Below are 72,089 nucleotides of genomic sequence, written 5' to 3' on the forward strand. Positions count from 1 at the left end.
GTCAAAATTGATGTGTGTCCATGTACGTAAAATTTGGTGGGATTCTTTGGCATTTGGCTTAGCTAATGTTCATGACTGGATCTACGATTCAACTATAGTTTGAATTTAGTCACTATTACTATTCTTGCTAATGCAAAATACTACAAGAAATTTGCATTGAGATGTGCATTCTTTCTGTGGAAGGCTTGTTGCAATTCTTATGCATCTCGTTGTGTGTGTGATGTTGTGACTAAATCTAGTCTCGAATGAGGTCATTTTTTGTTGCATATTTCATTCTATGTGTTTTGCCACATGAGAATTGTATGGCTCATTTATTGATGGTACTATTAAATCTAAACACGCATACACATCTATGCGCATGTGTAAAATTTTCCCAACACCTTCAAAAACATGTTGATTCATAGGGTACTACATTGGCAGGGCTGGGATTTTTTTCCAAGACACTTGTACTTTACAAAAGATTTACTTTCCTCTTTGTCCTCTAATCAGTCTTCTTGTCATCTAATGCTGCTATTGCTAGCTCTTGCAATTTCCTCTTTTAGGCCTCCCAATGTCTTCTTACTAAGAAATCCTACGTATCATGTACGTTCAAGGAGCCTTTAAAAAGCCCCTTAACTAAAATTTTGTCCCCAATTAAACCACCCTTCTTTACTTATGAACTAACAGATTTTTTTCTAAATTTGAATTAAAAAATCCCTTCTATTATTGTAATCCTGTTGAATTTTTCCCAAAAGTGGGATTAAAATACTCCTCCTTTTGAATGCACATGGTACAAAATTTTCGGAGGTGAACCCCCCGAGCTATTCAGGGGGAATACTCCTATCATTTCCTCTGCTGCAAACATGCTACTTGTTGTCGTAGCTGCCAATTAATGTTGCACTTTGAGTAGATAGTATCATGTAATGTGGAGATTCGGATATTGTGGGAGATGGCCTACCTTTCTACTTCCACTTTATAGTCCTCAAACTCCTTGTCCACCTTTGTATAGTTGGTTTGGAGAGTGAGGTTGCTAACTCATTTTGGTGGAGATTAGACATGGTGAGTTGGGTGGATGTTACATCTTGTGCTTCGTGTGGTCGTGTAAAGATATTGAAGGACATTTGCTAGTATTAGATCGTGTGGCGATCATGAGCTTTTCTTCCATACGGTCTACTTGATGATGGAAGTCTTGTTTTTGCATTGCTGCATAAGCTTCCTTAGTGTTATAAGTAGCAGATGCACAAAATATGAGTGCTTCCAGTGCTTCAATCTAGTTTACTCCATAAGAGAGAATGGATTGGGTTGAAGGTGGGGCAGTGGTTGTACCACTTGGCTCTGTTGGGCAGTCGTTGTACCACGTGGTTGTACCACTTTTGGGTAGTTGATGGACCTCTAGGTGGGGTCAGAGAGGGTTGCGACTATAGGATATTCTGAATAAACCCCATAAGTGAAGAGATTTACTATTGGGCCAATCCCTCTTGGCATTGTGTATCACCTCATCGTAGCTTTAAGACATTCTATTGGTCTTGGTACAGGTCATTGTTATTTGGATCTTCTACTGGTTTTCCCTTTTCTTTCACATACTCTTGCTTCTACTGTTGTTGCTCTGCTTGTGATGTGCATAGTCATGAAACCTCCTTGTCTACCTTGTCCTTGAGATTGTGCTCCAAATGGGACTTGTATGTCTATACTGGTTTAGCCTTCTCTATGGCCTTGGCCTTGGCTACATCATTTGTGGTATCTACCTTACTGTGGCTATGCTTCGTGGGCATGTGACTGGCACTTGGTCATGTTGTAGGGGTGTAGAGGGATTTGAACTCTTTAGTTGCCATCCCAAATGCTCCACGAGGGAAGTTGTTTTCACCCCTCATGTGATATATTATCGGCATAAGTATCCTTGGGTTGCCGATCTTGAAATCATGTTGCATGCGAAAATTTTGAAGGGCCTTTGTTAAGAACATAGCCCAATTAGTGGGATGCGGTTGATGCAGGTGGGCCAACAAGTTGGGCATGATGTTGTTTTATCACCTCCTCTCTAGTTAGGAACTATAGAGCATGGGCTGGCTTGATGAGAGCAAGGAGCTAGATAGGATCAAAGGGGTTGCCTCAGTGCTTCCTTGTGGTGTAGTCCACTACCCCTTGTAGCTTTGCCGCCGACATGTTGTGGATGCTTTTGTATTCCTTGCTAATTTACTGGGAGCTTGTATGCTGCCCACACCACGTTGAGATTGAGGTGGTTCAATGTAAGTTCCTCTTCTTGTTCCAAATGAAAGTGTTGTGTGTAGCTGCATTATTGTTCAAAACTAAGTCGGTGATGATGAGGGACAAGTTGTTGTAGCAAGGAAAGAGATTGGCCATGCCCTATAGGCCTAGTGGTTGTAGTAGTCCACTAAGGAAACATGGCACTAACCTCTCATCACTCATCCTCTCATGAGGATCTAGGAGGAGTTCAAATGTTTGATTCTCACAATATAATCCTACAAGGACTCGGTGCCTTTTTGCTATACTTCATGTAGTCGATTGATAGGACTCCACCTACGACCGATGGGGGCAAACCCCACTATGAATGACATTCTGAGCATATCCTAGTTAATTTTCTCTTTAGGATTTTGAGCCCTATACCACTTGCCTGCCTTACAATCAAGGATTAGCTTGAATTTGTTCACCTTGTCCAGGTATGTCCCCAAAAGTCTCACAAAATTGCTTGAACCTCTCCATATGGGATACTGGATCTCCCTCGCCTAAGAATTTAGTAATAAGCTTGGAGATGGTGAGTAGTTTTCACCTTGAAGAGCTGGAACCATTCCAATGAACGTTGGTAGCATCCCCTTCCTAGTGCTTGCACTAGGATCCTCATAGCCTCGTCCGTGAGCACTGTTTGCAGTGCATGAGTTTTTGCTAATGGGGCCAGCATGGTGACATAGTTAGGTGGTACTAAGTGTGGATTATAAAAGATCCTTGGCGATGCAGGCATGGCATTGTGGGTCTTGGCCCACTAGGTCTTAGAACTAGTACTCGTTGTGGGATTGGCCTTACTAGATACATCGATGAGGACCTAGGCATAGGCAAACTCACATTGGGTACAAATCTATAAGGTGCAGCCGAGGGGTAGGGAGTGCCTTATGGGGCACCTACCCAAGCTCGATAGAGAGGGGGGCAAGAAGCCATTGTTCATGGTGTTTCCCCCAAGTTCTATCTATTCATTTCCTTGCACTGTGGGATTTAACGGCTAGAAGCTGGGTATATTGGGCTCAAAGTTTTGACGGAGGATGGCTCTCCCTCATAAAACTGCACATGCGGCCCCGTAGGATTCACCATTGAGGTGGGAACTAGGATACTCTATGTGCTTCCTTGTATAGTGATTGGTGGAGGGCACTATGGCTCCTTAGGCGCTCTAGTTTGCCTTGCAAAGGGGTTTACCAGGTTGGGGTCAGACATACCAAACCTCCCAATGATGTTGGAGATCGATCCCCTAAGCCATGAGGCTGTGATTGATGGACTTGGGGAATGGGATCTGACTGAGCTAGAGTTAGGGGCATAAAGGCCCCGATATTCAACTTTTCAACCATCTCTCCATTAAATCTAGTTGAATTCTCTAAGCTTGAGGTATTAATGGATGCGGGATTATGCATTGATTATGAACTTAAGGCTGATAACCTAGAGGAAATTGACACTAAGGTGGTTGCTAGGCTAGGGAAGCGCTGTCCTTCGGCTCTAGTTCAAATCCTAGCACTCTACCAGATTTCAGGTGCATGTAGGTAAGGCGATGGGTTAGTCTACCAAGCTATATAGTTCAACTTGGCTAGACACTGTGTTATCCACAATGCGATGGCATTGCATTCCGACATCGCGTTACATCTATCTCTTCGATGTCGTGTTACTACCATTTTCTCATGATCTGGGTTCTAATGCAATGTGCATTTTGTTAACATTATTACAACGTACGGTTTGTCAATGAGAGTTTGATGATTTTTTTTAAGATTTTGAATTTCCGTGTAGGGTTTGTAAGCTTCTAGGAGTCCTAATGTGCCTATTCTACCTATTGGAAACCAAAGGCAACAAAAAACAAACTCAAAAAACACATTTAAAGGCAAAAATGGGAGTTTCTCAATGATGCAATCGTTTTGACCCAAGAACTCAAAATTCAGCCAAAGGCATCATTTTCGAGCACTTTTCTTGGATTTGATTGTACAAACATCTTAGCAATACTCTAAGCTAGCTTGTACAAAGATTTAACAACAACAAACACCAAAACATAACTCTCAATCACTTCAAATGCTTCAAAAATGGGAAAAGACAGCTTTTGTTCTTTCCTCTTCCTCTTAACCCCTTCTTATTCTCCAAAACCAACACTCCTAATTAAGCTAAGCAATGGGTAGATAATGAGAGAAAGATTACGCATTGCAAAGGCATACCTTGAACTCCCTAACAATGGCACCAAAAATGGGTAGTCTGACATTGACTCACGTGTTGTGGGGATTTTGAAGGAATGCTGAGGGTACCTCTCCTCCTAACTACTGCTTGTGGGAGCAATGCAAGCACGAACCATCCTCAAGTGTCACTCTTGAGACTCCTGAATTGTTGCAATGTGTTTCCACAAGAGAGGAAAGGGAAAGGGAGATGGAAGAAGAGAGGGGAGGAGGGAAGAGAAGAGGGGAATGAAGGGGTATGAAGTGGCAAACATAGAGGCACTAGAAAGGAAACAAGAGAACACTCAAACACTCTTAAAGAGAAAGAGAGAGATAGTATTCCAAACTTATGCATATAACAATGAAGAGTAAAGTTAGTGGGCAAGTCAGATCCTTGGAAGAAGACAAGTTGGTGGAAGGTTCTTCTCTACAATTCAATGGCTGGAACTTTACTTCACCTAGCTATATCTCATGCAGAAAGTTCTATGGGGGGTGGTCACAGGAAGAGTTTTGGCAACAAAGCTAGTAAAATTCCTACTTGGGAGCGCAAGAATGAGATGTTAGTTGGTAGTTTGGAAAAATCTTTAGGTCATGAATACGTCCATCATACAAATGTCACAATATCCCTAATGGACAACTAGGAACTACCAAATCTTTGGTTCGTACCAAGATGAAGAACTTAAAAGCTTTGCGAACACAAGAATTATTCAGGCTTTGTATGGGAGAAACCAAAGGCCTTGGCACATGTTTAAATTGAATGCAAGAAATCCTAAGGCAACTAATGGCACTAGGATCCAAGGTCGGTGATGGACTCAAAAGTAGTTCTTCTTTCAGTTTTGTCCCACCGGTACCTTGATTGAGTTCAAATTCTAATAGTAAACTCAAAGGGTCTTGAATTTGTGGATTTGGTTGCATTATTGATGAGTGAGGAGAGGTGCATGGAGTCGACCCTGCCAATCAATGAACCCCCTTATGTGATCAACAAGAAAAGGAAGGTAGTTAAGGATCCAAAGAAAGATTCATGCAAGTGTCACTATTGTGGAAAGGAGAGTCCCATCTAGCAATACTGATACAAGCAACAAAAAGATGAACAATTGGAAATTTCCAAGGAAAATTCGTGTGCAATTAAGGGTTTTTCTATAGACAATGAGGTTGAAGGATTAATTGAGACTAATGATAACAATTAGGATTGGGCTTCTAGAATTCGAGCAAGATTTGGTATGCACTGGCTCGTTGTGGGTGTGCATTCACAGATGATGGTCTGAATCTTAATGGGTGATTGTTTGCACAATGGTCTTGGTTCTTAGTGAGCAAATAATTATATTTTCTTGTTCAGATTATTCTCCTTCATGTCTTTGTTCAAGAGATTAGTTTTGCTTTTTGTGATCTCTTTCCACATTCGGCTTCTAGGGGGGAATTTGTTAGCAAAAGCCTCTTGTGAGGTCTTAGGTGCCGCCTTGGACGTTGGAATTATTGGATGAGTGAGGTTGTTGCATGGCAGTGATTTGTTGAGCAATATATTTCATGGTGGCAACCACATGGCATACTTGGATTTGAGATTGGAACCTCCTTGATGTGGCTGGTGGTTTTAGAGAGAGCGGTCCCTATATTTTTAATTTCAAGATGGTTCATCTTCTCTCGTTTAAGCCATAAGCCTATAGTAGGATATAGTCATCTAGATGATGTCATAAGTCCAGTGCAATCTTGGCATCGATGATTTTTTCCTATTAGTTTTGTTAAGATACGAAACTTTCATATTGGTGTCGAAAGTTTGTATGGCTTGATAAAAATAAAGGTTTGAAAAAATTCACCAAGATTTGAAACTTTAATGATAAAAAATTTTAAGTTTTGCCAGGATTTACAAATTTTTCTTTAAAATTCATAAGAAAATATATAAAATTATAATATGTTCTACAAATATTATGAGCCTAAAAAAACTAGCTCAATAAACTTTCACCAAGATTTTATATTAATATATAAGTATAGCTTCGATAAACACATCCCTAAATCCCGGCTTGTTGTAGGGAGCTATAGATGTGTTGAGGCACATCTCTATGTCTAGTAACCCAATTATAAGGCTGGTAAACAAGAGCAAGTGGCGATGAATTTTAGTCAAATTTTAGTGTCAAATGTTTTGAGTCATTTGAATTTAGAAGGAGACTTTGAATTCTCTACTATGTCATCTATATATTCTTCAATAGTCAAACTGTGGGAATTGATCAATGTTTGGTAGATTCACTTGAAAAGAGAATTACTAGTACAAAGATAAGTTTTTCCTACTCTATTTACAAGGATGTAAATACCCTAGGGAACATTAGTAGCAGGTAGCCCCATGGCTGTGAGAGACCATAGAGTGTGAGGCTATTAGCCTAGGGTGGAAGACCTTGGAGATAAGTTTAGGAAATACTATATAGAATAGAGGTCTAAGGGATAAAATGCATTCATTATAGATTTAGCCATGGCCTAGGCAGTTTCTTAGCATTTAATGAGGAAAATATATAACTATGGTTTTCAATAACAGCAATGAGTGTGGAAATCTTGATCACTTCATCAATGGATTCTCTGTTAGAAATTACCCAACAAAGGGTATGCATAGCAGAAGACTGATAGTAATGCCTAGGAGCTCACACAGTGTGCATGCGGGATGTGGAATCACAAACTTCTTAACTTATGTGCATAAAATAGATGTGCAGACTCATCAATAGACAATGAACCAGCCAGATATAGAAACCACCAAAATAATATATTTCCGTCCAAAACTATGGCCACAATACAAAAGAGATAGATCCAGAGTCCCACCAATGGTGTGGTCCTCTGATCTTACCACAATGTACTTCTCCTATCTACTGGCTATCTCTAGACTCGAGCCCACGTGCTCCACCTCGAGCATCTGTAGACTTTCCATCTAGTGTGTTCTTCTCCACCTTACTGCCTGTGAATCAGCCTAGGTGGGTAGCCCCTGTCAAGCTTTGTCTGTAGCACACAGGTTCCCTTGGTCCTCCTGAATGTAGGCTCCAAGATAGCTGCTCCACTACTCCAAATTGCTTGTGAATGGCTACTCCAGAAGATGATGATCTCAGCAACCTTCTGCCCTAGAAGACAACAGTCTAGGTTCAGCTTCTCCATGGAGTAAAGTCTGTAGCACATCTTCCACTCTCCTTCACCCCCAGTGAGGCCCAAGGGAGTGGCTTCTGGCTGCTCCTGTCTGCTCCTGAACTTGTTGGATGCTAGATGATGAATGAGGCCAAGAGCCTCTGCTTTTATAGGCCCTAAGGGGCTAGTAAAAACACTAACCAACCTGCAGTAAACTGGCCGACAATCTGTGGCTGGTCCAACCCTATAAGGGCTCACAACCCGGGGCCTTTTGGGCCCACACTTCTAGGGCCTTTAGCCCTCCAATCAAGGCAGGGGCCCAGCCCTATATAAGACATGCCATTGCCCACTGGTAGCCCCGGTTGTTGCTCCACCTGGCCTCCATGTGGCCGACCCAATCTGCTAGTCTACCTTGCCCTTGTGTCATGCTGGTTCTTCCCTCTTCCAGGCTATCTCTAGCCACGTGTGCAATTCCGTACTCATCCATACTACTGCTAAGGTCAACTGCCATGTGTCACCATCATGCAGCCACTCCTCACCTTCTCTAGATGTGCTGCCCACATGACAACTATGATGCTGTCCATGTGGCAACCCCTTTCTCTCTTTTTCTGTGGGGTACTACCCTAGGTCTCCCTCCCCCATGCTCTCCTCATATGGGGGCTTACAGATGGGGAGGTGACCATTCCAACATTCTCCCTCAAAGGTTAGTGCTATCCAAGGTGAGCATAGTGTTGGGAGGAATGGGAAAACAGAGATAGAGACAGAGAGAGAGACAGAGACACAGAGATAGAGACAGAGACAGAGAGAGAGACAGAGACAAAGATACAGACAAAGATAGAGACAAAGGCATAATTAAGGGCCAGAGTCAAAGTTGCCAGAGGCGAATGCCTATTGTAGAGATTCAATCCATTGTTGCAGAACTAATTTTGGAGGGGGTTAAAGATCCACCATGTATGTCCTAGTCATAGGAGTCTAATGCTTTAGTACCTTCATAGGATTCTCATTTCAGTGTTAGTGGTATATGGCCTTAATTGCAGGAGACCCATTGGTTAGCATTATCACATGAGCTTCACCTTATACTCGATAACATTTCTTATTTATAGTTTTGTATAACCATTATGTAGATGGTAAGGAGGATTTCATTACCTCTATCATAAATTCAATGCATTGTGGACGTATATTGTGGACGTATGGTAGTCACAAGACTGAGGTAAAGTGCACGACATTTGATCATGGCAAACTTTTCACAAGACAATAGATTTAGTGTGAGGGATACACATTTAAAATGAGCGTGTTAACCCCATAATAGAAAACGACCGATCTTAAATATACATGCATTATTTTCCTTCATGATAATTAAATCAATCATGTCTCAGTTTGAAATCCCACTTTTAAAGTCCCTTCATAGATCCTCTGTAGAAACTACGCTATAAGAAAACCTTTATTAAGAAAACTTATAAGAAACTAAGCACTATCAAGCATCTAGTTGCACACTTTCGAGCATTATCTCAATTTAGTTCTCTCTCTCTCTCTCTCTCTCTCTCTCTCTCTCTCTCTCTCTCTCTCTCTCTCTCCCCCCCTCCCTCCCTCCCTCCCTCCCTTGCTCTCTCTCTCTCTATCTCTCTCTCTCTCTCTCTCTCTCTCTCTCTCTCTCTCTCTCTCTGAAAATTTGTACTAGACCATGGTTCCATTTTCTCTCATTATTTTATTACTATCATGTATGTACACATATTTTTATTTCAGTGGTTATGTTTAGTTGGACTTCACACAATGGTTGATTATCTTCTATGGAAAAGTCCAATGCATTAGTTAGTAGTCATGGTTGTGGAGCCTTTCACAAGGATAGTGTAAGATTACAACACTCACACAGTAAATTTGTTACATGCGGGAATTCCACTCAATGGAACTATGAGCCCTTAGACTCAGGTAGACTTTTTGTCCCGTTGTCCACACTGATGTACAATTCTCTCCCTCTCTCTCTCTCTCTCTCTCTCTCTCTCTCTCTCTCTCTCTCTCTCTCTCTCTCGCTCCCTCCGTCCCTCCCTCCCTCTCCCTCTCTCTCTCTCTCTCTCTCTCTCTCCCTTGTCCCCCTTCCCCCTTGCCCCTCTCTCTCTCTCTCTCTCTCTCTCTCTCTCTCTCTCTCTCTCTCTCTCTCTCTCTCTCCTCTCTCTCCCCCTCATTTTCTCTCATATCAAAACAAGCAACAAGAAAATCCACTAAAAATAGCGATTTTTAAAATTTTGAACCTTGAAATTAAGCCCTCTTTTAACTTGGCTTAAAATCTTTATACAATAGATTATCTACAAAAATTAGAAGCTAGATAAGTACTTTATTAGCATAAAATAAATGTTTTCATGTTTAAGAATCCTAATATTCTAAAAGCTTATTTTTAATGAAAAATGCATAGATTGTATGGACTCGAATGTAATGAAAAGATCCTAAGAAAATGATAGGCATTTTAAATCTCCTTCAAAGGAATGCCATATTTAAAATGAGCATTTAAACCCATAATAGAATACCACCTATCTTAAATATACATGCATTATTTTCCTTCATTACAATAAAATTAATCATGTGTCAATTTGAAATCCCACTTTAAAAATCCCTTCATGGATCCTCTATAGAAACTAAGCTATAAACAAATCTTTATTAATTTGTATGAGCTAAGATTGTCTATGTATTCAATATCAACACAAGAAATAGAGACACTAGAAAAGTTTAGACATGCTCTACGTATTAATGGAACTTCATGGAGTCTGATATATTAGCACAAAAATGAGTACACAATTGATTTGAGAGGACTTGTGTAAGAACATACCACTCATCATCATGATGAGCATAAATTTGATGGCATGGTCAATTTAAAATGGGAACGTCAAGGACTATGGATATCTTTGTTATACGACAACTCTCTTTACGTACCATCATGAGTTTCATGGGCATAAAAAAATAATCTTATAAATGACATCATAGGAAAACCATCTATCTTCTGTAGACACACACTATTTATCTTCATGAAAGTTAAATCCACTGTGAGATTGATTTGAAATCCTATTTTACACATCCCTTCACAAACTCTCCCTAGAAGCTACAACTTTCAAAAAACCTTTGTGGATTTCCAAAGCTTAAATTAATTGTATGTTTGATTCAATACAGAGATAGAGACCATGGATGTTTAAGGTATGTTCTACCTATCTATTATCTTCACGGAGATGCATTAGCATGAAATGGTCCATATGGTAGCTTTGAGAGGACTACTGCAAGAACATATGCATATTCATTCTCATAAGCATCAAATTGACCACATTGAGATGGGAGCGATAGGGACTAGGGATATTTTGGTTATAACTCCTTTTATGACCCTCGTGAGTTTCATGGGCATCAAAGACCAACTTAAAAATGACCATGTGAAATCCATCTCACAAAAAATCACCTATTGTCCCCCTATCTTCAATACATGATTTTTTCTATAGCTATCACAAAACCTTTGTGGAATTACTTGAGCTGCAATAGACCACCTGTCTAATTTCAATAGAAGATATAGACACCATGGAAAGTTAATGCCCTTCATGAAGATGCATTAGCATGAAGTCGGATACATTTAAGAGGATGAGTGCAAGAACAAACCCATGTCCATCCTCATGAGCATCAAGTTGACCATATAGTTGAATTGAGATGGGAGGGATAGAGACTATAGAAGTTTTGGTTGTTGCACAACTCCCTTTACCCCATCATGAGTTTTATGGCCATTATATAAAATCCCATTGGGGTAGAAATGGAGTCTCAAAAGGGCCTCTTTAGGAATGGATTAGGGGAGGATTAGTGGGCTAATGCAAACCCCATGGCGGAGTCCCAAAGAGGCATGGATAGGGCAATTTTTGAGAATATCTAAAATGTTTCTATAGGATTGGATTATGCCTATACCTCCAGGTAGCCATGCCTGTTTCTACAGGATTGGATTATGCCTGTACCTCCAAGTACCTCCAGGATTATGCCTGTCCTAAAATTTGAGAGGTATGTATGGATTTGGTGAACAAGGAGTAAGCAACATTCATTAAAGGTGGGGCAATTTTTGAGAATATCTAAAATGTTTCTACAGGATTGGATTATGCCTGTACCTCCAGGTAGCCATGCATGCTGTTTGGCCTTAAACTTGACAAAGCTTACGACTATATACAATGAGATTACATAAGTTTAGTTCTAAGGAGGTTGGGTTTTGGTGATGCATTTGTGAGGTTGGTTGAAATGCTTTTTGGAAACAACCCTTTAGTGTTGTGTTTAAGTGGGGGAGTTGTTGGTAGTTTTTTGCAGACGATGTGGTTGCATTGTCAAAGGAAGACTAGGTGAAAGTGCGGAATTCGTTTGATATTTTGAAGGCATTTTTTGTGGCATTGGGCTTAGAGTGTAGTTGGACAAAGAACTTTGGGATAAGGGTGGATTCAAGCCCTAAGATAGCCTGTGAATCTGCAATGCCGATCAAATGGGTTGACAGAGGGTCAATTGTTCATTACCTAGACACTCCTCTTGGATTGGGAATCATCTGAAAACAAAGGTTCAATTAGTTCTTGGCAAAGTTGAACGAAAAATTTGAGGGCTGGTGTGGGCTTCCTCAGGGATGGAATGCAATCATTCACCAGGTGCTATCTGCAACAACTGTGTACATTGCCTCGATGTGACATTTTAGGAAGTCTCATTGGGGAGAGGTGGAGAGAATGCTTTGTAAGTTCCTCTAGGTAGAGGACGAAGGTAAGAGAAGAATTTACTATACATCTTGGGATTTGTGAAGTCCCAAAACAAAGGGAGGACTAGGTATCCTCATGTACGTGTGTGGAATCTGACCTTGCTTAGGAAATGGCTTCCTATGTGGTTTCAGCGGAGAGCCCAGTGGTGTGAATGTGTTTCTTAGCTCATTGAGAGGGCGGGTGATGCTTGAGTTGGGACATGCTTGGGCCTGTCTAGTTATGATAAGGTATTTCTTCCTTTCTTGTTAAAATTTAAAGGTTGGGGACCTTGTGATGGGGCTAATTACAGCCTGGAAATTGTGTGGAGAGCACGTGCAATGGCAGGGCCACAGTGGATTGCAGAGAGATTCAAGTATATTGGAATCGATTTGGAGAAGTAGAGCTCTAATAAGTAACAATCAACCTTGAGCCCTCATGGAGCGAGTTGGAGCTATGCATGGGACAAGGGTATGCAAGTGGATTGATCTATGGGATGCCAAACATGTTAATTGGAAGCCATTATAAGAAATTTCGAATTAGTTTAGGCTCAATATAACAAAAAGTGGGCTTATTACTCGTGTACTACATCGGGTTCCATAGTTTTGGTCAGCAATGGAATTTCCAGGGTGTTTGATAGAGTGTAATGATGCAAGTGTGTTTTGGGTTGAGCAATGCAATCTTTGTAGGGGTTGGAGGTGGTGGGTTGCACATTGGAGAGATGTGTGCCTCGTGGGCCGAGCTACGTTTCTGGCCTAGAAGGTGCTCCTTATGTGTCTACCTGTGAGGAGAAGGCTTGCCAAATGGGGACAAGGTAACCCATGTTGCTGCTTCTGTAAGGTGGCTGTCGAGTCTGTTAGGCATCTGTTTTCGGCATGCTTGGTTGTAATCAAGATTTGATGTTGTATGGGTCAAGCGGTTAAGTATGCCAGGCTGATGCATGTCTTCCCCACAATAGCTTATCGTGAAGAGCATCCCTATTTGGTGATACCTCTAGTTTTAAATCCACAGTGGCTTTGATCTGGCCAGTTCTCAGATCTGCAGTGTTGCTAGTTGTGTGGGATAGTCAAATACTTTAGTATTGTGAGGCAATCTTGCTCAGCGTTAGGTTGGCCTCATCATTTTGCATTCTCTTGAAAGGTTGTTGATGGATCTATTGGTGGTTTGTTCGGAGTCAAAAGCCTTTTGGTAAGTACTTCTGTTCGACAGGTGTGCCATTGTTTGGTCACACAACGAATCCTACTATAATAGCGTTGGTCATGGGCATTAGGCCCCTCAGTGATGGCCTTTTGTATAAATCTTAATCATGATACAAGCGAAAAATTCTTTTTTTTTTTTTGCGAGATTCGTAAGATCTATGCCCTCCAAGGATAAAACTTGAGGAATTCTCAATTTGTATCCCAATGTGGATTTGATGAAATGAAATGTCATTTTTTTAAAATCCCACATAGCCATTATGGAGAAAACCTATCCCAAAAGATCTATATCAGTATAAACCTAGGTGGAATCATTAACCAAATAATAGACTTCTCCGTATCTTTGAGGTCTTCATAGGGATACTAAAAAGTCTCAATCGACACATCTCCATATAGAGCCCTTGTTGGTAGGAAATTCCACATGCCATGTTTGATCTTATAACAAGTATTTGCTAATCATGAGATTCGATTAACATTCATAACCCTATAAGAGATTATGTTTACTAAAAATTCCAATAAGAACTTTCAACCATAAACATGAATGTAATTCATCATAATGGTTTTATTCATATCTAGAAACTCTATCAACCCTATGGTCAAATTCAGGCAATATCTAATTGAGGAGTTATATAAGTCACCGTTGGTTTTTTTTTGTTCCACCTAAGCCAAGAATATTCATGTCTATCTATTCTTAGGGTCATTCTATATTTAAGTTGAGCTACTTTTTATAGCTTCGATTCTAGCGCAACACTTTGGATAAAAGAAACTTTAAGAATATGTAAGATCTTTGTTTTGGACCTTACCATAAATTCATTTCATGGCTCTTAGGTATAGGAATTCATTTTTGTATAATCACTTATAATTGAGCCGATCCTTCACTAAATTTCTATATGTATGAATAAGTCTCATTGTTTGTAAAGTTATGCAATAACTATACATAAAATCAAATCTATAAGACACTTTTCCATAATTGACTAGCTAGAAGATAAAAATCCTCTAGCTCTTCCACTGAGCAATATAAAGCTTGGGGTTGTGTGAAGAGGCCCTTATGGAAGTGGGGCAAGTAAGTGTGTAGCTGGTGCACCTTTTCTGAGGGCATCCTCCTCTCGTCCTCGCCCCTGCCTGACCCCGCCATTGAGTCTTAACTCATCACATACCAAATTTGTTGATAAGGCTGATAAAAAATTGTTGAGGTGCCCCACATGAATTGAGAAAAAAGCTTTGAACCTCTAAGTTTGTTATATTGGATTAATCACTTAGGCCTTTACAGACCAAGCACCCATTATGTTAACGTATCTACTACCACGTATCATTCGAGGATTTGCTGCGCAAAATGGGGAGTGCCCATGTAGCCAGGGAGCCTCAGAGTCTTTATAGACCGCTATAAGCTACCCAAAGGGTGCCCATTGTTGGGGCACTTAAAAAAAGGAATGGGCAGGTTGTCATGGGTAGGGCCTTTACAGATATATTGCCCGCCCGAACATGGCATTAAAAATTTGAACAACGCATTTATTAGATTCATTTAGTGGGAAAGCAAGCCATTGGCTGGAAGGATGGGTGCCAAGGAGGACACAAGGAGAAGAGTGTGGTGGGTGGTGTGTAAAGCCCTTAGCGCCTCCCATTGGTTTTCTTTTTCCCATTGGTTGTGAAGAGTGTGTATCGCAGGCAGAGCCTTAGTGTATAAAGACCCTCAACTCCCCTGCCCATTTGAAAACATGCTAATGATGGGATTTGAATCCCGCTAGCCAATAGAAAGCATGCGCCTCTAACCATGTAGCCATGTTTAAAATTAAGCGTGGGAGGGCTACGGGGCGATGTGTACGCCACCCTTAGAGAGATGCCTTTCAAGTGAGCTTAAATTTTTTATAATATCCACTCTACATGGAGTGGGAAAATTTCTGCAAAAGTGTACTATTGGAATTCGCCATGTAACCGTTTAGTTTCAAAATTTATAACGGGTGTAAAATTTGAATGTTCAATGGAGGTTGAATTTGAAATTTGAATTTACCTCCAACTTCCAACGGTCCTTTGGGCATGCTTCACCTTCACGTTTCAACTGTCGCCCGACCACAAACCGAACTGCAGCAATCGAAGACTCGAGAGGAGAGAAGAAGCACCTGGAGCGCCGGACGGTTAGGTGACAGTTAAGAGAGATCGAGAGAGAGAGAGAGAGGAGAGAGACACGAGGGCGTCGGACGAGAGACAGGAAGGCGGGGGAACTAGGTGTAGGACGAGAGAGCAGGCGAGGAAGGGGAGAGGGAGAGAGAGAGAGAGAGAGAGAGAGAGAGAGAGAGGCAGATTGAGCAAGAGATAGACCTCGAGTTGGAGAGAGAGAGAGAGAGAGAGAGAGAGAGAGGCAGCTTGAGCAAGAGATAGACCTGGAGTTGGAGGGAATGGCCGGGAAGAGACGGAGAGGGAGAGAGAGGGGGGGGGGGGGGTTGAGAGAGAGAGAGAGAGAGAGAGAGAGAGAGTGTTGAACGGAATGCAGCACAGGGATGGACAAAGAATGAGAGAAGGGAGCGACGCGAGCAAGCAGAAAGGCTGATGAGCGAGAGCAGGTGCGCAAGAAGAGGGGAGAAGAGATTCTCTCTGAGAGCAGAAGGGAATTGTGAGCGAGCGAGGGAAGAGATGAGATGGAATTGAGAGCAGAGCATGAGGAGGCCTGAGTAGAAAGGAATTCGAGCGAGAGAAAGAGATGAGATCGGAGAAGAAAGAAAGGAATTTGCTGAGATCGAAAGGAATTGCGGGAGAGAAGAGATGAAATTGGAGTAGCGCGAGAGCAATCCATGTCCAGCTTCGATTTCATCTTCCACACATCCTTCCCCCTCCCAACAAGCTTGCCCCCTCATGGATTACCTTCGCCTTCCCCGTCGCCAGCTCCAGCTCCTCTGCAAACAGCACTCCATCCCCGCCAACTCCACCAATTCTGAGATGGCTCACGCCCTCGCCGCACTTCTCCAAGTACTCTTTCCCCCTTCCCCCCCTCTTCTCGCTGTTTATCTGCTCCTCCCCTTTGTCGAGTTGTTCGTATCTGGTCGGCTCACTTTATTTGTGTTTCGCGTACAGCACAACCCCCAACGTGACGAAGTGGCAAAAATGCCAGACAAACGCGCCACCAGGCGACGCGAGGCTTCGTCTTCCACAGGCGCACTAGACGCCACTGCAAATCGCGAGACGGCCGAAAGTGATGCCCATGACATGAAGTCTGAAAAGACGATGGCAAGTTCCCATTCGCCAACGACTAAAGTCAAAGGTGGCGGAATCCTGCTTCGGAGAGGAAAGGTCAAAGTAAGGTCACCGGGGAAAAATTCGCGGAGCCCGAAATCCAGAGAGAAGGATGCAGTTACGAAGGAGACGAGTCAAATTCGCAAGAAGAGGGGAACTGTCACATTTGCCAACATTGTACAGGTGCAATCGGGCAAGGCAGATTCTCAAAATTCAGAACAAACGAACATGCCACTCTCCTCTTCAGGGGAGAAAAAAGAAAGAAGCAGCACAAACGAGAGTACCGATGAAGAGTCCAAGGCAATGCAGGAACGTGGGCGGAGCTGGCGTAGTCTGAGGCGCCAAAGCTTGGCAGGGACGTCCATGATTGAGAAGGAGATCAACACGCGCAGTGGAATGAAGAATTTCGCCAACGTCGAATCAGGGGAAACGATCGGACGACAAAAAAGGGAATTGCCCAGGAAGAGTGGAACGAACAATTGCGGGTCTCAGAAGGGTGCTACGGAGACAGATCAAGGAAAACTTCGTAGTTCATCGCGGAGAGGAGCCACCAAGGCTTCTGTGGATGCGCCTGTGGCTGCTGAAGGTGAAGCTGGCGATGGAGAAGAGCACAAAAATGTCGACATTGCTGCCTCAGACACAACATTGGAGAAGGTGCAAAAGCAACAGAGGAGCACCAGAGCCAGTGTGAGGACTCGAATGGAATCAGGAAGGGGAGTAGAGCAACATGTTGCTCCGAATGGTGGTGCAAGATTGAGGAGTCAGAAGGCGGCAAATACAGAGGTTAGATCAGAAGCCAATGATCCGGTTGAATCAAATGAAGCACCAGATGTCCACCCATCAGAAGGCTCACGCAGAAGCAGAAGACTCACATTAGCAGCAGTTGGGAAGCAGTCCATGCCGTTTGCTTCTGAACAAATCGACAACAGCACCTTGGATATGCCCCATTCAAAGCAAACAGATGATTTGACAACCGCTTCAAACGATGTACAACATCCTGGCAACACTGCTTTCACTTGCACTGCAGAGAAAACAACTAACAATGTTGAAAAACCCCTCAGGAGCACTAGAGCCAGTCTGAGGGCTGATACAAAACAGGAAATCAATTCAAAGCAACAAGCTGTCCAGGAAAACATTCATGCAGGCAGATGTCTGGCATCAACTGAAACTGGCGATAGTCTTCTCTCAGAAAGCTCACGGAGAAGCAGGCGGCTTACCTTAGCAGCATCTGGGATGCCGCTCATCCAGAATATATCAACTGCTTCTGAACAGGTGGACAGCTGCATTGCAGATATCACAGAATCAAAGAAAGCAGATCAGCTGCTAGCAGTTTCAAAGGACCACCAAAATCATGGTAAAAGAGCTGTAGATAAAACGAGGGAGAAGGTCCAAAAACAACTGAGGAGCAAGGGAGCCAGTGTAAGGGCTCAGAGGGAATCAGATTTGGTATTAGAGGACCACGTTTTCCAGGCAATGGCAAATACAGAGGCAGTATCCGAGAGCAATGTAAGCAGCTGGGTTGAGCAAAATGATGTTGGATGCGTTCTTCCATTGGAACACATGCTGAGAAGCAGGCGACTCACACTAGCAGCTGGGAAACAGCCTGTCCTAGTTGCCTCTGAGCATATGGATGACAGCATTTTGGATCTACCCAAAACAGAGGAAGCTGATAATCTGAGGAGTGCTTTGAATCAGCAGCGAAACTCACGAAACACACGAAGACACAACTCCACAGACAGTAGCCCAGTTAAAAAGAGAACCCAAGGCACAGCAAGTGACACACATAAGAAAAGGTTCAAAAGTACCAGAAATGTGGACAGCAGCTCAACTAGCCATGGTGATCAAAGCCGAGGCTTATCGAAGCCAAGCACAGAAAAGAAAATTAGGAGGAAAAGAGGCTATTTAGAGCCACTTAAGAGGAGGGAGGCAGCATCAGATGTGAATAACAGGCCAAATGGGAGACAAGCTGGAAGAGCGTTCTTGAGAAAATCCTCAAAGACCACTTCTGTTCCTGAAGTGACACTTGCAGATGTAGATCACATCATTGAGTTGTCATCTGACGAAGGGAATGATCATGAAGATTCCTCTGGAGTGCACAGTGAAGCAGATATACAGGAGGCATTGCTGAAAGGTATATGAATTATATCGCACCACGATAGTTGGGACCCTCCACTTCACACATCTTTGCTTGCCCTTGAGCCATTTAATATGCATTCATTGCAAGGAGGATTAAGGAAAATTTGGTAGTTGCACCATAATAGCCTGCCTGCTATTAACACATCTTTTACTTGTGTTTAAGCTATTTACCTTCAATTCATTTTTGCAAAGAGGATTAGGAAATAATTGGCAGATTTACCTGCTGCCTCCTGATTGCACATAACCTAGTTACTTGGGCAAGTAAAACTTGGGAATCTGACCGTTATTTTTCCTCCTTGCAGTGGGCACTTCTGCTCATGAAGGTGATGGATGCATTGATGCCGTGGTTTGCAGCAAAAGTCCTGAAGCAAATGACAAAGTCCATGTTTCAGACGTGTGTGTATTTCAAGCTTCTGCCGGTGGCAGAAATGAGGAGGCACTGCCTGGAAGTCAAATGCACCTATTAGAAGAAAAGAAAGATAATGTACTGAATTATACAGAGCCTCATAAGCCTGATGAAAACAATGTGGAGGAGATGCTACATGGAAATGAAATGCCTTTATTGAAAGAGAAAGGAGATGCTGGCCATGTGGCTGCTCAGTTATCTTGTGAAACAGGACCTGCTGGCTATGATGTATCGCAATCTGGTGAGCTAATACATCAGCATAACATTTATAACGAAGAAAAACAGTGTCTGGGTAAGATAGATAAACAGAACAATGCCACGCAGATGCATGGCTTTTTAGAGGCTATTCCTGATGACCATGGCAAAGAAAAGACACAATACACTGATCAAATCCTTACTCAAGCACAAAATGTTCAGGAAACGAGTTTTCAAAGCTTGGATATATCGTGCACTCTGTCTGTGCCAATCAACTGCAGTAAAGTGATTTGTCAAGGAAAACCAACGCCTGATCTCCCCATTGACAAAATTGCCATTGAACCAGAAAGCAACCCTTTTGAGCAGAGAGTGGCTGAAGGAGAAACAGCATCATTTTCAAAACCATATTCTATGACAGCTCAAGAAGAATCCAATTTTGTGGATATGAACCTCAGAGATCTTGGAGAGGAAGTAAATATGGAAGGTGAACAAGGGGAGGAATATGGGGCTGAAACTTCTGTGGGAAATGATATAAATACACATCATGTTCAACCATCTGAACGTTCATGCATCAACTTCTTTGAGCCTGGCATGGGGATGAACAAAAGAGAAGCTCATGGTGAAAAGATGAGTATGAATGATGGGGTTGATCAGAAGTATTCAGGTCTATTGCATTCTCTTCTCAATAACTCTGTGGAAGAGCATAGCTTTGGGATATCCATCCTGGAGCAAGCTGATATGGAAGGTGAGAGGAAACTTGGTAAAACAGATGGTGCAAATTGCAGTCCAGTTTGTATGCATGTGCCAAAGAATCAGTCATCTTTGGAACTCCCTTTTGGAGTGGATAGTAAGAGAAAGATTGCCGGGTCATCAGATACTGGGTCATCACATCTTGTGGAGCAAGCTTTGGACACACAATTTACTGAAACGACAGGTGAGATCCCATCTGATTGCAGTCCCATTTGCATGCATGGGTTAAAGAATCAGTCGCCTCAGGAACTCCCTCTTGTAGTGGATAGTGATAGAGAGATCGCTGGATCATCAGATCTTGTGAACCGAGTTTTGGACACACAATTTGCTGAATCAACAGGTGAGATCCCATCTGATTTGGCAAATCAGGGAAACACACGTACACCTGTGTGTCAAGAAACAGTATTAACAGTTCCTGTTCTGGGAGTGGACTTCAATGTTCATGAAGAAGACAAGTTTGCCCTGAGGCCTGAGGTCAAGGGAATACTGCACGATTTTGGTCTCGAACCAACAATGACAGGAGGTGATGAGAGTGAAGTAAAAAAAGCAGATTCTACATTTGTGTACAATTCAACAATTTATGAAGCTGAATCAGAGACTGAAATTGCTATTGATAGCAGCTTTACAAAGATGGAGTCGTCTTGTAAAACAGTTTCAGATGGCTATGGTCTATCGTACTCATTGTTTTGTGAGGACACAGTTTGTGATCAGTTTGATCAAGAAGAGGAACCATGTATAGGGATCGGAGACAAACACGAGACTGATGATGAGAATGAGAGTAGTTTTTCAGTAGCTGTTTCTAACAACCATGGGAATGAAAAGGCAGTGTTGGAGGAGCAGGCAATATGCACTATAACTCAACCAATGGACTGCTTCAAGGGGACCTGTGAAGAAAATCCAGAGGCAGACTTATACACTCACAACATTTCTCTAGTTCTAGAAAGTAAGCTTGATAAACACTTCATCAGGGAAGGAGAAACATTGTCAGCCTTGTCCTGGACAGATAAAGAAGAGGAAAAACTTACTAATGCCACTCGTCTTGTTGACCGAGCAGCTAATGATTCTCCTGAAGAGTACGGTCCTGTAGATATAAACATCAAGGAGCTTGAAGAGGAACTCCATCTGACAGATGGAGAGGAGGCATGTGACGGTTTTGCAGATTTCATACCTATAACATCTGCTGATATGAAAGAAGAGACTTGGGCAGGAAAGACAATAGTGGGTGACAATTCTCTTGATGAGTCTAATCCTGTGGATATAGGCATCAAGGTGCTTGAAGAGGAACTCCATCAGACAGACAGTGAGGAGGCATGTGAGAGTTTTGCAGATTTCACACCTGTAACATCTGCCGATATGAATGAAGAGTCTTGGGCAGGAAAGTCAATATCAGATTTAACCATTGACAACCACTGGGTTGCCCCAGAAACCAAGCTTGATGAGCAGACATTGATTGAAGAACAAACATGGTCATCTTCAGAATTTTCCTCATTGACAGAGCAAGAAGAAGAAGAATTTTCTGTTGCCATTTGTGGTGTTGACCAAACAGATAAAAAATCATCTGAAGAGTCCAATTTTATGGATATGACCCTCAAAAATATTCAGAAAAGAGTGCCTATGAAAGATGAAGGAAAAAGATGTGAAGTAATGGAAAGTTCATTCCACATTGCTGAGGTGGAGGTGGACCTGAAAGGCAAAGATGGGGTCTGCAAAGGAAATGAGAATTTTACTGCCCAGATAGAACAAACGACTCCTGAAGAGTCCAATTTTATGATTACAGGTCTCAAAAATATGGAGGAAATGCATGTAAGAGATCAGGGAGAGGCGTGTACAATAGAATCTCCTCTCAGGGATAATGTACGAACACTAAGTTCAAGTTCTTTGGAGGGTCTGGAGAGGGCCCTGAAAGGCAATGATGGGGCTTATCAAGGACATCAAGATGTTGTAGATTTCAACAATGAAGTTAGTTGGGAAGGAAAAGCAATGGCGGAGTTCACCATAAGTTCTGTTGTATCAGAAAGCAAGCTTGATGGGCAGACCATGATCAAGGAAGGTACTTTGTCAGCTTCAAGGTTTTCCTCTTTGGCAGATCAGGAAGATGAAGAGTATACTGTTTCCATTTGTGTTGATGAAACAGGCAGGGGTTCTCCCCAAGAGTCCAATTTTATGGATGTGGACGAAGTGCAAATGAAAGAGGAAGGAGAGGAGTGTGCAGGTCAAAGTCCTTTCAGGGAAAATGGAGATAAATACAGTTCTGATTTATACGGTGCAGAATTGCAGCAGAAAGGCAATGATGGAGTGCAAAGGAAAGAGACACTTCAAGCTCCTAACAGTATTGTGGATACTTGCAGTTCTGAGGTCCACCTGGAATCCAGTAAGGGGGTTGCTGTTTGTGGTGTTGATCAAGCAGGCAAGGAATCTGTTGAAGAGTCCAATTTTAAGTACATGGGCCTTGAAGATTCTGATGAGAAAGTGAGTATGAAAGAGATAGGACATGAATGTGCAGTTCAAACTCCTAATTCATTGGATGGTGCAGAGCTGGACCTTAAAGTCAACGATCATGTTCATGAAGGGCTTGAAGGTTATGCTGATCTCATGTCTGTAAATTCTGCTCTCCTCGGACAAACAAGTTCTGACTTCTTTGAGCCATTAGAGCTTGAAGAGAGTAAGAACTTGACAGATGGATATGAAATTCATGGTAAACTGTCAGGCTTTGCTGAACCTGATTCCTGCAGGAATGTACTGCTACCTGTTCTGGAGACAACACATGCCGAAGAGAATGGTGAGAACGATCAAGGAGTTCAAACATATTCAGATGGCAGAACCTCTAATTGTGCTGGTATGCATTTGTTTAAAAAACAGTCTTTACTGGAGCTCCCTATTGCAATGAATAGTGATACAGAATTTGTAAAATCTTAACATTCTGTAAACAAAGTAGAACTTACAATTTGTATTGATTCTGCAGGTGCTTCCGGCTCACAGTTTACTGAGTCAACAGATGGGGCAGGATCTGATTTGACTACTCAGGATACGACAAAATTATTTTCCGATGTGCAAGTAACTGAGTCAACAGATACTGCTCTGGAAATGGGTTTCCCTATTCTTGATGAAGATGAGACTGAAGGAGATAGAAATGAATTTGGCAATGACCTGAACAGGACAGAAGCCAATGAAATGGATGTACAAGGAGAAGCTGACAATGCCTCTGCAATTCATGAAGCTGAATCACGGATTGAAATGGTTGCTGATCGCAGCTTCACAAACATGGAGCACTTCAGTAGAACAATTCACATGGAAGACAAGGGATCTAGATTAGATGGCATTAATCCAGAGGAATCACTATCTGAAGTAGATCAAGATTCCTTTAGAAATTGTCTAGAGGAATCACTGTCTGAAGTAGTTCAATATGAATTAGATCAACAAGAGAGACCTTGTTCAGGTAGCATAGACAAACAGGAAAGTGAGGTCAACGATGAAGGTAGCTATATACAGTTTTCTATTGACCAAGACAATGGAAGTAGAAAACTGAATGATCAAATGCCTACAAAATCAGAGAACGCTAAGGATATCAGCTTCAACCGGTGGGAGGAAGGAATAATATGCACTAAGACTGACAGCAATGAAAGGTTTTGTGAAGGAAAATCAATGACAGATGTAACCAACTACAACAGTCCTGTTGTACCAGAAAGGAAGACTTTTGGGCAGGCAAAGGTCCATGAAGAAACCTTGTCACCTTCAGAATCTCTCTCTCGAACAACAAAACAGGAAGCTGAAAATTTTGCAGTTGACACTTGCATTCCTGAGAAGCAAGAGACAGAGTCTCTTGGAGGAATCCAATTCTTGGATCCAGGCCTTGAAGATCTCCAGGAGGAAGTGCACATAATAGATGAAGGGAAGGAATGTGCAGTTGAAGCTTCCACTAGGGAAATTGTAGACATACAGTTTTTCCAACCTTTGGACATTATGCAGGCAGACCTGAAATGCAATGAAGGGGTTCGTGAAGGGGATGAAGCTTTTGCAGATTTCACACCTCTGTTGGACCGTACAGAGATTAACTTTCTTCAGCCATTAGAGCCTGAGGAGGAGAATCACTTGAGTGTCAGAATCAACGTTCATGAACAAGACACAGACTTGACTGGATCAGATTCAAGTATTACGGAATCATTACACTTTTTGCACCAAGTCAATGTGGGAGAAAGCAATGAGGATGATGAACATTCAGATGATATTATTTCTCCTCTCAAAACCTCAGTGACAGAAGAGGCAGCTCAAAGCATTGCCATATCTTTCTTGAACACCATTTTTGAAGGTACAACTTCTAGTCCTGCTTCTACGCTGTTGTTAAAGAATGAGTCCTCGAAAGTCTTTTTTAGGATGGATAGTGATACATTGTTTGCTGCAGATTTTTTGAGGAAAGTAGAGCCTACGATCCATACAGATTGTGCTTCTGAGATGCAAGTTATGAAGACAACAGATGACATCCTGTGTAGTAGTCAGGGTACTCAGAGCAATGCAAGTATACCTGCCTATGTGCAAGAAACGGAATCAATAAATATTCAGCCAGCAATGGATTGTAATAGTCATAAAGACAATAGAAAGAGCTTGGTATCTGAAGAGGGCAGAACACAAGAAGCTGAGACAACGAATGAGTTCTCTCAGAGCATTGCAGATCCATTGCATCTTGACAAGAAAGACGAAGCAAGCAGAGAATTAACTGCCAAACGCGAAACTCCATTGCAAAGAACTAATCGTGGGAGTGATGAAGCACTTCATGATGTGGGCTGTATGATGGAATCAACCTCTGTTGACCAAGCGACGGAGAATCTTGCAAAGTTACCACAAGTACATACTAACATGACTTTCCAAAGCACCTTGCTGGGCAAGCCTGCAAGCATTCCTTTGAATGCGCTTGATGACATTGCAGATGCTAAGATCCCTAACTCGCCCACTCAGTGCAGCGCCAGAAAGCCTAGCCATGCCTCAGATTCCGTTATTCAGTCCTATAGTGATCAAGCAATTCATGTGTCAGCTGCTTCCATATCAAATGCCAAGGATTCCTTACCAAGCACGATCATCCAAGTGGAGCAACCTGGGCCATCCTTGGAGAATACAGAGGGCTTCTTGTCTTTGGCACCATTTAATGCCACAAATTTCTTGCCTCCATCACAACCTGAGGATGATGTTGATGGGTCAGATTGCACAGAGCAATTTTCACAAGGCACTTTCAACCACATGGAGCTAGTTGGCACACCGTTCAAGCATGAAAATAAAATATTTTCTGAGGCAGATGGTGAAATGATGGAAAAGGAAGGCATTGATTTTGGTCTGGAAGATGTACACAATGGAGATTATGACAAAAATCTGTCCGTGGGCAAGGCCAAGCGGCAAACAGATGCTGCGCATACATCACCACACACTCTTGAGCACATGGAGCCACCTGGGGCAGCCTTTGAGGATAAAGAGGGCTTCCTTTCTGCGGCAGATGGTGAAAAGATGTACAGTGAAGGCATGAGTTTGTCTAGGACACAAATTCCTGAAGGAGGCTGTGAACAAGAGTCACTGGAAGATGCTGAAGGGCAAGTGGTCAATGAGCCTACAACAGAGGGCATCAATGCTGAGTTTTCTAAGGAGAAGTCCATGCAGCAATGTGATGCAGCTTTGGTAAGCTTGAGGAAGCTTCAAGTCACATGCAAAGGAAATGGGCTCTCCGCTAGGAAGCAATTGAACAAAACTGACACAATCCATCCAAGGGAGCTTCCCTCTGTAAGTTGCTTTCACATTTTCGTGATCAACATTCTCAAGGGTTGCTTCCGTGATAACTATTCAAAGGGTTGCTCCAGTACTGAAAACCAGGGAATGCATTTACGTGGAATGTGCTAGGTATTTGAGGAAAGTTATTGGTTTCCCCCTCAAGCCTTACGGCTTGTGGTGGTGAAGGAAGTTGAATTTGAAAGAGTGACTTTTTCTCTGGCTTTGCAGGCAGGGCAGAGATCCGCATTGAAGGCCTTGCCTTCGAACATTACCCAGACTCCAAGTGCAATGAAGACACCCTCGACAAAATCTGTGCACACACACAGACCAAGGAATCTTCTGTCTACATATGAAGGGAATGAAAGTATGTAGCCTGCTTTTCTCTCTAGTTAATCTATATTTGCCCCACTCGTTGCAGACGTGCAAGTTCTCTGCCTAACCTGAATCTCCTTCATGGGTCTCCATCATGAGTCATTTAACCTGTCTTTTTGTGTGCTTGCCTCCGCAACGTGCTCTGTAAATCTCATGATCTGTTGTCTTGTGTGCTGTTGTCTTGTGTGCAGGTATAGCCAGCCCACAGGCACCAACTCCTTCAAAGAGGGACTTTGCAAGGTCTCATCATCGATGACATTGTGAATGACGCGGGCAGCATCTCGCTGCTCCAGTGGGGTGTCTTTCAGTCTGTGTATTAGGATAGGATCGGTGTTGTCTATCTTTTGACATGTGTAACTGCAACCTTCCGGAATATGCATGATATCCACCATCATGCTTATTGTTATCAATTTAATTAAAGACATGCTTCGGTTATGATCAGATTTATGCTTTTTAAAGTTCTAATTGTGGTCAGTCAATCACATTTTGGGAGCCTAGATTGTCCCTCGACTTTTGTATAGAGCTTCATTACAAGCTTATAGTGACTTTTAAAAACATTGAAAGCAGCAGAGAGAGAGAGAGAGAGAGAGAGAGAGAGAGAGAGAGATCTTTATAATCAAGCTGTTGCCTGTTTATTTTCAACCTACCATTGTCTAGCCTGTATGTTGTTGGAAGGATTGCTTATCCCTCCATCCGAATGAGTCATTTGGACGTAACCTGTAAATCTGTTTGTGTCCTTGGTGACTTGCATCTACTCTCTCTCTCTCTCTCTCTCTCTCTCTCACTCACTCACTTCAGACAATGCCTAGAAATTGATGGATATACTCGATACATTTCGCCAGAACAGTGGGTTAGAGGTGGGTTGCGTCCGTTAGATACATGGGCATCAATGTATTGTGCGTTCGCAAATGTGCTACGTGCTCTAGAACACGCATCGAGGTTGAAATGAGAAGCTATTATGCTTTTAGGAACTCAAGTAGGTAGGTTTCACCTGGTGTTGGAAAACCAAGTAATTCTATTCGGAGTAGAAGTTTGAGGTAGAGAAAAGTCGAGAAGCACTTCATCACAAGCTTGCTAGCAAGCAAAGCATGTAATCGCTACTCTACTCTTGGACATAGGCGCCATACGTGGCATTAACGACCGAAACAGTATCTGGCCATTGTCACATGACTCTTTCCCCTACAAGACCTTGGGAAGCTAATTGTCGACCCCAAGAGTGAGTTCCTCCAGTCAGGTTGGATGATGGACATTTGGAGATGGTTTAAAATTTGGGAGGTAGATGTCCTATCACAAAGGCCTTTCTAAAGAGATGTCTCTTGTGTACGTGAGGCCAGTCCTAAAATTCTTCATTAGATCTACCCAGCCTTCCAAGCTTATACATGGCCACTAGATCTACGCAGCCACATCTTATGGAGCCAGTTCCCAGGTCAGTACAATGTAGACGTCCTCGCAACAAACAGCTCGAGCCTACCCAAGTGTTCAGTTACCATCGTCGGCACAGGGTCTCACAAACTAGGCAGCAAGACAGGATGGTCTTAGAGATCGTTGACAGAGAAGACTAGTACCTTAGCGAATGCCACATGATCCTGCACAGGTGATTTCACATATTTGTACTGCCCATCTCATTATCACTCAACACTAGCTAGCTTGCACTCCCACACATTGGAGGAGCTTAAGAGCTTCCCCGTTTGGCTACCTCTGCATGCAAGTCTCACAGCCCCATGCAGTTCTAGAGTTGGGTGACTCTAGGGTAAGCATGCTGGGCTGGCATTTTAGCTCCATCCTTGGACCAAGCATCTTGAAATCTTAGGATTCTAGCCGAGCATTGCGTATAGAGAACTAATTGGCTTGCAAAACCATGCAATGCATAATGGCCTATAGAGAGCTCATTGGCTTTCAAAAGCATTGTCAGGTCTGATTGCTCTTGCTCGCAATCTTCGTGGGGACGTGTTTATGGGATGTCAGTTGAGTAGCACCAGCATAAGCCTTTCACACTCGTGTAAACATGGGGAGCCCTTCCAGTCCTCACATACTTGGCTTAGTCGGCTATCATAGGTTATATAGTGGGGTCGCACTTTGTAAATTCAATATTTGAATATTTAAATCGATCATGATTGCAAATAGGGCCCCCAATGAGAAAAACTTGCAATAATTAATTTCTGTGTGTTTTCGGGGGTGTGCACCAAAAACTAAGAGAAGGTAAGGCACTAAGGCGATGCGATGCAATGCAATGGGGAGGACGTGATGCGATGGGGAGAAGGCAGTTGAGTTGGTGGTGCAGTAGGTTGAAGGCTTCATCGAGAAGCCTTCAAATCCAGAAGGTTCTCCAAGATAGTATAAAAGGAGGAGGGGGGCAGTATAGTGCAAGCACGGGGGCTCTCCAAGATAAGGAGTAAGAGAAGGGGAGGAAGGGGGAGAGAGGAGTGGAAGGTAGAGGGAAGGGAGAGGAGTGGGAGGAGAGAGGAGGGAGTGAGAGGGGGAGGAGGGAGGCAGCGAGGAAATGTGGAGGGAGGCAGCGAATGTGAGTGGAGTAGATGCGAAGAGAAGAAAAAGAGGTTTGCAGCGATTAGGGGAGAAAGCTGAGCGGGAGCAGGATACGATTTAACAAAATGGAGGGGAGAGGGAAATGTGAATGAAAGCTTATGTTAATTGTGACTAATTAATAAATAGGAGTAACAATAGTAGATGCAAATAGATTAGAAGGTGTCTTGTGTATAAATTTCAACATGAATAATGGTGCTTCCAATGCTAAGTTTGGTTTAATAGCTTTACAATTTCATTATGCATTTCAGATAGACAAGTGGATGACACTAAAATTTAAAAATCTTGATGGAAGGTTAAATTTAATCTTTCTTGATTGTACACGTCATAACTAGAACCCATAAAAGACCATCATAAAAATGTCTTTGACATTGACTCTAGTGTGACGAACACTTCTACCTAAGACACCTTCCATACTACAATACTGTCTTGAAATTGACCCTTAAGTCTAAGGCCAACATTGCATGGTCATCGGAAGGTTCCTTTATCCTTTTATCCAATGATTAGGAAAGAATATAATTTTGTTTTGACAAGCATCTTGCTAGCGCCACATGTCAAGCTTTGCTCAAAAGCTTAACAAGTATCAACCAAGTTTTACAAATTGATAGGTATGAACTAAGTTTACCCCACTTTTTTGCTAGCTCGAATTTCTATTAATGAGCTTTTCATTCTATAACTATATCACTTGATATATATACGCATAAGTATATACATACATAAATGCATACATATGTATGCTGCACACACACACATGCATGCACGTGCACGCACGCATGCACACACACGCACACACAAAAAAACACACATGCACACACACACATGCATGCACGTACATGCGTCATGCATACATATGTATAGATAGACATACAAATAAAGAGACATACATATATATCTATAGATGGATTGATAGATGAATGGTTAGATAGATAGATGGATGGATGGATGGATACATAGATAGACGTATGGATGGATGGATAGACAGACCGATGGATAGATACATGGATAGATAGATTGTGGATGTGTGTGTGTGTGTGTGTGTGTGTGTGCCTGTGTGTGTGTGTGTGTGTGTATGTATGCATGCATGTATATATGTGTATGTATATATATAGATTCATAATATTCACTAAATACGTTTTCCATCATTTTCCTTCCATTAATTATGTTGATAATGTAGATAGCTATACAAAAAGATTTTTAGGGCAAATTTTCAATATTCTACTTCTTTTTTTATGAAGATCTTCAAATTGTTAGAGTGTAATGTTAATGACCATGTCATCATATCAATATAAATAAATACTCATGTAAATAGATTCATGGTGTGTAAATGAGGTGTAAATACAAAGATATAAAGAATATTGAAAATAATTATCAAACTTTTCATCAATATGATGACATGGTCATTAACATTAGATACTCATGTAAATAGATTCATGGTGTGTAAATGAGGTGTAAATACATAGATATAAAGAATATTGAAAATAATTATCTAACTTTTCATCAATATGATTATCATGGCATTAACTTTCTCACTAATGTAGCACCTTCACTTGCTTTAAAATGGAGACCAACTCTTGTAGCACTTTTGCAATGTCAATGGAATGTTTACCTGAGATGATAACAAATTGTGTCTTTGGAAAGTCTTCTACCCTAAAGGCAAGGAGAGGGACTTGTGATTTAACATCTCATGGCATGAGCTCCACAATGGTGTCCATAAAGTGTGGCCTTACAAAAATGCTCCGCTTGGTGTTCTACATCCATCCTAGAGCTACAAAGCAATGTAGAACAGAACATTCATCTTGGAGATGCAAAGTAATGTAGAAGCAATCTCAAATTTACTATCTCTTCCAAAGGGATAGACTTGCCCCGCTTTACAAGGGAGACCTCTCCTAGCTTTCTATCATCCTCGAATATTTGTATTTCCCCCACTATTATCTCTACATCTGCAACTTGCTCTAGTTGTACCGAAGGTACTATAGATCCTATATGTGCCTCATAAGGTACAAAAGGTTTTTCACCCTCGGCTATAAGCACTTCTATGGTGGATTCTTTTTTATTCATCTTTTTGGTCATGGATTTTATAAGATCTCCTAGCTTCATCTTTTTTCCTTTTTCCTACATTATTTCACATCTTTTGTTGGTTTTCTCTCTTCCTTTTTGTTATTTTAAATCTTAAGTAGCATTCCTGTTTCTTGAACCCTTCTTTTTCTCTATTACACTTTCTTTAACGTTGTAAAACCCATCATGGATGTTCCTAATGCTTTCTATTCCACATTCCCCTAGAGTACAATAGTCCTTCGAGTACCAACCCTATCTTCTCATTGAATGTTCTTTGTTATCCTTAGTAGGGTCCATCTTCACTACATCAAGGTTCTCAAAGCATGTCTTCAAAATGACATATTCATTATTAAGCATCTTTATTTTGTTGGAGAATAACTCTTGTCCCTCTTTATCTAGACTATACACCACGTTCACAACAAAACCAAGGTCCTACTCTCATTCTTTGGTCTCGTGAAAGATAGTGACATCATGCATAAGTGTTCCTCTCATTGGATTATATGTTTCAATGTATCAAGGCTTCTTGGTAATAAAAGAATTACCTTCCAGCTTCACCTGAAAGAGGATGATAAACCTTGTATTTGTTGGCATTTTTGTTTCATCTGTTTCAATATCTACATCCAATTTTGCACTTGCCAAACTCAAACCAACCCAAAGTCAGGATTTCAACTTGGAACTACCCTTTACATGAAACATCATTACACATTCTTCATTATACTATGCAACACTTCCATAAGATTCACACTATGCAAATGGTTTGAAGGCTCATTATGACCATGTGATCATTAGTAAAGATCAATTGCAAGAAAGAATCCCAAAGGCTTCATTACAATCACGTGGTCATAATGAATCCCTTGAACTTCCTTGGAGATTCAGGGGCTTCATTACAACCATATTGCCATCCTCGTAATGAAGCCCTTGGACCTACACGACCTTCCTTCTTGTAATTGCAGTTTCAAATGACCACGTTGTCATAATAGAAATGGGCATTAGGGGAATTTTGGACTCAAAAAGGGCCTCATTAGGAGTGGATTAGCAAAATGGATTAAGAACTAATAAGGTCTATAAAGGGCCCCATCACCTCCATATGAGTCCAAAAAAGTACACCTCCCTAGGCTTTGGTGGTCCCAAAAAGTGCATCTCCCTCTCCCACTTGAAGTCCACCCTCTGTATACCCTAAGGTGGTCCCCGCTCCTAAAAAGTATCTTGCGGGTACTACTCCCTTCAAAAATTTGAAAATTTTCAAAAGTGCCAAAAATGAATTGAAACCCTTCCAAACCTTCCCCCAAACCATGCATATGCACCCAAATCCCTTTCCAACACTTGAATCCTTCTTCTACTCACCACAGTCACTTTCAAATGCCTCAATCCTTCTTCTTCTCACTTAATCACTTTCTGACCCCTGAATTCTTTTTCTTCTCGCCATAATTATTTTTTGTTGCTTTTCTAACCCTCTCATGGCTCCATTGCAAGATTCTCCTACAATGTGGTGCTTGGTAGTTGATAGTGTAACAACAAAGCTACCTTGTAATCTAAAATTTTTAATTACTTTCAATCAGTAACTCTTGAAAATCTATTTTCTCACATCTCTCATTGTTCCATTTCAATGTTACTAATAAGAAGTAGAAGTGTTTCTTGAGTTACAAGTGCATGTGACAAAATGTGTTCTTGGCAGGTTGCGGTGGAGCAAGCAATCAATCAAAGGGTGCAAGCTACATGGTGCATGAGGGCTACGTCTAGGGATTATGAACTACCTTCTCCATGTAGCTTATTGGATAAATATTATTCAAATCTTTTCGAATATGTGGAAGTAATCTCGATTGGATTTCAAGGAACTTGAGCATGGATGGATAGAACATTGAGGCAATCAAAGGTAGAGGGAAGAATCTTCTTCAACATGATGGAAGTGGTCATTCTTTAGCATTTACCACTATACCCATCAACATTTATCTATCTTGTATGTGTTCTTTTCCTTTAGAAGACAACTATTATATTATAGTGTGTCCTTTTGTAGACACTATATTTTGGCTCCCCAATGGAGGTTGCTTGTACTTGCCCTTTCTATGGTAATTGATATTATTTTATTCTAAAATAAATAAATGTTATCATTCTCATGAAATAAAGTAAAATCATAATCTATGTTGTTTTATTATTGTTGTCTTATTCTTGCTGCTTGTTGAAGTTTACCCAAGACTCAATTTCAAAAAGGCCTCTTGGCCTCAATGTGCATGTGGGTGTGCAATTGGATCAAACAATGTAAGTTTGGCCCAAATGTGTGCTTGGCCAAGAGGACTTTGTTGTGTCTTATGACATTACTTCTTGCCCCTAATCAACCCCTTCCTGGTGATTAGCAAGTTTCTCTATAATGAACACCAACACACCCCATTAGCCACACATCTATACAAAAAATCAATTGTGCCAAGAAGAACAAGTATTGTGTAAACAAAGAAAGGCAACAAGGCTTCAACAAGATTGAGCCCCAAATAGTGGTTCCCAATAAGTAAAAGAGAAAAAAGATGATTTGGAAAAATATTAGGCAATCTTAAACCAAAAAAAAAAAAAAAACTATTAGGCATACTTGATTTGTTGGGAACCAATATTTGGGGCATGGAGAGACATTCCCTCAATAAAATTTTGGAAAAAAATGGCTAGATGGCCCTAGGTGTGAGCAGGCGCAACTTTTGGTCAGACGGGGACCCCGTGGGACTAGCATTTGGGACATGGAGAGACATTCCCCCAAAAAAATTTTGAAAAAAAATGGCCAGATGGCCTTAGGTGTGAGCAGGCGTGACTTTTGGCCAGACGGGGTCCAAAATTTTATTGGGGGAACGTCTCTCCATGCCCCAAACACTGTTGGGGACCAGTATTTGGGGATGGAGAGACATTCCCCCAAAAAAATTTTGGAAAAAAAAGGCCAGATGGCCCTAGGTGTGAGCAGGCGTGACTTTTGGCCAGACGGGGTCCAAATGGCTAGCCCTAGGTGTGAGCAGGCATGACTTTTGGCCAGACGGGGACCCCGTTTGGCCAAAGTTGCACCTCCTCACATCTAGGGCCATCTGGCCATTTTTTTTCAAAATTTTTTTGGGAAAATGTCTCTCCATTCCCCAAACACTATTGGGGACTAGTATTTGGGACTTTGTCTGGCCAAAAAACGCACCTGCTCACACCTAGGGCCATCTGGGAACAGTGTTTGGGGCATGGAGAGACAATTCCCCCAAAAAAAATTTGAAAAAAAATGGCCAGATGGCTGTAGGTGTGAGTAGGTGTAACTTTTTGGCCAGACGGGGATCCCATCTGGCCAAAAGTCATGCCTGCTCACACCTAGGGCCATCTTGCCATCTTTTTTCAAAATTTTTTTTGTAGGAATGTCTCTCCATGCCCCAAACACTATTGGGACCCCGTTTGGACAAAAGTCGCACCTGGGCGAATGTCTCTCCATGCCCCAAATACCAGTATTTGGGGCATGGAGAGACACTAGTATTTAGGGCATAGAGAGACATTCGCTCGAAAAAAATTTGAAAAAAAATGGCTAGATGGCCCTAGGTGTGAGCAGACGGGCCAAAAGTTGGGCTTGCTCACATCTAGGGACATCTGGCCATTTTTTTTTGGGAGAATGTCTCTGCATGTCCCAAATACTGGTCCCCATGCCTACATGCAATTGCAATTGATTTGATCTAGTAAGTTCTCTCTCTTTTTTTTTTAACTGGGAAAAAACAGCCCTGTTTGGAGACCCATATCTTCTAAATGGTGCAAGATATGAAAATAATTCATAGTGTAACTTTTAATAGTATTTTGATTCCCTACAACTTTTATCATCTCTTTCTGCCCAAACTCGCCATCTAAGGCTTATGTTCGATTGGTTTTTTAGATGTTTACTAGGAAGGACTTTAAAGTCTGAAAAGGCAAAGGCATCAGAACTTGCAAAAATAGTTTGGGCATGCAAATTCAAGCCAAGAAAATACTTTAGAGTGCCTTTTTTACATCTTCGGGCCATTATTTGGCCATCTGAATGGTTGAACCATGTATATCATAAAGTGTCAAAGTTGTAGCTTGGTGTAAAATCTACAACTCTCTCCTACAGACCTTTCCCAAAATCAATAATCTTATCAAACATATTTGCCTTTCCAAAGTGCTCACTCTCAATATATTGATGAAATTGTGAAAACAAATCATGGAAGCAAAACTACAGTGCAATGACCTATGGTCTCACAATGGGTACTCACAAAAAGTACACATATTATACTCTACAAGGTTGATCTACAAACTCTATTCATGGTTTATATATGTCCTATGCATCCCTTTCACTTTTGCATGCATATGCATATTATACTCCAAGATTGATCTATTACATAAATTCAATCATATTTGTTTCTTATGTATTATGTCCTTCTCTAGTTATTGTTCTAGTGCTTACACTAAAACCAATAAGAACAAATGTCACTCTTAAACTTTAAAAGACAATTTGTCATTACAGATAATTGTTACCTTATACAAGAATCATTGATATTATAGATATGTATGCCCCTAATAATCTCATTGTACCTCAATTCAATAGCATGGATATGCATGGACATGTTCTATGCTTATGGTACAATTGATCTAGAGGTGTTGCTTCTTTTAGATGCTCAAATACTTTTACTTTTGGATGCCAAACATTAGGATATGATATGGATATCTTTCATCGGGTCTTGATGGATATGCTAACTTTAAACCTTCAAAAGCTTTCCACTTCTTTTAATAAATAAAATTAAACATTTTTTTCCCACCCGTTCCTGTCGTGTCTTCTTATTGAATCTTTGCATGCTTGATTTCCACATAGTTTAAATTTAAAAATGATGCATTGTGTTTATTACATCCAAAATTTTGGTACATTTGAAGAAGATCTTTAAAAAATGTTATATAATTGATAAAAATTATAAAGGCAAAGTTTTTAAATACATATTCAATTATAATATCCCCTCTAACTTATATTATTCATGAGTCAAAGTTATTACTTGAATTAAAAAATCAATCTAGCTCTAAATATAAGCAATACTTAAGAGTAGAACTATTCCATCAAAACATGTATTACTTGGGGGTTAAGGTTGCCAACTCCCATTCTATGTAAATAATAAATACAAGTGATCACATGCAATTATGTCTGATTGTTTTCAAATGTGATGTAATGTCCAAGAAGTAAATATAACTTCCAAATAGCTACATACATATTTCATATACACAACATAATACACATTAACTTGTCTCATCCATGCATGAGGTGGTGTATTTTGGCACCATTGGGATTTATTAAGTAAATAAAGACTCATATCTAACTGAACCTACATAATCTTTAAAAGTAGTATATTTTCAAAGACCATATACCCATTGATTTTAAATCCCAAACACAACATGTACATCTATACCTCATCCACAAGGTCCCAAAGACAACCTACCACCTAATAAAGGAATTTATTCTTAAGGAATCCATGCCCCATCAGTTCTTTTTAAGACTTACATCTACACCTCATCGACAAGATTCCACAAACAACCTAGCTACTCTCATCCATGCACAACCTATTGTTCTTCATCTCACTAATTCATGTAGTAATTGAAAGTTGTCCTGGCTAACTCAATACAACAATTAACCTAAAGTAATACATTCTGAAAGAATTAATATGATAATTTACAGAACAAAATATAGATATCCAATGTGGTATAAAAACTTTCTTGGTATATTCAATCAAATCATTTATAGCCAATGTACATGAATGCTTCCATTCAATGAAAGATAGTATTACATCCATGTGCCTTTCCAATAACTTCTTGATCTTTAAATTTTTGATCTATCAAAGAAAATAATAATTATTGTAAGGCATGCCCCATTGTGGTCATGAATTCACTTCTCATAGATATTGTAGTAGTGGTGCTTGGCACATCCCTAAATGGTCAATTTTGATGCATCCTGACAATTGCAATAAGTAAATCATTAGTATTTCTTTAAATCATTAACTTAGTAATAGAAATCAGAATATCTACAAAATAACTTCAAATCAAACAAAGCCTAGGAATCAACTCAAATCTTTATTGTGCCCACTACATCATGATCCATTTGCTTCTCTCTCTCTCTCTCACACACACACACACACACGCACAGAGCATGGGAATCCATCTCTCCCTCTCCCTCTCTCTCTCTCTCTCTCTCTTACACACACAGAGTTTTTTTTAGTGAAATCACACACACACACACACACTCTCTGTCTCTCTCATCTCTCTCCCCCCCCCCCCCCCCCCTCTCTCTCTCTCTCTCTCTCTCTCTCTCCACAACATAGTCCTCTTACCATCACTCCCATACAAGCCCCTTTTCAGCAATCCCAAAATGAAGTACTCCTTCAAAATGTGTCTTACATCTGGTCCAGGGGAAGAGGAGCGCTTGATAAATATGGAAATAATGCGAGAAAGAAAAGAGGAAGAGATTGAAAGGACAAGGCTAAGAGCAAGAAGAGGTTGTGAGGATGTTGAGAGGAGGCTAATGATATTGAGAGGGGGAGGATGAGTGGAGGTTGAGAGGAGGAAGCTGAGAGGAGGAAGAGGTTGAGAGTAGTAGTTTGAGAGGAGGTTGAGAGGAGGAGGAGGAGGCTGAGAGGAGAAAGAGGCTAGGAGGAAGGTCAGGAGTCAATGAAACATGTTTGGGGGGCCTCTTGGGAGGTGTTTGGGGGGTTGGGGACACTTTTGGAAAATTTTGATTTTTTGGAGGGAAAAAAACTTGTGACTTTGGGGGCCCACGGAGTGAGGGAGGAGGGTAGGGGGACCATGAAAAAATCAAAGGGGGGGAGTAAATGCCCCAAGAGGTGGTGGGGAAAAGAGGAGGCAAGTGGGAGCCTAATTGGACCAAGGGAAGTCTCTCCACCAATGAGCAGCCAATATGGAATCCTCCATTCTTTTAATGCCCAAGCCTTCCCATTGGTTGGTTTACTAATCACAAATATTAAGGGACTAATCCAAGAGGCCCTTTTTGAGTCCAAAATTCCCCTAATGCATTAGTTTAAAGGGGGCAAGGGGTGGGGGGGAGGAGGAGTCTAGGTGTTCATTCACAGCTCGCTACCACATGGTAGCCAGTTCGCATGGCTGGTCGAGTGGCTTCTGGAGCCTTCCTCCCTCAGTAAAGAGGAGGTGGCTCAGTAAAGCGGGGATAATTTCATGAACCTCTGTCCTAGTGATTTCACGAAGCTCCCATGATGTCGACGGCTGGAAGATGGAGAATAAATCGGACCGTGTGGAGAAGCACAATGTGGAGGGTGGGCATGAAAGGGAAAAGCATGGCTAGGTGATGTGCTGCAATAGAGGAGCACGAGACTACATGAAAGGATGATGATGGGAATGTGGAGGATGACCTACAGACAAACGATATGCCCCCATAAGTCTTGTGTTTCGTTTTTGTTGTGTGCATGTTAAAGTTGCTCTCAGCCAAGTTGGTGGGATTTACATGTATGTTGGAGGCATGGTGTAGGCTTAAGTGCAAGAGAGGAAGGTCTCTGATGGAAAAGAGTAAGAGATGTGCTTCAAGACAGTTTGAGCTGAGTGTCACGAAAGGTGTGGGAGCTAGCGATGTGGATTTAGGTGTGGTGATGAAAGTTCAGAGCTTTTTGAAAGAAGCATGCGTCTCGAGTTTCTACGCTATGGAAAGAGGAGGTGCCTTTTCCCATTTGCATCTCCAGATGGTCATTCGTATCTACGCTCGAAGCATAATGTCAGTGAAAGACTGATAAAAAATACATTGGCTGGAATGTCAATAAACCGGAAGGAGTAGTGATCACGTGTCGTGCTTTGAAATAGCATAACATGCACAGGTTTCATGGCATATTGGGCTACTGCTTGAAGGACTATCGACAATCTCACTTCAAAAGCATGTCCAAGAATGTGAGCTCTATCAACTTAAAAGCTGGTATTGAGTTGTATGTAAGGTATGGCACCAACGAGATAAAAAACAGAGTCTGTCTAAGTTGTAGTGCAAATATCATTGATCATTCATTGATGTTTTGGAAGTATAAGCTTGGGTGCATAATTGGCATGACGTTAAGCAGGTGCTTGCTGAAAATGCTTCGAATGGGTTGATATTACTCCTCTACCGCTTGGGTAATTTCGTATCAAGGAAAAAGAATGGAAATAGGGAAAGCTCAGTCATTGTGGAAGGTAATGATCTTGTTGTATGCCTTGAAAAGAAGTGATATTAGTACTATTTTCTTCTACTGCGAGTCCCGAATAGTGCAACTACGAATTGGGACACATGAAGGGTTTGCTGGACATGCAGGCACCACAATACTTTAACTTTGAACCTCCTGGTTCTATGTTGCTGACTACAAAAATTGATGGTCCCAATGATGTTGCTATCGATGATCTCCTGTTGTGTCATGAAAGCCCCTTATTGCTCCTTGCATGGATAGTAATGGAAGCCCACCTTTGACGCACTGTTTGGGTAAAGAGCCAGTTTTCAAAGTAGATGGTTAAAAAACAAGCAGCAGAAATGTTCCAGTACCTGACTTTCTTCCCTTGGTGATGAAATATAGAAATGGCATACATATTGCTTCATATACGAATCATGTTTTCCATGTGCGGACGGCTCATGCTTTGCATTGCTCTCATAAGGAGTAGCTTGGAGTGGGGGCTCCATCGGCATCTCTTCAACATCCCCATGATCATTTGACCACTCAAATTTACACTAAACTTGCATAAACTGATGGAAAGCATCACGTAACATGTATAATAACATGGGAATAGTAATAGAACATAAAAATATCTTTTATTCATTGGCCTCAAAGGGCAGAGATTTACAAAATGATTCAAGTTACATGAAATGAACCTAAACAACATCTAGGGCCTAAGGGAGGGATCGGAGCGGATGCGCTTGGCGAGTGCAAGGTCCTTGTCCATCATTGTTACTCTTTTGGCATGGATAGCACATAAGTTTGCATCTTCAAAAAGACCTACTGTCATCAGCTCCGTTGCCTCCTGAATTGCTCCTATAGCGCCTGAAGTGAAATGCACATCACTCTTGTAATGCTGTGGTATTTCACGTACAACACGCTGGAAGGGTGCACGGGGAATGAGATTATCCATAGTGGTTTGGAACTTGTGGATCTCTTGAAGTGCCTTCACGCTTGATTTTTTGTGCCTCTTAATCTTCGAGGGACCCTGAAGTGGCCTTTGGACATGGCTCCATGGCCACTTGTCCGCTTTGAACTTCTTTTGCCTCTCCTCCCTTGCAACCACCTCTTCAGACTCGTCTTCCTGTGTCTGGTGGGTCCTTTGAGGTGGCTTGTCGTGCCTAGGGGTCTGCTTTGTCCTTGGTCTCTTTTCCTTTTCATGAGGCTGAGACAGTAGGCTGAGGCTGCTGCTCAGCTCGTACTAGAGGCTCCTCATATCTGATAATATTGAGGCACAGAGGGTTGTTGATGCTCTTCCGTGCGGTCTGCTTTGGTTAGAGGATTCGGGCCAAGGTTCATTATATCTACGAGCCCGCCAAATACTTCCTCTTGTTGTGGCCCTTGTAATCTCTCCATCTCCTCTCTTTGCCTTTCTTGCTCCTCTTGTTGGTCTGCATGCTCCATGCGAAGACACCACGGAGGAGGGAGGGGCAATCGATAATGATTGACTGGACTATTTTGCCCCTCTTGGGAGACCTCTCTACTTCCATGGTGTCTAGTAGTTTGTTTAACTCGTGCCATAGAAATGAGGGATTTTAAGGTTTTGAAGTGCTTTATATAGTCTTTTTCAAAGCACTTTAGAGTTTTTCTTTTAAATTAGGGTTTTTTGAGTGCACCTCCTTCCCCCCCAGTCTTTTGTCGCCAATTCGATAATACTTATTCTTCACCACCCTCCCTCCCAACCCACTCACCCCTCCGCCCTACCATGTCGCACATGCAATTCTGCAATTTCCAAACAAATTTGTGAATTTTGGAATCTATAATTGACTCAAAATATTGTTAACTTTATTCATCAAACATTTTACATTTGGGGCTCTCTTAGGACCCAACGCCTCCCCTGTCTGATTCTACGTTGCAACCAAAGCGCAATCCCTTGGCTCCCCGTTGAGGACTTCCAAGCAGCACATCTCCTTGTCTTCTTGACATGTTGAACCGCTTTTGTGAGACGTGAGACCTCTACCTTATCGTGCTTGAGAGTCTTGGCCTTTAGACATCTATGAAACGAATCGAACATTTTGTGTAGTGCATTGCTTCACGCGATACCACCCCCATGCCTTGTATTCTTGAAGTATGCTGCCTTTGCTCTGTAGTGTGATTTCTCCATTCCTTGAGTATTCCAAATGGACAGAGGGCCCCATTGATCCACAAACCATGGTGCATGTGCGTAAAGAATATGCTGTAAAGAAAAACATTGTATTAGAAACATAAACTGACTCAAGTTCAAAGCACAAAATTTCAACCTAAGGAGGATTACCATGTAATGTGTAATATGTGACTCCCCTGATGCTTCTACCATCAATGAGATGTTGTCCTGAATCTCTCATAATAAAGCTTATATGTTTGACCTTGTCTAAGCAACTTTATAAATGCATCAAGCTTTGTCCACAATTTTGCTCTCAAAGTAGCAATTCGCAGCTGTGAAGCTTGATTTGTGGTGCACTCACACAAATCTTTCCAGTTTTCCTAACCTAGGGTGCTTTGAGCCAATGTATGTTTTTCTTTATCAGCATTATGGTTGGACAAGAACCTCCTTACCTTTCCTCCACCCATGGACACTTTAGCAGGAAGCTTTTGTGTCTTTCCTGATTGTTTCTTGTCCTGCTTAAGCTTCACATTGCCTCCACGAAGTCCCATTAGTGAGAGGAATTCTTTAGCTTTTGCAATGCCTTGTGCATATACTTGCTGTGGCCTCAAATTCTAAGCATAAACTAGATGGAGATAGAGTAACTTACCAGGAATATGCAGTTCAACATGTAAAGTACACACGTGTACCCTCTCCAATGGAATTGGTAGTATGGGGTCCCACTTAGGATCCTTTTGGTGACGATCAGGGGCTGCACTTTGGTTGCAAGAAAGGATGCCATTTTCCCAGTGTAGGCTTCCCTTTTGCATCTTATGAGAGTGGTGTAATACAAGCATGTCCATTTTGCATCTGCACCTGTATCACAACCATACAAGCACTTGAGGGTCTTCAAATCACCAGCTAGATGCCATTCAACTTGAAACGTTAAAACGTTCCATGCCTATCCACAATTAATGTTTGCCCTCCCTCTTGTCTTTGAATAATTGATGGTACGTCGGTTCTCTCCAAAACCCACTTCAATGTCTAGTGGCACTCTTTTGAGGTCTCAAAGGTTGCAAGCCACCATATGTCCTTGTCAGATTGGACTGAGAAACCCTGCTCAACTTCCTCATCCCCTTGAGCAAAATGCAAGGCATTGTTCATAATATAAATGCTCACCCTCTCTAGCTTGTGCTCTTTTACCAACTGAGCTTCATCCATTTTTATAACAAATACTAGCTTGCCATCTGTACAATGAAAGAGAAATTCAGTAAGGATATAGAAATCAGAAGAAATAAAGTTGAATGTGAAGAGGGAATTTCTCTTACCTTCTTCTCTCATCCCATAGAATTTGACCATGGCGCTCTACAAATTCTCTACATCCACGTAAGCATTATTGAAAGCATTCATCTCAAATGTTTGGATGCCAGATTTCATTTTACTCTTCCAAGTCATTGTGACACTTACACAATGGTATCCTCCAATCTTTTCTCTAGCACATTGGTTTGTTTCTTGAAGTGCAAGCCTTACAGACGACAGTGTTGGCAATTGCATTGTAGATATCTTATACTTTTTCTCCATAGCAGACTTGAAAATATAAAGAACAGAGTTGTAAGCTTCAGGACTTACACCAGCAACATCACAAGCTCCAAACACCTCCTTTGCTTGGACGAGGCCCTTGAAATCCTTCATTACCTCTCTAGCAACTTGTTTACGTAGCCCTTTTTGTCTAGGGTCCTTCAACACTTCCATGACATCACTTGGCTTTATTAAACTTCTTAGAACATATGAAGGATCACTATCATGCATTTCCATTGTTCCCATCACATCCTCCATGAAATCCTTAAAGTAGAGTACTTATGAGTCTTAGTGGAAAGAATGCAACACCACAAATATTTTGGAGTAAGAAATTTCATTTAAAATTTGGAGAACTAACCTTGCAGCCCATATTCTCCTCTTTTGGGCACCACTATTGGTTGACAATGCATCCATAGATTACAATTGTCTTTTCATTTGCTTCAGTCTCAAAGGTGTTCCCTTCAACTTTTGTACTCGTTCTATCGACTTCTCTCGTTCCTTCTCCACAGCACGTTGAACTTGGCCATAGATAGACCTTTCCAAATCTTATTTGCTTTCAGCAAGCTTCTGGATTGATTCTTCCAATTCATGTCGCTCCAAGTCTCGCTCCAAGTCCAGTGCATGTGCTTTGTCACTGAGTTCTTTGTTTTGTAATTGGAGATCCTGCATACTATAATGCATTGCCACAATAGTGATATTTTTCAAATGTGCAAGTTCTTTTGCTTGGGCTCTCTGCACCTCGCTTGCTTGCATAGCCAATGTCTAAGAATGGTTCAATCGATTGCAATAACTGAGCAATCTAGCATTTCCCTTGCCAATAAACCGAGCAATCCAACATTTCTTGGTATATTCAATCAAATCATTTTTAGCCAATGTACATGAATGCTTCCATTCAATGAAAGATAGTATTACATCCATGTGCCTTTCCAATAACTTCTTGATCTTTGAATTTTTGATCTATCAAAGAAAAAAATAATCATTGTAAGGCATGCCCCATTGTGGTCATGAATTCACTTCTCATAGATATTATAGTAGTGGTGCTTGGCACATCCCTAAATGGTCAATTTTGATGCATCCTGACAATTGCAATAAGTAAATCATTAGTATTTCTTTAAAATCATTAACTTAGTAATAGAAATCAGAATATCTACAAAATAACTTCAAATCAAACAAAGCCTAGGAATCAAAATCAAATCTTTATTGCATCCACTACATCATGATCCATTTGCTTCTCTCTCTCTCTCTCTCTCTCACACACACACACACACACACACACACACACACACATAGAGGATGGGAATCCATCTCTCCCTCTCCCTCTCTCTCTCTCTCTCTCTCTCTCTCTCTCTCTCTCTCTCTCTCTCTTACACACACACATTTTTTTAAAGTGAAATCACACACACACACACACACACACACGCACACACACTCTGTCTCTCTCTCTTATCTCTCTCTCTCTCTCTCTCTCTCTCTCTCTCTCTCTCTCTCTCTCTCTCTCTCTCTCTCCACAACATAGTCCTCTTACCGTCGCTCCCATACAAGCCCCTTTTGAGCAATCCCAAAATGAAGTACTCCTTCAAAATGTGTCTTACATCTGGTCTAGTGGAAGAGGAGCGCTTGATAAATATGGAAAGAATGGGAGAAAGAAAAGAGGAAGAGATTGAGAGGACAAGGCTAAGAGCAAGAAGAGGTTGTGAGGATGTTGAGAGGAGGCTAAGGATATTGAAAGGGGGAGGATGAGTGGAGGTTGAGAGGAGGAAGTTGAGAGGAGGAAGAGGTTGAGAGGAGTAGTCTGAAAGGAGGTTGAGAGGAGGAGGAGGAGGCTAAGATGAGAAAGAGGCTAGGAGAAAGGTCAGGAGTCAATGAAACATATTTGGGGGGCCTCTTGGGAGGTGTTTGGAGGGTTGGTGACACTTTTGAAAAATTTTAATTTTTTGGAGGGAAAAAAACTTGTGATTTTGGGGGCCCACGGAGTGAGGGAGGAGGGTAGGGGGACCATGAGAAAGTCAAGGGGGGGAGTAAATGCCCCAAGAGGTGGTGGGGGACAGAGGAGGCAAGTGGGAGGCTAGTGGGGACCAAGGGAAGTCTCTCCACCAATGAGAGGCCAATATGGAATCCTCCATTCTTTTAATGCCCAAGCCTTCCCATTGGTTGGTTTACTAATCACAAATCTTAAGGGACTAATCCAAGAGGCCCTTTTTGAGTCCCAAATTCCCCTAATGCATTAGTTTAAAGGGGGCAAGGGGTGGGGGGAAGGAGGAGTTTAGGTGTTCATTGACAGCTCGCTACCACATAGTAGCCAGTTTGCATGGCTGGCCAAGTGGCTTCTAGAGCCTTCCTCCCTCAATAAAGAGGAGGTGGCTCAATAAAGCAGGGATAATTTCATGACCCCCCATCCTAATGATTTCATGAAGCTCCCATGATGTCGACGACTGGAAGATGGAGCATAAATCGGACCATGTGGAGAAGCACAATGTGGAGGGTGGGCATGAAAGGGAAAAGGATGGCTAGGTGATGTGCTACAATAGAGAAGCGCGACGCTACATGCAAGGATGATGATGGGAATGTGGAGGATGACCTACAGACAAACGATTTTGTTTTTGCTCTGTGCATGTTAAAGTTGTTCTCGGCCAAGTTGGTGGGATTTACATGCATGCTGGAGGCATGTTGTAGGCTTAAGTGCAATAGAGGAAGGCCTTCGATGGAAAAGAGTAAGAGATGTGCTCAAGACTATTTGAGCTGAGTGTCATGGTAGGTGTGGGAGCTAGCGATGTGGATTTAGGTGTTTTGACGAAAGTTGAGAGCTTTCTGAAAGAATCATGCGTCTCGAGTTTCTACACTATAGAAAGAGGAGGTGCCTTTTCCCATTTGCATCTCCAGATGGTCATTCGTACCTACGGTCGAAGCATAATGTCAGTGAATAGACTGATAAAAAATAAATTGGTTGGAATGCCAATAAATCAGAAGGAGTAGTGATCACGTGTCGTGCTTTGAAATAGCATAACATGCACACGTTTCATGGCATGTTGGGCTACTGCTTGAAGGACTATCGACAATGTCACTTCAAAAGCATGTCTAAGAATGTGAGCTCTATCGACTTAAAAGCTGGTATTGAGCTGTATGTAAGGTATGGCACCAACGAGATAAAAAACAGAGTCTGTCTAAGTGGTGCAAATATCATTGATGTTCTAGAAGTATAAGCTTGGGTGCATAATTAGCATGATGTTTAGCAGGTGCTTACTGAAAATGCTTCGAATGGGTTAATATTACTCCTCTACCACTTGGGTAATTTCGAATCAAGGAAAAGGATTGGAAATAGGGAAAGCTCAGTCATTGTGGAAGGTAATGATCTTGTTGTATGCCTTGACAAGAAGTGATATTAGTACTATTTTCTTCTACTGCGAGTCCCAAACAGTGCAACCATGAATTGAGACACATGAAGGGTTTGCTAGACATGCAGGTGCCACAATACTTTAACTTTGAACCTCCTGGTTCTATGGTGCTGACTACAAAAATTGATGGTCCCAGTGATGTTGCTATCGATGATCTCCTAATGTGTCATGAAAGCCCCTTGTTGCTCCTTGCATGGATAGTAATGGAAGCCCACCTTTGATGCACTGTTTGGGTAAAGAGCCAGTTTTCAAAGTAGATGGTTAAAAAACAAGCATCAAAAATGTTCCAGTACCTGACTTTCTTCCCTTGGTGACGAAATATAGAAATGGCATACATAGATACGAATCATGTTTTCCATGAAAGGTGTGGATATACTACTTTTTGGCAGAAATGTCTTTTTGTAAGGACATTGGCCATGATACTCTATGCTCATAAATAAAGCTTCATATGTTTTGTGAATACTTTGAGTTTTCTTTTTCACAAAATTTGAATGCTAACACTATTAAAGCATAGAATTAGGAGTCCAATGCAACAAATTGCACATTAAACGGAAGTAGGAATGAGAAGTTTTGGATTTTTTACATTTTCGTAACCCATTAGGGAAAACCATGTGCTCATAAATAAGATTGTTTGGAAGACTCATTATAACCATGTAGTCTTCATTAAAAGAAAGAACCTTGTCACTTGTGTTGGCCGAAGGGATTCATTATGAGTGTAATGAAGCACTTGGACCTTCATAGGTTTCTTTCTTGCTAGTGCATGTTTACTAATGACCACATGGTCATACTTCACCTATTTGGGGGGCTCATAATGAACATGTTATCATTAGTAAATATCAATTGCAAGAAAGAAAACCTTGGGGTTCGAAAGGCTTTATTCTAACCATGTGGACATAATAAAGCCCTTGAACTTTAGGGCCTCTTTTTTGCAATACATCCTTGTTAGTGGATTGCAAACAAAGCCCATGAAGGTTTAAGATATTCATTATAACCTTATTAACTACCATCATGGAGTCAGCTCATGATGACTGCATGGTTGTCAAGTAAAGATCCATTGCAAGAAAGAATCCCATGGAGGTCCAACAACAATTTAGTTGTAATGAAGCCTCAGGACCTTCATAGAAATATAGTTACTGAACTCTATGTAAGCAAGCAATGCCACAAAACCTTTGGAATGTTAAGGTCAATAACAACCAAGTAGGGGAAAGGAAAGCCCACTGGCAAAGTTGACTGAGAGACAATTGCAGATAGTAAGGAGAATGTAGACAATAAGTAAAATGTCTTGAATGGAAACAACACTATATTAGAGAATTTGGGAATCTCTCAAGTCCCACTTTCAAATAATGGATTAAGATTTGACCACGTGGTCAAATCTTGTCCCCTTATTTAAAAGTGGGACCTAGGAGGATTCCCTAATTTAGGGATTAGGATGGATTCCACTTCCAATGAATGGGCTAAGATTTGACCATATGCCCAAATATTAACCATGTTGGGAATTCCCAAACTATATGAAAATTCCCAAATTCCCTAATATAGTGTTAAACTATAATAATACCAAAAGAGCTTGGTTATGCATTCTGCTAATGCAAAGAATGCAAAGGCCTTTTTTCAACCTTCACAAAAATGGGAAAGAGAACATGATGTGATTGAATAGTCATATTTACAAGATTGCAAGAATCTTGCTTCGTTGTATTTTGTTACTGAGGCAACAATGGAATATACAACTATGTGTTGATCCTCATTATGGTGCTACATTGAGTTTTATTATGATTGTATGGTGTATACTTATTTTTCATTTTGGAAGCTCTCAAAATTTCACCATATTTGTACATAAACAAGCTTGATAATGCCTATAGATCAAAGTTGTTTATGTTGTATGGTAAAATAGTGGACCTAGTTTTACATTTTATTTTTCATATTGATCATTTACTTCCTTGTTAATTTGCAATTACAAGGGTGCAACATAAGAACATAATGGCATGGTAACAATGTCTTTCAAAATGGAGACATTCAATTGAACAACCCAAGGGGGGGTCATTTGAGTTTAATGCACACTTATACTCCATGAAAAAGTCAAATTGTTTAGTGTAGGATGAGGATTTTTTGCATGGTCCGAATTCCCATAAGATGCACTTTTAATTCCTTATAGTGGTATAGTTATGATGAGTGGAGAGAGCTATGCACAAAGGATGAGAGAATGAGGATCACAATGTGGACCACAAGGGATGATTATAGGTGATTTGGAAAGGGTTAATATGGCAAGCTACATAAAGAATTGAAAATATTGCAGAGATAGATTGGATATGTATTGGGAATATGTTAGTTACCCGCATGGCTAAAGGGAGGGTGACTAAAATTACCATAGAGGGGAAAAAAATTGAAATATTTAACAAAAAGCACACAATTTGGGCAAAATACTAGCATTAACCAACAAATATATTAAAACAATGAACTCAAGAAACAAATGAGACTCTGGAGAGAATCAACTACCTAAAGGGTCTTTAAAAACTACCCTCATGTTTCCTTGATCCTCTCCCTCATCTTGCTCCAAGCATTCTCTCTTGGTTTCCCAATATCCTTGGAAGTCTTTGTGATCCCATGACCACATCAAAATTTACGGGGGAAAATATAGTGTGGAGCTCTCTCTCCCTCCACATCCTACATGAACAAATTTACAAAGACACATACATAATGCATGGCCCAAATTGAGGAAGTATACATATCATAACCATACAAACAATTCAAGAACCACATAAACCTTTGTAAGTACATCACCATCATCACACATAAAGTGCATCACCATCAAGACATACATGTGGTATAGTTAAAAAGTCACATGTATGATTAGTGCACATATGCACAAAGTAATAAATGAAATCTATGAAAATAAATATCACATGTATGATGGTCCATGATTGTAATCCAAGAAGATGTTGTTACAAGGAGAGGGAGAGGGAGAGAGGCAGGGAGGCTTATCACCAGTTGCAAAAGGCCAAGTAGTCTATGAGACCATGAACCAATGCATCATATGATTCAACCTCTTTCTAGGAAAAGTAGAGATGCCTTTGACATCTTAAGAAACTAATAAGCATTAAAATTAAAAATGAAATATGGTAAATGTCTATCAATCCTAGAGATATCTTCTAAAGTGTCACCAGCTTCCTAATGCTTCTAAAGTGCATTAGAGAGTAGCGCATTTATTGTTTGTGTGTCAATAAATGCTATCTAGAAGTACATGGAAATAATCAACGCTACAAATGGAGTCACCTAAGTATTTGCTTCTTTTCAACAAATAGTTCGATATTATACAAAAGGACATTATTAGAGAAATTGCAAACCATAGGAGGAGCATCCCAATATGCATATAGATGAGCTTTTAGAAGGTTAAAAACATGTAGATAGATGGTACCATATAGTTATCTCCATGGTTTTTTATTTCATATTAACGATGAGGTTCTAAGATCCAAGAAATGCAATTTTGTTAGATACAACATAAATTATAACACACATGGAGCAAATTTTGTAGGAAAAGGTAAAAACATAACATACTACAAAGACATGGAGGCCATGGTTGCAAGTTTCAAGTATAATAAATTTGTTGAAAAATCCTATTTTGGATTATTAATAGAGCATCTCTAGTGAGGAAATTTTGGATTATGATGAAGTTGAGAAAAAATACAACCTTATCAAGGACCTTTATGATAAAATGTTTGATTGGAGTAGAGACTGTAAACATCAAGGGAGGGAAATGAGAGCTTTGCATTATGTAGTAAATAATGTAGAGTTGCATGCAAAGTCATTTGGAGTGATTGCATAGGGAAGTACATTAATCACAATACATATAGTTATCCTGAACAAATAATGCAAAATCCATGTGACTTTTTTCTATGCACAACTTTATCAAGAAACAAAGACTCAATGATGTGCTACATCATACAAAAAAGAAATTTTAAACCATACATGAGGAATTTGATGCTAATGAGCTACAAATATTGAATCCCTTGTAAGGAAACTATGGTTGCCTCAGACTAAAATTCAAGAAATTATAGTTTGGAAGTCCACCTTGGCCTAAACAAAGCTACTTTGGTGAGAATCAGTCACATGAAACTATTTAGATTCCTTCTTAAAAGAATGGAAATAGAGTATATTGGGAAGAAGAGAGTAATTTGAAAGTCAAAAGGTGAGTTTGTATTGGCATTGCCTTGGAATATATGTACTATCAAAACTTACATTAGAAAATTCCACAATGCAACTAGTTTGTTTGGCAAATGAAGAAATTATAATGAAACCAACCTTTAAAAAACATTTCTATGAACTTCATGCAACAATATCATGTATAGGATATTTTCATACTAAATATTGATTTTTGAGATTTCCAAGTTTACAATGGAGTCTATACAAATATGAAGTTGTTTTTCCATGACATCTATTATGCCATCACAACAAGCATACAAGAACAATAAAGCAACAACACAAAATAGGCACTATATCAAGCAATAGCTATAGATGTGGAAAATAGCAATGGAAAACAATAAAATAGACATCATCATAAGCAAGCGATAGAATGACAACGCTACATAATGTACTATAAAGCAAGCTAATGTGATGATAAGACAATGTAGCACCCTATAAACAATAGACATACGACTAGACCAACGTAGACTCAAGCCGACAACAATAGAAAATGGACAAAAAGAAGTCAATGAAATAAGAAAGACAAAAATCATTGTGAGATTATGATAAAATATTTCTCTTCACACAAGGTGGCACATTGCAATCCTATGTACCATATAAACAAGATCATCTTTAACCTCATCCACACCTAGGGTGTGGTTGGACTTTTGACACATGGAAAAGTTTTTTAAGGTTTTTGTCCACATCATCCTTATACATCGAATGAATGTAGACAAAATAATAGCTTAGTTGGAATGCAATGCAGTTTTTCCTTCCATTTGGAATGTTGGGCTATGTGTCCTCTTTCACACTAATGACCTGTACCTTACACTGGACTTTGAAATTGAATTCGACCTTTCATACTAATGACCTCTACCCTCCATTTAACCTTTTGCACTAATGACCTCTACCCCACATTGGAATTTGAAATTGAATTTGAATAAACTACTTCGATGTCCATTTTGTGGACCATGTAGAGAAAATAGACAATTCATGATGTTGGAAGTAGATACACATGATTTTGTTGTAATCCAACCATGAGATGTTGAATGTGATCATGTGAGGTTTCAGGTTACAAAAGTATGTAGATAATAGGGATGAACATGGGAGAGTCACAACATTTAAAACAGTATGGTATGAGTCAAGCGATACGACGAAGACTATGGATACTAATTGTATAAAAATAGATGAGTCCCATAGCATGAACCAATATCTGAGCAAATGTAGAAACAATCATAATGTCTTGGAAAAGAAAGACTAATAAAACCAAGAAGCACATGAAGCAGTATGTGATAAAGAGAAAATAAGAATATCCTACGGAGTTTATGACATAGTATTAACATAGCACATGAGTGGGGTTTTATTTTCTTGTGGAGTTTCAAAAAGTACACTATATAAGGGGAACTTAAATGCCCTTTTTTTGAATGCACGTGATATAGGGGTTTCTATACAATGAATGTCTTGGGAAGAATAATAGAATATTTTGTAGGGCATATACTAGAGTTTTTAAGGATGCTCACCAGGGAGATAGTGCAAATGATGAATTATCATAACAGATTTGTGTTCAATTTTGTCATGTCACCCCCTTTTAAGAGGGCTTGATCCAATGGTGGAGGAGATTGCATCTCCACCAACCCATTGACCTTGACAAGGAAAGGTGATGTACTATTTTATGTACGCTCTTGAGAAACATGAATTTACCAACTTGCTTTCATGAATTGTACTACCATAGCATGTATGCTAAATTTGTAGCAAAGAAGATTAATATGTATTGTAGACATAAAATGTATAATTACACGGATCTTGGTAATCTTTGGAATAAGAAAGAGGCTTAAAGTTTCCTTTATTATGTCTCATTGAATTTATTTCTTTTGTGAGTAAATTTATTTTCTACATTCAAGATTAAATGTAATTTATATAGAAGGATTTACTAATGCATGTGTAAAATATTATGTGCTTCTTTAAAGCAAGACCTTGTGAAGCTTTGAAGCACTACAAGATATATGGGAGTTTTATATGTGAAATAATAGTTATTGGACATGGTCATGCTAGTCTCAAATAACATTAGGGGAGATTTGGGGTCTTGAAAGGGCCTCATAAGGAATGGATTAGCAACAGATTAGTCTCCCTAATACAATCCTATGTGTAAGGGTCATAAAGGATGACAAGGCGGTTTTAGAAGACTATACATGGTTTTGACTTGCATTTATGCTCAAGGATCCACCAAATGAAGAAGCAAGGCTATTTTATATCTCACGTGGTAGGGAGAACTGTCACCATTGGCTTGGTGGCCTAGTGGTCAAGGCTCTTGAATGATGTACAGGAGGTTGTGGGTTCCATTCCCTACAAGCATGCCAGTCGCACGGGGCTGCTCACTGTTTTGGTCCTTACTTTGAGAAGCAAAGTGCCACATGTCACTCTCGTGGGATTTCCTCCCTCCTCCCACTTGCAAGGCCACTTGCCATGCATTAAATATCTTTTTTGGACCTTTGTAGGGGCAAATTTCGAATTTTTGGTGCTCAAGGACATGTGGAAGCACATGCTTCTTCCTCCCCAAACTTGGTGGTTTTCTTCTCAAAATCTATGGTTTTCTTTCAGCACAAACCATGGTTTTTCCAATTGAAACCACCTATTTCCTTTGGCATTTATTATGCACATGCCACCTCAACATGGCATTGCCCCACAAAAAGGAGCAGTCCCATTGGTACACCTCAAATCCCTCACTAACCCCTTGAAATTAGGAAACACTAATTGGGGGCCCTTTGGAGACCCCAATTCTCCCCTAATGCTTACTCTTTTGGGATTCTAATTAAAGAAACAAAGACCCCAATTCTCTCCTAATGCTTACTCTTGGATTCAAGAGTAAGCATTAGGAGAGAATCCAAGAGTAAGCATTAGGAGAGAATTGGGGTCTTTGTTTCTTTAATTAGAATCCCAAAAGAGTAAGCATTAGGGGAGAATTGGGGTCTCCAAAGGGCCCCCAATTAGTGTTTCCTAATTTCAAGGCCTGAAGTGCCTTCACGCTTGATTTTTTGTGCCTCTTAATCTTTGGGGGACCCTGCACTGGCCTTTGGACATGGCTCCATGGCTGCTTGTCCACTTTGAACTTCTTCGCCTCTCCTCCCTTGCAACCACCTCTTCAGACTCGTCATCCTGTGTCTGGTGGGTCCTTTGAGGTGGCTTGTCGCGCCTAGGGGTCTGCTTTGTCCTTGGTCTCTTTTCCTTTTCATGAGGCTGTGAGATAGTAGGTTGAGGCTGTTGCTCAGCTCGTACTAGAGGCTCCTCATATCTGATAATATTGAGGCACAGAGGGTTGATGGTGCTCTTCCACGCAGTCTGCTTGGTTGGAGGATTGGGGCCAAGGTTCATTATATCTATGATCCTGCTAGATACTTCCTCTTGTTGTGGCCGCTGTAATCTCTCCATCTCCTCTCTTTGCCTTCCTTGCTCCTCTTGTTGCTCTGCATGCTCCATGCCAAGACCCCACGGAGGAGGGAGGGGCAGTCGATCAGGATTGACTGGACTATTTTGCCTCTCTTAGGAGACCTCTCTACTTCCATGGGGTCTAGCAGTTTGTTTAACTCGTGCCATAGAAATGAGGGATTTTAGGGTTTTGAAGTGCTTTATATAGTCTTTTTTAAAGCACTTTAGGTTTTTCTTTTAAATTAGGGTTTTTTGAGTGCACCTCCTTCCCCCATAGTCTTTTGTCGCCAGTTTGATAATACTTAATCTTCACCACCCTCCCTCCCAACCCACTCACCCTTCTGCCCTGCCATGTTGCACATGCAAATTTGCAATTTCCAAAAAAATTTGTGAATTTTGGAATCTATAATTGACTCAAAATATTGTTAACTTTATTCATCAAACATTTTACATTTAGGGCTCTCTTAGGACCCAACGCCTCCCCTATCTGACTCTGTCTGACTCTACATTGCAACCAAAGCGCAACCCCTTGGCTCCCCGTTGAGGACTTCCAAGCAACACATCTCCTTGTCTTCTTGACATGTTGAACCGCTTTTGCGAGACTTGAGACCTCTACCTTATCGTGATTGAGAGTCCTGGCCTTTAGACATCTATAAAACGAATCGAACATTTTGTGTACTGCATTGCTTCACGCGATACCACCCCCATGCCTTGTATTCTTGAAGTATGATGCCTTTGCTCTGTGGTGTGATTTCTCCATTCCTTGAGTATTCCAAATGGACAGAGGGCCCCATTGGTCCACAAACCACGGTGCATGTGCGTAAAGAATATGCTGTAAAGAAAAAGATTGTATTAGAAACATAAAGTGACTCAAGTTTAAAGCACAAAATTTCAACCTAAGGAGGATTACCATGTAATGTGTAATATGTGACTCCCTTGATGCTTCTACCATCAATGATATGTTGTCTTGAATCTCTCATAATAAAGCTCATATGTTTGACCTTGTCTAAGCAACTTTATAAATGCATCAAGCTTTGTCCACAGTTTTGCTCTCAAAGTAGCAATTCGCAGCTGTGAAGCTTGATTTGAGGTGCACTCACACAAATCTTTCCAGTACTCCTAACCTAGGGTGCTTTGAGCCAATGTATGTTTTTCTTTATCAACATTGTGGTTGGACAAGAACCTCCTTACCTTTCCTCCACCCATGGACACTTTAGCAGGAAGATTTTGTGTCTTTCCTGATTGTTTCTTGTCCTGCTTAAGCTTCACATTGCCTCCGTGAAGTCCCATTAGTGAGTAATTCTTTAGCTTTCGCAATGCATTGTGCATATACTTGCTGTCGCCTCAAATTCCAAGCATAAACTAGATGGAGATAGAGAAACTTACGAGGAATATGCAGTTCAACATGCAAAGTACACATGTGTACCCGCTCCAATGGAATTGGTAGTATGGGGTCTCACTTAGGATCCTTTTGGTGACGATTAGGGGCTGCACTTTGGTTGCAAGAAAGGATGCCATTTTCCCACTGTAGGCTTCCCTTTTGCATCTTATGAGAGTGGTGCAATACAAGCATGTCCATTTTGCATCTGCACCTGTATCACAACCATACAAGCACTTGAGGGTCTTCAAATCACCAGCTAGATGCCATTCAACTTGAAACGTTCCATGCCCATCCACAATTAATGTTTGCCCTGCCTTGTCTTTGAATAATCGACGGTATGTCGGTTCTCTCCGAAACCCACTTGATTTTCTAGTGGCACTCCTTTGGGGTCTCAAAGGTTGCAAGCCACCATATGTCCTTCTCAGATTGGACTGAGAAACTGTGCTCAACTTCCTCATCGCCTTGAGTAAAATGCAAGGCGTTGTTCATAATATAAATGCTCACCCTCTCTAGCTTGTGCTCTTTTACCAATTGAGCTTCATCTATTTTTATAACAAATACTAGCTTGCCATCTGTACAATGAAAGAGAAATTCAGTAAGGATATAGAAATCAGAAGAAATAAAGTTGAATGTGAAGAGGGAATTTCTCTTACCTTCTTCTCTCATCCCATAGAATTTGACCATGGCTCTCTACAAATTCTCTACATCCACGTAAGCATTATTGAAAGCATTCATCTCAAACGTTTGGATGCCAGATTTCATTTTACTCTTCCAAGTCATTGTGCCACTTACACAATGGTATCCTCCAATCTTTTCTCTAGCACATTGGTTTGTTTCTTGACGTGCAAGCCTTACAGACCACGGTGTTGGCAATGGCATTGTAGATATCTTATACTTTTTCTCCATAGCAGACTTGAAAGTTTTAAAAACAGAGTTGTAAGCTTCATGACTTACACCAGCAACATCATAAGCTCCAAGCACCTCCTTTGCTTGGACGAGGCCCTTGAAATCCTCCATTACCTCTCGAGCAACTTGTTTACGTAGCCCTTTTTATCTAGGGTCCTTCAACACTTCCATGACATCACTTGGCTTTATTAAACTTCTTAGAACATATGAAGGATCACTATCATCCATTTCCATTGTTCCCATCACATCCTCCATGAAATTCCTAAAGTAGAGTACTTATGAGTCTTAGTGGAAAGAATGCAACACCACAAATATTTTGGAGTAAGAAATTTCATTGAGAATTTGGAGAACTAACCTTGCAGCTCATATTCTCCTCTTTCAGGCACCACTATTGGTTGATAATGCATCCATAAATTGCAATTGTCTTTTCCTCTCCTTTAGTCCCAAAGGTGTTCCCTTCAACTTTTGTACTCGTTCTATCGAGTTCTCTCGTTCCTTCTCCATAGCACATTGAACTTGGCCATAGATAGACCTTTCCAAATCTTGTTTGCTTTCGGCAAGCTTCTGGATTGATTCTTCCAATTCATGTCGCTCCAAGTCCAGTGCATGTGCTTTGTCACTGAGTTCTTTGTTTTGCAATTGGAGATCCTGCATACTATTATGCATTGCCACAATAGTAATATTTCCCAAATGTGCAAGTTCTTTTGCTTGGGCTCTCTGCACCTCGCTTGCTTGCATAGCCAATGTCTAAGAATGGTTCAATCGATTGCAATAATCGAGCAATCCAGCATGTCCCTTGCCAACAAACCAAACAACATCATGCACTATATGAAAAGGACTCTTTTGGGTGGCAGGGTCTAAAGGGTACAAGTTTCCATCCACCCAAAGGTCAAGATGCTTCTTCCCGCATGCAATCGAAGACTGTGGAGCACACTTTGAGGAGTTCCACTATATGCCAAAGAGCATGTGCTTGCATATTCTGCCTCCACTTGTAGGTTCACATGGTACTTGTTGGATATGTCCTCGAATGGTGTCATGAGTACTCAAAGAGAGGTATCAGTGGTGCAAGCTAAAATGTAGGGGAGAGCTGGCAAAGATGGAGCAGTGAGAGGGAGAGAGTAGCAAGGAAGAGGGAGGACGAGAAGCAGAGAGTAGGGTGACAGGTGTAGAAGGGAGGGAAGGAGCTGATGTAGAAGGGAGGAGGAGGGAAGAGATGCTACAGGAGGGAGGAGGAGGGGAGAGATTCTGCAGGAGGGAGGAGCAGAGGAGAGGGATCTTGTGCTGCTGGAGAAGGAGGAGAGAGGGAGGAGGGAGGAGGAGGAGCAAGACGGAGGAGGGGAGAGGAGGAGGGAGGGGGAGGGAGGGAGAGGGAGAGGGAGGAGGACGGAGGGAGGGAGGGAGGGAGGGAGGGAGAGAGAGGGAGGGAGAGAGAGAGAGAGAGAGAGGGAGGGAGGGAGGGAGATTCGAAATTAAAAATTCAAATTTCAAAAAGTGGCCCCCTCCCCTCATTGATGGGGGGAGAGGTGGGCTCAAATGTGGGCTTAACCCACCTAGGTTGGGCTGGTTAGGCCTCTTTGGGACCCTCCAAGCCCCTTGCATTAGCCCACTAAGCATTCCCTAATCCATTCCTTATGAGGCCCTTTTGAGACCCCAATTCTCCCCTAATGATTAGGTACAAATTTCTTTTCTTTCTTGACTGGAAATTTGCCATATTATTACAAATCTAAGGTTGTCTTAAAACTAAATTTACATTTGGGAACGACTTTTGGGTTTGGTCTAAAAACGAAAGAGAATTTGAAAAATAATGAAACACATGTTAATAATTAGAGTCCCTTTGCAAATTTCTCTGGATCTATAATCCCAAGGGCTGCACCTAAAATTTATAACCATATGCAACATAAGGATTTCTTTTAACCAAATAAATTCACATAAATTTAGATACAATTTAAGGTATATTTCAATTCACAAAATAGAAAATTTTGAAACTTTATCCAAGGGAAAGGAATGTAGGATTGATCAGTATTTAAGTTAAATATTACTCCTTGAATGCAGTGCCATAGTGTTGTATGAAGGCCTATCTACTAGAGTACACCTTTGGGTCTATAATGTAGGTGACAAAAGCCTTGGATTTAAATGTGTATAGAATAAGTGAGAGCATTGTTCTTGCATTGGGGTATATAGGACCTACACTAAAGGTGGAGTATGTACATGTGCATGTGAAGGACTATAAGAGCTTTAATAATATACTACTCCAGGGGAGGAGAGTTGCAAAAATACATGAGGGAATGCCCTTGGGTGCTGGCTAGATACATAGAAATTCTTGTTGGAAAGTTGCATAAAGGCCTTTGAAATGATTGAATCTTAATAGGCAAATTTGCATGCATTGGAGCAACATGTACATCTTTAAGGTGAATACATAGTGTAAGATTAAAAGAAGCCCAAGCAACATATACATCTTTAAGGGTGGATACATAGTGTAAGCTTGAAAGAAGCCTGGGAACAACTGGGTGGACCCTTCCAAAATTTGGCTTCTCCAAGATTTGGCAAATTTTGGGGGTCCTCCTAGGTCCTCCCTAATAATTGAACTTTTCTAGTCAACACCAGAAATGCATTCATTATAGGGGTAGTTGCCAATTGCAGCTCCTTTAGAAGGTTAATTGAAAAGCCAAAGAGAAACTGTCGCATTGTGATTAGGGGTTTGGCTGGTTTAAGCTTTGCAAATGTCTATCGAGACTCGACCCCTAATGTCATTGTAATTTGTAAAGACGTAGAAAGTCCGGCAAATGTCTGAGGGAATCGCTATAAACATTTTTGACGACAATCATCATGCAATGCAATCCAAATGTTGCTCTGAGGATGTCTCAAATTTCGGTGCAGGCAGGCGTAAAACAGCAGAATCTAGGCCGCAATCCTGCTGTTCGGTGTCTCACTCACGACTCGTGATTCAGTAATGTAAAGCATACAGTTTATTAGGGAGTAGGCAGCTTCCAGCGACTTTGCGACAAACACGTGGAGATATTGATTGCTACCGTCTGCTACGTACTGTTAATCGTTTCCTGTGGACCTGTTGTATTCGCATTTGACTGTCGAGCCACAGATTGTGCGACTTTTGGCCAAAACTTCGTGAGTCTCATGAGCGTCTAACAAGAATTCGAGGCTCTCAGTAGTTCAGTACCATCTTGTTTCATCCGCTTTCGAATTTAGTTCGAATTTCGGCAAAACAGTTTGTCGTAACTCGTACCGATGCCGACGCTTCATCAAGCTGCTCGGCGATGGCCAGGTGCGTCGCGCCCATGGCGTCTCCTCCAATAATGCCCGACGCTCGCAACATGGATTTTTTGGCTGACATTCCAACTCTGCGCCTGTCCTCATCCTGCTTTTGTTTGGCAAACTTTGATCCCTTTATTCAATGTCGTCCCCTCTTGATTCCCTATCGACGAACTGCAATCGCAACGTGTTTTCGTCTCCGGGTCTCGGGATTCGGATTCTGCTAATCCAAGAAATCCGTCTCCTTCAGGGTTCGAAGTTCTTTAGCAGGGGGCACCCATAAAAGCTTGCCCGCCCAATTCCCCGCTCCTGTAGACCCAACCTCAAAAAAGCCACTCTTCTGCTTGGTGCTTCAACAGAATTCCTACAAGGCCTGCTTGATGAAACTGTTTCAAGCTTACAATCCTGCACAGCTTTATGCAGCTTCCCACTGTTCGGATGTACAAGTGACGGAAGCCTCTTCCTTTCTCAGCAAAGATCCTTCGCCTTCTTGTCATCCTTGCGCTGGAGCCTGCATCCAGCACGATACCCAGGTCCTATACGCAAGGCTCGGCCGGAAGTCGTAAAACAGGGCAGCTTTCTCATCGGCGAAGATGCCTCACTTGCTGGCTGCGGGTACCAGGCACAACCGGACGACAGACAAAACAATCCAATCGAAATTACGCTTGATTGATGCAAGTAGCAACGAATTGTGATCGCAGTTTCACATCAGCTGACGATATTGCGGAACAAGACTAGCCTTGCGAACTGTCTTTGTCTCTTGCATACATCGATGATCGTTGGCCCTGTCCGTGCAGCGTCGTCATTTGTCTATAATCCAATTCGTCGCACAAATGGTGCAGCAAAACCTGCAATCAGGTTACATATTATTGTCGCCTGTTTCCGCCTCATCGTTAAACATTTAAGCCTGTGATGGCTCTTTCCCGTCAACGGAATGACACGTCCACTAGATTTACCCCGGCCACAAGTGCTACATTCGTATAGGAGGACTAAATGTAGATGGCATAGCTTGGGCTCCAATTTTATTAGCTGCAAAATTTTTGCCTCTTGTTCCCTATAGAGATAGAACAAGTTGAATGACATTCAAATGGCCTGCCCTATGGCCCTAGAAGCAACAGCAAATGAGGAGCAGCATCAGGCAGGTGTGGAGGTTGGGAGTGGGGGGAAACGAGAGAGAGAGAGAGAGAGAGAGAGAGTAGGGAGTGGACCAATAGAAAGTAGGGAGTGAAATAGTAAGGAGAGAAAAAGAGGGAGAAAAAGGTGGAGATGGCATGTCCCAACCAATGGGAATTAAGAGAAATCACCCACGAAAATCCAGAACTTGTCCAACATTGCCACCCGGCGAGCCCAACATAGAATATTTATCATCTCCAAGCCAAAAACCGATTACTATAGTCTTTCCTCCCGGGCAGGCCAAAAACGACTTTGCCACATACGATGTTATTATAGGGAATTGTCATCATTCTTAGCTGACAAAGTTGAGGATTGACACATTCATAAAAGCTTGCATTCCCTTTTTTACAGTTGAGTTCTTGATGCAACGCCCTACCATCTTGGCAATGGAGTGAGCACCTTGCTATGGAGAGAATCACATGGGGCACCAAGATACTCTATAGTCATAGCTATAATGCCCTTATTTGGCAATTACAAGAAACTAAATGTTGAATCATGTGAGTGCTTTTGGGAAGGATGGATTAATGTTCTCTTATCAAACTATGAACGAGGCAGAACAAAGATAAACCTGATGACTTTGGCTCTCGGTCGATTAGTTTGGAGTGGCAGCAGATATTCGTAATAACTCTCTTGCAATTCACAACCCTCCCTCTTGCAATCTGTATGTAGTTGCATATGAAAAAGGAAGCCCCCCTTCCAGTTCCGTATACAATTACGTACAGATTGCAAGAGGGAGGGTTTCTTTTCCATAGACATGTGAATTGCAAGTGAAATACTTACAAATTTCCTATAGCTACTCCAAACTCCTTTGCTCTGTCGGACGATTAGTATTCTTCTTCGTCATCTACTAGGAGGTGAAGTAGTCTTCCTTTTGCATTCTTTGATCTGCTTCGTTAGTAGGGAGCTCTTTCATCATTCAGCTTTGAGGTGGAGGTGCAGGTATAGAACAAGGTGGGGGTGGAAGGGAGAAGAGATAGGGAGGGGCAGCGAAGGAGTAAAGAAAAGGGAGGGAGGAGCTTTGAAGGAGAGAGAGGGAATGAGGGGCTCAGATTTGAAGAAGAGATTGGTCCAAATAAATGAACAAACAGTTCCGCATTTTTTGGAGCACATGATCCAGGTTCATATTGATATGAAGAATATTTTCAAAGATGTTCCTTTTGTGTACAAATCCATCAGATCCATGCTACTTCTTGGCCACCAACAGTACTCCTTAATACTCTAAGAGCCAAATCTTTATGTCTCCAATACAAGCTCAATACAAGACTATCGGCCAATTAACTTTTTTGAGAACTAGGGTTATATAAGGCCTATATTCATTGCCTTTGAAAGATACCCCTGATAATAGGTAACCCACACCATGTCAAGAATACTCGCTCGATGCAGTCTGAGAAGAGAAAAAAAAGCTCAATAAGAAGACCCATTGGCAAGGACTTGTTAACTTTCGATTCTCATAAAGCAGGGAAACTTTGCAATGGAGAAAGGCTTATCCGACTTGGCCCTTTCTGACAAAATGACCATATTTTGCAATCTTGAGAGTAGGTCATGAACCTACCCCTCCCTGCCTAGTTTAACTTTAGCTTCAAAGCTTACAATGGCTTTCAAATGCTTGAACAAGTGATTAAATACAAGGAAGCCTGAAAAGTAGGATGGAATATCCTATCATGCCACATGAAGTGAGATAATACTTTTGACTTATCAAACCTACATTAAAGAATGCACTAACTCAACTCGACCCAACTTCCTATATTTAGTCCTTCCTTAGGCATTGTCCACAAAAATCATGTTCCGTGGTCAATTTCCCAAAGAGACAGGACCACAAACTCACTCAATTGCTTGACCCTCAAGGCCCATACATCGAGCATATGTAGCACAAAAAAGAGCTTGTGGCAACTTTCACCAACATCGCCCTTCCATTCGCCTCTAGGCTCTTTCACATGGTCTCTTACCCAACAACCATTTGGAACTAGGACACCCATTCCCCCCAATCCTTGGCGTGGGTTCACACAAAATTGTTGATAAGAAAGAAAATCCTTAGCTATCATGAGGACTTGTGGAAGAGTTATACTCCAGGGCCCCCTTTGTTTCTTGAAGCAACATGAAATCAAGCCAACCCCTCATTAAAAATGAAGCACATCAAATTCCATGAGTGAACAATATTTTTTTGAGGATGAAAACATGTTTCCATAGTGGTTCGAAGAGTATCCCACCATAAAAAAGAGAAGCATAATCCACTTAGGCTTGATCCATCCTTGTCCAAGGCTATTTATCTATTAGGGGGTCTGGCTATGTCTTTGGTCCACTTCAATTTTGTTTTAAAGATCGAAGTGACAAAGGGACAAAATCAACATAGTCAGTAGAAGGAGGATTCCTTCTTTAGAAACTAGATTCTTTAAACTTTGGACGTCTCTTTTAGCTCAACCTCTAACACAGTTTCAATAGATAAGGAAGACACACACACACATCTTTTTCCCTATTGGAATCCACCCACACACACATCCAATTGCATTGCATCCTTGAATCGCTCCCATGAGAGAGTGATCAAGTAAATTTTTTGTCAGCTTTATTTAGCATGAGGTAGCTACTATTGAACAAGAGCTACAAGCTTGTCGTGGCTTTGACCTTCGATCCTGAAGCCAATTGAAACATTCTCTCAGATGAGCTTGGGGAAATTTGCCTCTCGAGACAGTCCTTGGAATGTTCTTGAGTGACTAAGTCTATGGCTTTCTGTGGCTTCCTTCCCCACCTTGAAGAGATGATTCTTGGCAAAATGACATAGGAAACATGCATCCTAAAAGGGGCTAAACACGATCTTTCAGGACCATACAAAACCTCCCAGAACCTAAGGGTTTCTTACATAAGACCGAGGCCCACTTCGCATCATGTGGGGTAAATATGTCCACATGATTTTTCGTTTTGAAAATGAGTTAAAATCAAAGTTAGCAAGGGAGCTTTAGACGAGCACCTCAAAAGGCAACTTCTTCGTTGCTATAGCCTGCCCTGGCGGGCAATGCGAACAAAACCCAATCGTGTCTTGGACATACGCTACATGCAGCAAGGTTTAGATGCGGGCCGCGTCCAACTGCCGTGGGATCCACGGGGGCCCAAGAGTCCAGCGTCTCGTTAAAGAGCGAACATGGATGAAGGGTGAAGGGTTTGCTGGTGAGTCATGGTGACGATGGGTGGTTTTGGCGCTACGAGGGCGGTTTGTCGGTGGCCGGGAAAAGCGGCGCGGCCGGAGGGCCGGGAAACCCAACCGGCCGACAAAAGTTGACGTGGCCATTTGGCGGAATTAGGAAAACATAGAAACCGCTTTTGTTAATTAGGACTCAGGAGGTCTAAACCGCCTTTTCCGTAATGCGAATACCGCCCTCGTCGTCCTTGGGTACTGTGTTGTCTAAGGCCTCACGCGATCGCCATAGCTACACAGCTTCCAGGTCTTCTCCTCTCCTTGGCTGCACACAATTCCGTCCTTCACACTGTTCGCAGCCTTCGCCGTCGTGCCCTTCTGTGTTACCCGTATTTTCATTAACGTGCCTGCAAAATTTTCATGTCTGTACTGTCTTGAGCCGACTCGTGAATCGTGAACGATCGCCTCAGATCCATATTCGGCTTCAGTCATCGTTTTGCAGGTGCCCAGCCGTGCACTCTTACGTTTGGCATTCCCATTCCTTCTTCCTCGCTATATTCCTACTCTTTCATCTGTTTATCCTCACCATGCCGCCACATGATACCAAGGCTGCTGCGTGGACATATGGACACTCCAGGAAGCGGATTTACAGAACGGATTCCATCGATGTGTCTTGTTCCTCCAGGTCAAAACAGATCTTCACTAAAGTTTTTAAGTCTAGGTCGTTTCGACGGGGTACTTCTCTGAGCTCAGCTCGGGAGTTCTTTACAAGCAAGCAGACGTGTGATGTTGAGCCATATGAAGGTGGAACTGAAATCGCGCTCGAGAGGCAATTATCGGAAGTGGCGCCGAGCGATCCTCCTTGTTCCTCAAGGTTGATTTCGAATGGTTTGGACAACATTACAGCCACTGAAAGCAAAGATAACGCGGATAATCAGAGCGCTAGATGTGAAGTTCTCACCCTAGCAAAGAAAGAAGTGGCGGCTTGCGAGAACCTCGCTAAGTTTGAATGCAATCAGTCAAAGGAAGTGGAGAAGAAGGTCCAAACTCTCAATGAGCTCCAAAAGATTGTCACTCTTTTGCAGTTTGGAAGCATCGGGGATCAGTTATCTGCAGCTGATGACGTTAGAAGGCTTACGAAGGACGATCCGGCTGCCCGAGTAACATTGGCAATGCTTGGTGTTATTCCTCGTCTGATCTCGATGCTGGATTCGGCTCAGACGAAGATACAATGCACGGCCTTGCTGGCACTCCTTAATCTGGCTACAGGGAACGAAATGTATGTGGTTTCTTCGCTCTCAGGCAGACATCGACTCAGCTGGAGTGTTTGGTTTTTGCTGCTTGCTAAATTAATTGAGTTTGGGAATTTTGCAGCAACAAGGCGGCAATCGTGAAGGCCAGAGCGATCCCCAAAATGGTGAAGCTCCTACAAAGTCCGAATGCGGTCGTGCAGGAGACTGTGGTAACGGCCTTCCTTAGTCTGTCTGCGTTGGACGTGAACAAGGCAGAGATCGGCGCGTCCGGCGCAGTGGCAATGCTGGTCCGCGTCCTCCAGTGCGGGAGCGGGCAGGGCCGAAGAGACGCGTTGCGAGCGCTCTACAACCTGTCCATTCATCCAGGGAACGTGCCGGCGATCGTGGAGGCAGGAACAGTGAGGATGTTGGTGGCGATGGCGGACGAAGAGGAGATGGCGGAGAAGGCGCTAGCGACTCTGAGCAACCTGGCGACGATAGAGGCGGGGAGGCGAGGCATAGCGGAGGAGAGGGAAGCAGTGTACCCATTGCTGATCGAGGCATTGGGGTGGATGGACGAACCGAAGTGCCAGGAGAGGGCGGTGTACGTTCTGATGATGGTTGCACATCACAGCAGAGCGCAGAGGGAAGCGATGGTGAGCTCGGGCGCCATAGCCGGGCTGCTGGAGCTAGCGTTGCTGGGGACGACACTGGCGCAGAAGAGGGCCGCCAGGACGTTGGAAAGCTTCCGGCAAGCGAAGGCGGTGTCTGCGCCGCAGCAAAGGATGAAGTTATCAACGGAATGGGACGACGGAAGAGGCAGAAATTCGACGAAGGTTAGTACGACGATCACGACGACGACTGCGAGGACGGAAGAGAAGAAGGTGGTGGATGAGTTGGTTCGGCAGAGCTTGAACCGCAACATGCGGCGGATCGTGAAGCGGGCGAATTTAATCGACGTTCCGTCCAAGAATTCGTTGTTCCTCGACAGCTCCAGCTCCCGCAGCCTCCCCTTCTGATCGACTTTCCGTCACCCTTTCCGTCGATTGTTACGTCCATCACCGAATTTCCCGTTGCCAATTTCCTCATATTTGGCGGCTTTTCCCCCTCTCTTTTATCTGTTTGGTTTGACAGCTTACTCTTATTATACTTACTTTACTCTCCGTCAAGCTTAGCGGAGAGTTGTTCGTCTTTACTTCTCTGATTCGTGATTGGCATCTTAATTGTCATCTCTCTTTTCGAGGCTAACTCTAAACTCTCACTCATTTCGCTTTAAGCAGTTTCGAAATTTCATAAAACACTTGCAGATACAAATTATTAGAGCATAGTTTTAAGCCCTGCAAGCAGCAAGACAATCTAAGTAAGTTTATTTGTATTTCGTCAACTTCACCTAATTAGGGAAATAGTTCTTTTCTTTGGCAAGACTTATGCAAAGGCATCCATTATTCGTTAATTGAAATCATAAACTGATCACATCCTTATCCTCTACATTTTTGTAGGTTCTATTTTTTCATAGAACATCTCTATTTTGTCATCAATTGGTAGGGAGTCAAAAATAGGGTTTTGTAATAGCAACCCTAAATCCAAAAATCCAATCGGATTTTGAACCCAAATGTTTGTTTGGACATAATAGTGCATGGTATGAATTTGGAGACGAAAATGGGCCTTGGAAGTAAGGAATTTGCTATGCTGCTACTAGAGTGCGACTAGGGCCTACTTTTTGCAAAATGTAGGCTCTATGCAAAAAGTAGCATCTGGTCACACTGTACCAAATTTTTTGCTTTCAAGGTCTAATTTGATCTGAAAATTCATATCATGCATTATGATGTCTATATGAGTACTCTGCTTCAAATGACTCAAAAATAAAAATTTCATTCAATAAGACATCCAAACATTAAATTTTTTATTACTTTCTGTTGATTTTCTACCACAAGGTTCTTACAGCATAGAGGACGCATTTGGTGAAGAACTATACTAAAAAAATTATTGGAAGCATGAAATCCGCTACTATGCGACCAAGACCTACTTTTTGCAAAAAGTAGGCCCTGGTCGCACGGTACTGGATTTTATGCTTCCACAGCTTTTTTGTCAAATATATTTTCTCTATTGAAAGAATAATCTAGTGGAATTTCAGTACAAGAAAATACAATAAAAAATCAAGGTTTCGGGTTTTATGTAATATTCATCAACGGTTCATTCCAAGATGTTTTCTAGCTAGATAAATATGCTATACACAAGGGTGGAAGTAGAGGATCTACTAGGGGAAGAATAGCTTCCATTGGTCACTATATTAGCAAAGTGGATCCACATGTATTGGTCTTCGATCGGCAATTTTTGCTAGATGGAAAGTAAAGGTAATGAAGTTTAGGGTCCTTAGTTGGATGCTAAATATGAAGGCCATCTGTCATGATGGTGATCATGTGGTTTTGATAAAGCCTAGTGTTGCTTTTTTTTTGTTCTCGGACACAGGAGCCTGGTGTTGGTTTTTTTTTGTTCTTGGACACATGATCATATTGTTTCCATTGTCACTAATACATTACTCATACTTATATGCATTCATCATACTAGGGCAATCCAAACCATTCATACCAATCAATCTTAAAATATCATAATGGTCTTACAAGATAAGACTAGTACATATTCTTCAACTACATTCAATAAGCATGTCTTCATTGAAGGAGATTCCTCACTCACATCTCAGCTACATTTGTCATTGCTAAAAGTAAGCTGAAAATTAGATCACACATAGCAATCCATTGTTCATCTGTATTTGAAGCATCTACATGTGATGTGAATGCATGTGCTAAAAGTGCCAGATTGTGCGTGCATGCATTTGTGCATGGTGTGTGCATGCATTTGTGCATGTGTGTGTGTGCGCGCACGTGGACGTGCACGTGTGTGGCATGCAAGCACATGTGTGAGTGGATGTGTGTGTGTGTGTGTGCATGTGCATTTTTTCTATAATCCATCTAGCCTAGCCTAACTAGAGTCCAAATAGTGTGTAGGCATTCAAATAATCTTTCCATGTCAATAACAAACTTGGATCTCTTCTCCTTTGAAAATGTAAAATTGGACCACCAACCCGACTAAGCACATTATAAAAAATCCCAATCTTCATGAACACTTAATCCAACTATATGTCTCGATGGTTGCTAAGACTGCAAGCATGCAGTGTAGTGACCACTCCTTTTCTATAAAAAAAGGATCAAGTTCCATTTGAAGTCATGTATCCAAAATAAACATATGAGAAAAACCATCCTTCTTTTTTCTATTATGTCTTACTAGCATTATATAATATGCGCGATCCACAACACTTTCCTTATCAATTATTTTTCTACATATGCCATTGGGTTTCTACTTCTCAAAAACAAACTGCAGTGTTTTTTCAAAACAAAAAAGATCTATTCCTAATGTGGTCCATATCCATGTGCTAGTGAGTTCTAGCCTTTTTACACTATTCCAAAAACTTAAAGGTTAAGTTAACTAAATCCATATTCCACTTTCCATCTACATATTTGCCTAGGTCGACATAGTATTTGTAGCAGGAAACTTATGATTAACCATTATCAAGTGAACGTGCCAATACTCCATAGTGCAGTCCAACATCCAAGGATGAAATTCATGCAAAACTGGTAGAAAAACACACCAACTCACCTACCACCATCCACCACAACTAGCAAAGGGTTCAATGTTGGTGTATAGTTGTTATCCATGTCATCCTACACAAATTTGACTATTCCATTCCTTGGTGCATGCCATTAAAAACATTAATAATGTGCACCATCCATGATTTGGTAGCAGGACTATTAATTTCAATCTCCTCTTTTATTGACTTTATTTTTGTTATAGAAATATTAGTTAATCTTGTGTTTTTTCATTATTTCCTACCTCATGCTTTACATACCAACATCTATCTCATCCAAACCATGTTGGTATAACCAAATCATGGGTTTAGTAATTTAGAATACTTCCTTCAATCTTGCAGGAAACAATATATGTCAATATATGGTTAATATAATGACATTACTTGCCAAACCCACTTCTTTTGACAAGTGAGAAAAAAGCTAAGATAGTGAGGCAAACTGTATCTCTCGAATATAATGGTGTCAAGTCCATCAAGAATCTTACCAGTGGCTTTCATACTCCCATATATTTGTCCATACACCCCTAATAGCCACTAGGGTATACTGTTCTTGTGGGAATAAGACTTTCAACATCTAAAATTTCATCATAATAGTGGTATATAAGCCATGTATGCGCTGTGAATCTGTCCGGCTTTTAAATTGTAATGTTTCTACTCTATCAACAAGCATTGGGTTCCATTTGCAGTCACATAGAGCCTCAATTTCTTTATCAGCTTCAGGTCACCATCAATATTCATGGGGGGATCACATACCATCAATTTCGCGAGTATATTGAGATTGAGCATACTTATACTTCCATGGCCTCCATATCAATTCATTCAGATGGTTCAAACAACTTCACAAGTGTCTACCATCTATCAAACGCTACCACACTATGTCCTTTTGTCTAGTCCAAGAATGTTCTTATTAAACATTCTATAAGTGTGAAAAAGATTTTGTCCATGAATTCGAACATCACTTTTCAGAGCCATGCTTGCATGGATCCTATGGATCAGACATGCCTTTGGGTAGCGTAGGAAAATTGGATCCCTTAGATGCAAGTTGACCCCTCAGCAACCTTGTGCTATCATGGGGGATGATCAAGTGTATGTCCTACTTCCAGTGTTTCACACAAGATTGTCCACGTAGCATGCAAGAAGAATATCATTACGGGGTAAATTTTAGAAGAAAGAGGCCCTGAATTCATAACTCCAGTCCATCTCGTGGCTATGTAGAAGCACCAACGCCAGTGTTTGCCATGTCGATGTGTATTGACACTACTCAAGCAGTCCTTAGCAAAAACTAAGGCTTGTACAAAGTGGCCATTTTTACTCTCTGTTATAGGAACAAGCAATCCTTGCATTTGTCTATTTTCACATACTTCACAAGCAGGTCGTATGATCAAGAGAAATAATATGGATTGTTCTTCACTATAGAGTATGCAAACGCCCTAGCCCACATTGTGGTCATTGTTGCTCGAGGGATTTCACATGTTTATGGCTTGAGATTGATTGCTAAGTGCAGCAAGGAACTATAGCTGAAGCTCTACTCCAGCACAAAAAAAGCTTAGGAGGTGTGATGAATGGCTTAAAATAGTAAGACGAATGTTTGATCACAAGGAGTCATTCCCTGTTCTCCTCATTCATACTTTGCCATAATGTTTTCCGGATCTTGTTTTGACTCCATGATTCTTAACGAAACATGTAGATATGTAGTGACATAAGAGAGACAATTAACTCTACATAGCAAGGGCATAGATGGAGCTCCTCATTTCTAGTAACATTTTGGTGGACACCGGCCCAAAGTAGAGTCATGCAATAGTAGAAGGGGGAGAGGTGTGAGACACTCAGCAAAGTGAAGACTTCGCTCTCTGAGGTGGACTTTGTAATAGCTTGAGGATAAGAGCAACGAGTCCATGACTTTGTTGGAAATATCATCCTTGCCCAATTCCAATCTGATACGACCTGATGTATCTAGATTATCTCCATGCACTCAAGAAGTTTTGGAGGTAGTGCTTGAAGTCCCACCTCAAAGTTTCAGTACACAATGTCTTGGCATGGGGTAGCTGGTTTCCTCGTTATATGCCAAAGTCTTGTTAGAGGCGTTTCATCTTTTACCATCCAAAGTGCCTTGCTTATTATGCACTCTTAGAGATATTCACCTGTTGCTCATTCTAGCGCCAAAATTATCTCCATTGAGGGCCAATTTTTGGCGCGGATAGCCAGAGGTGTTCAACGAGTAATCAACCCTCTTTATTGTCACTGCCTTTTGGGGCAACTGGTGGTCCCAGGTGATGATGGCTACATTAGGGCCTTACCATGTACTGTATGCTGCAGCCGACCAATGGTGGTATTGCATGCATGTGCCATGGTGGTGAGCTCGATTGTCCATCAAGTATCCAGTGTGTTTCCTTGGTCCATATACTGTGTGGCCCCTCTAGATCTCCATCTAGCGCTCGACCCAACTCTCAGTGCTCATTTTGTGCTTTGAAGGTGGCAGCGCAACCCACTTTATAATTATTTGTATATTAGCCCTCTCCTTATAAGTCATATATTACAACCATTGATCTACCATATGGTCTACATTAGTATTATCCAATTAATACTAGCTCATAGTTTAATCCCAAGCAAACTTGGCATGTATATGGTCATAATGTATTCCAGAAACACCCATATATAGTCACAATACGTTCCAAAACCACAATGGTTAGTAGGCAAACAAAGTGTATCTTGCTTTGATACATATAGGCTACTCTGATAAAAGTAATGTGTAAAACTCATGCCAAGTAATCCGTGACCTCCAATTATCATAAAATTTTCCAAGGTGTTCCCATTCCAGGGTGATCAAACATAACCTCTTATATTTCGTATAAAGATTAATAGGTCTCCAGTAGGCCCTTAAATATCTTAAATACTTAAAGATTCATAAGTCTCCAATAGGCCCTTAAGTACCATCTCCTAGGGATGATGTCTAAGTTTAGTTAATTAGATTGGTCTCCCTATTGATGGACCAAATGCCTAGAGGTAAAAGCCTTGGTCCAAAGAGTGCAAGCATTGTTTTTTTGGGACAGTGCAGTCTTCCAGTATCACGTGCCCCAAGGAAAAATGGGATCTTTTTTTTTTTTTGGGCAAAGAAAGGAACCTTCTATTAATGCTTGAAAAACTTCATGCAAAATAGCAGCCCCAAAGGTGCTGAGAGTATGGAAAAAATCGATAAAGGCTAAAAGAAGAAACCAGCCTATTCCAGAGAAACCAACTCACTGCCTAGGGAATCTCTGGTACAGGGGCTAACATCCAGGTGGGGGGACTATACAACCAGCGAATCCCTCGTGGAGTGAATATGCAGAAAAATCATGCAAGCCAAGCCTTGCAAAACTGTGCATGCCTCCCAATAGTCGTCCTAGAGCCCAGGGTCCTGTAGTCCCAGGTGGAGTGCAAGGTGTAAATGATATCCTTCTAGATGGTGACTACAGCGAGTAGCCAAATGTTCCATGCCGTGACATTGGCTAAATCCTCCGACACACTATCCTTTGAAGGGTATGAGGATCCGGGCTAGGGATCCAGGCTAGCAAGAGGAACCCCTCGTGGAGCTCTATCCTTTGAATGATCTGAACCTGTATTTGATAAGGTGGAGAGACCTCATCAATCTTGAATGTATGGTCTCCCCCATTCAACCATGCCACCATCCCCCAACTATAGTCCCTTTGAAGGCTTTGCATGCAGGTTATAATCTTGAGGGCTCGCATCCAG

The 72,089-nt window shown here is 41.5% G+C and overlaps 2 protein-coding genes across 2 annotated transcripts; both read left to right on the plus strand.

Moving 5' to 3' along the window:
* Positions 1-15,851: 15,851 nt before the first annotated feature.
* LOC147894607 (uncharacterized) lies at positions 15,852-26,668 on the plus strand. Its single transcript, XM_087385346.1, has 7 exons — positions 15,852-16,356; positions 16,462-18,751; positions 19,059-22,943; positions 23,070-24,413; positions 24,507-25,867; positions 26,084-26,219; positions 26,419-26,668. Exons 1-7 carry the CDS (start codon positions 16,243-16,245, stop codon positions 26,481-26,483), a joined length of 9,195 nt encoding a protein of 3,064 aa, XP_087241472.1. The 5' UTR covers positions 15,852-16,242; the 3' UTR covers positions 26,484-26,668.
* A 37,088-nt stretch (positions 26,669-63,756) lies between these two features.
* On the plus strand, positions 63,757-65,799 carry LOC147894608 (uncharacterized). Its single transcript, XM_087385156.1, has 2 exons — positions 63,757-64,764; positions 64,860-65,799. Exons 1-2 carry the CDS (start codon positions 64,073-64,075, stop codon positions 65,734-65,736), a joined length of 1,569 nt encoding a protein of 522 aa, XP_087241282.1. The 5' UTR covers positions 63,757-64,072; the 3' UTR covers positions 65,737-65,799.
* The last annotated feature ends 6,290 nt before the right edge of the window (positions 65,800-72,089 follow it).

Source organism: Dipteris shenzhenensis, chromosome 14 (genome assembly GCF_047967505.1).
Source record: "Dipteris shenzhenensis isolate YYH24624 ecotype China chromosome 14, Dip_SZ_1.0, whole genome shotgun sequence".
In the NCBI taxonomy this organism is placed as follows: domain Eukaryota; kingdom Viridiplantae; phylum Streptophyta; class Polypodiopsida; order Gleicheniales; family Dipteridaceae; genus Dipteris; species Dipteris shenzhenensis.

What these genes read in the sequence shown, in the direction of transcription:
- LOC147894608 (XM_087385156.1), top strand. Translation starts at nt 64,073, where the DNA reads ATGCCGCCACATGATACCAAGGCTGCTGCGTGGACATATGGACACTCC. An exon ending in CTGGCTACAGGGAACGAAAT is followed by an intron (nt 64,765 to 64,859) that starts GTATGTGGTTTC and finishes GGAATTTTGCAG; the next exon opens with CAACAAGGCGGCAATCGTGA.
- LOC147894607 (XM_087385346.1), top strand. Translation starts at nt 16,243, where the DNA reads ATGGATTACCTTCGCCTTCCCCGTCGCCAGCTCCAGCTCCTCTGCAAA. An exon ending in CAGAACCTCTAATTGTGCTG is followed by an intron (nt 22,944 to 23,069) that starts GTATGCATTTGT and finishes TTGATTCTGCAG; the next exon opens with GTGCTTCCGGCTCACAGTTT. An exon ending in CTTGAACACCATTTTTGAAG is followed by an intron (nt 24,414 to 24,506) that starts GTACAACTTCTA and finishes TGTTTGCTGCAG; the next exon opens with ATTTTTTGAGGAAAGTAGAG.